At 33.8% G+C, this 66,821-nt stretch overlaps 5 protein-coding genes across 6 annotated transcripts; 2 read left to right on the top strand and 3 right to left on the bottom strand.

The window, feature by feature from the left end:
• LOC105178277 (ATP-dependent RNA helicase DEAH12, chloroplastic) lies at positions 9,445-17,191 on the top strand. Its single transcript, XM_011101726.2, has 3 exons — positions 9,445-10,567; positions 11,531-14,672; positions 15,750-17,191. Exons 1-3 carry the CDS (start codon positions 9,665-9,667, stop codon positions 16,961-16,963), a joined length of 5,259 nt encoding a protein of 1,752 aa, XP_011100028.1. The 5' UTR covers positions 9,445-9,664; the 3' UTR covers positions 16,964-17,191.
• Positions 18,390-18,977, bottom strand: LOC105178420. The gene has a single exon (XM_011101882.1). It carries the CDS (start codon positions 18,975-18,977, stop codon positions 18,390-18,392), a length of 588 nt encoding a protein of 195 aa, XP_011100184.1.
• On the bottom strand, positions 26,985-29,695 carry LOC105178276. 2 transcript variants are annotated; one of them, XM_011101724.2, is made up of 5 exons: positions 29,325-29,695; positions 29,163-29,249; positions 28,857-28,939; positions 28,527-28,729; positions 26,985-27,233 (listed from the first exon to the last, which is right to left on the bottom strand). In XM_011101724.2, exons 1-5 carry the CDS (start codon positions 29,558-29,560, stop codon positions 27,165-27,167), a joined length of 678 nt encoding a protein of 225 aa, XP_011100026.1. In that variant the 5' UTR covers positions 29,561-29,695; the 3' UTR covers positions 26,985-27,164. The 2 variants fall into 2 exon arrangements, with proteins under 2 accessions (XP_011100026.1, XP_011100027.1); XM_011101725.2 differs by having other exon boundaries at positions 29,163-29,231; positions 29,325-29,690.
• Positions 46,265-47,816, top strand: LOC105178275 (RING-H2 finger protein ATL52-like). Its single transcript, XM_011101723.2, has one exon. The coding sequence runs from the start codon at positions 46,474-46,476 to the stop codon at positions 47,596-47,598; it is 1,125 nt and encodes a 374-aa protein (XP_011100025.1). The 5' UTR covers positions 46,265-46,473; the 3' UTR covers positions 47,599-47,816.
• Positions 62,836-65,724, bottom strand: LOC105178419 (transcription factor bHLH96-like). The gene is given in 4 exon segments (XM_011101881.2): positions 62,836-63,150; positions 64,228-64,437; positions 64,439-64,597; positions 65,124-65,724. Coding segments are annotated over 4 exon segments (858 nt in total). The 5' UTR covers positions 65,517-65,724; the 3' UTR covers positions 62,836-63,054.

The following is a 66,821-nucleotide window of genomic DNA, read 5'->3' as shown; positions in this document are numbered from 1 at the left end:
TTAACCTAATTTGAACTGTATTCTGTCATCGGGCTTAAAAAATGATATCCTATGTCTCAAACCCCCACTCCCGCACCTGAATTTTTATTTATAATTTTAAAAATTAAAATTATAATAAATGAGTATTTGGTCAAAATTAGTTTAATTATTGTAAAAGATAGCTAATTTTTTTTTGTCAGCCCCTAATATGTATTTTTTCTGCAAGTGGATCAAAACAAATAAATAAGTTGACTAAAAGACCCTCGCACATTTTTAATGTTATATTATTATATTAACATAAATCCTAGGAATTTAATTATGAGTACATAGTTTTCATAATTGGCAGGCAAGTAACTAATTTATGGAGAAATTACACTTGCAGTCCCTGATGTTAAGCCTAATTTGAAAGGCACTCTATTCTCTTTATAAAATTATAAAATAATCTCTGAGGGTTGTTAGTGTAATATACCTCTATTCTTCATAAAATTACAATATATCCCGTAAAAGGGTGTTACTATTATATTTTTTTTATGGGGTATTTGTGAAAAAATTTCATCAAAAAGTTTATTTATAATTTTAAAAAATATACTTATTAAAATATATGAAATATTAATATAATCGAACATAATTTTTCAAAACGTATCAACATAATTTATCCTTAATTTATTAAGTACAACCATACATGCTCTGCTGCCCTGATATAGTATTATATGAATCTGACAGGGGTAGTTTTGTCTTTTTACTTCTTGGAATTGTTTCAATTCCTGTTCATATACATAATCGTCTTGTCTTATATTAATGTTGTTTTGTATGGGTATAATCAAACTTCATCGTACTTGGTGTCTTATCCTCACACTGATTCCATTTCATGTTGTTGGATCTTCTCTTTTTTTTCTTTAGTAGCTGTTGTGGCACATGGTTCCGCATAAATATAATAGATAATCATTTTATGCTTTAAAATATATTATATATGAAAATAAAATATATAAATCGACATATCGCATTTAGAAAATTAAATAAGTAAATAAGAAGAATTAACTTAGAAATATCATCGACATAAAAAATTTGGTATCGCAGTGTCACAAATCGTTGTTTATGAGTCAAAAAAGATATTTCCTTTTTATATTACAGTAGATAGATAGTATAAATAAATAGATTATAATAAGAATTTAAATTGGGGTGGTCGAAAATTACATAAGGGATATTTTTTGTAATTTAAAAAATTGGTGTCGCGGTATAAGTAACCGCTTTTTGTGAATGAAAATCGGGTTTTATTTTTATTTATTATAGATATAGATAAATGGATAATAAAAAAATTCCATCCACGTAGCATGTCTCTAAACTGTCACACGTATTCTAATTAAGATTGAGGTTCGTGAACAAGTTTACGTCTCGTTGGGTATATGAATATTTATTTCATTTTATGTGGATTTTTTGTAATTTTATTTTATTGTTCTTTGTTGTGTTGGTGTATTGATCAAAATGATGTATTGCTCCATTTATTGAAGGGTAAATTACAAGAAATTCTTTTGAGGTTCGGGCATAGTCGCGAATATTCCCTTATTATTTAAAAAATTATAAATACTCTGATGTTTTAATGAAATTATGTTATCCTTGGATTGAAGTTTGAAATTATCGACTTTACCCTTATTGTATTTTTTTATAAAGAAAATCAGATTAGGTGGATGAAAATTTTGAAAAATTATTAAAGAAAATCACCCACTTAGTCCATAAAAAAGTTTTAAAAAATCTTAAAAAATAAATAAAATTATAATTCATAATCCACGATAACATTTTGATCAGTTCACCACAAAATAAAAATAAAAACTTCACGGAAACCAACGCATTGGACTAATTATTAGATGGGCGTTAAAATTAGGGAGGTATTGATAATTTTTCAAACAACGAATGAATATTTATAATTATGTCAAATTTAAAAAATATTCGTTAATAATTTATCGTTTATTGAAATATCGATGTACACATATAATTAAAAAAATAAAATGAAACAATGTGTGACGCATATCTTTATTGTAGTGGAATGTTTGGATTGAGGCATATCTAGAAGTTGAAAAGGAATCAGACAGGCCATATACTTTGTCATAGATACTCAAAGTTTAGCATTTGTCAATTTTATAGATGGTCCACACTCCACACTATTTTGTCTAGTGTATGGTCATAAATACATCATCCTGTAGATCAAAAACACAAATAGATAATGCTATAGTCCATTTAGACCATTTTTACTTGGGCTTATTAGGCTTTATATTTCACTTTATCACTCATTATTTTTTATTTATTTTGTTTTGGATCGATATGGAATTATTAGTCAAGGTCCGTTACTCTCTTTCATTACGGCTCGATCGCAATCAGGCCCTTGAGGCTGATGTTATTAGTGTCATCTGAACCCACCACGTGCTGATTAAAATTTGACTTCTGATTTTGTTCTCAACTTTACGTGTGTTCTCTTATTTATGACCCTTACTTTGAATTAAATTACTCCAAAAAATGCAAGTAAAAATTTTTTGCTTTCATTTTCTGCCTCACTTTTTGGTTGTTGCCGCCATCCCCTCCATGGCCTTTTGAGTCGGCCGCTCCTGTTATCACCACCTCTCCAGGATATGCTTTCCACCCGCGGCTCCTTTCTCTCCACCTCCATCTCGCCAAGCCACCCTCCTCTCCCCTTCATCCCTCGCTTCCCCAATCCCCCCATCGCCCTCACTCCGCCTCCCCGCCACTTTCCGTCCCCAATCCAAGGCTCCACCATCCTCACCTCGCCTTCCCCCATTCTCTCTCTCTATATAATTTTTATATAAAAATATATTATTTAATTTCAAATTATGTTTATAAATTTATTACATTCTTAACAAAAAGAAAAATAACCAATTACGAATAGCGCCAGAAGAAAAGGTCAAGGGTATTTTGGAAAAATTTAAATTAGTCGACAATTCAATTTCAAATTATAGTAAAAAATAAATAATATATTATTTATACCCACTACTTTATTAATACTAATAAACATAAAATAAAGTCATTTAATATAATAATTTAACATACTCCTAATAATTATTCCAAAATTATTTGTACCATTTAAATCAAATCATCCTAAGAAGGGCTACATTTGAAAATTGGGCTAGATAAACTGGGATATCTAACCCAAACTCTAATGTATTTGAACATATTCGTCGGCCAGCCACAAAATCATGAGCCGAATTCTAATGTTGAATAAGGTGGGATAACTTACTCCATCAGGGACGGGATATCCCACTAATTTGAAGCACAAAGTCATTTTTGTCCTATGATTGCAGCCAAATTACTTTTTTTTGCCCCTAAAAGATTATTAAAATTTTAAATAAAGGGTACTTCGAAATTTTGTCTCTTATCAATCATATAATCCCATATAAATTATTTTTCTATTTGTGAAAAAAAGTTGAAAAGTTGTATCAGAATAAAAAGTGTGTAGTGTTTGTAGAAAATGTGAAAAATAGATAAAACATAAATCGGGTAGTGTTTGTGGAAAAAAGTACTTTTCGTTTAATTTTTTATTTGTGGTAATTTCAGAAGTACAAGTTCGCACGTCAAATACCTTAAAAGTGCTTTTCTTAAGTCAAAAAATTGAAAAACGCTTTTTGAATCTCTCCCGAATACTCCCTAAACAAATTATTAATATTTTAATTTTGGGTTGTCATATATCACCCCCATATTCCATACAACAGAGAAATGAGTCCTTAGAAGTCGTTTATTTTTCTGTGTAGGATAATTGGTTAATAGAGCTCAGTTAAATAAAATGTGAGTTAGGATAATTTAATAAATTCAGTGAAATTTCTATCAGAATGGATAATATGATGAATTAAAATTCCTATAAAGATAAAAACTGAATTGCCCAAATTGCCCTTAACGGCTACATTTTTAAATTTTTGTTCCCACACTCTAGTTGCAAGTACATTGCAGTTAAAATACTCTAGTTCAAACCATTAGCTTTGCTCACAAACGTATGTCCAACAAGAAACAAAAAAAGTAGTTGTCATTTGTACCACTGCATGACATCAAAAAGCCACAACTTAAGGCGTATTTGGTCATTTCCTCTTTGATTTTAGGGACAAAACGGACCTTTCACTGATTGGAAGGAAAAGTGGGCTGTGCTGGATTGGGTCATATGACTTTAAGGGCCTATTTACGACGTGGAAATTGGGCTGACATCAGTCCAGCCCAATGTTTACTTTACCAACAGCTGGCCGACATGAACTACCACAAAGCCCATGCTAGGGATTTGCAATGGCCTTTTACCAAAAAGTCCTCATTCCAGACATTTTTTAACTAGGATTTAGAAATTTCACGTTGATTCGAACTTTTAATTCGAATTTTTCTATTATTAACAATTCTCAAATTTGTGAAATTTATACTTTGCTATGTATGGTAATTTTTTTGTCAATTTTTCTTCCAGACACATTGTCTTTAATATGACATGTGCATTACATGTTATATTTTTAAAGAGAAAGTAAACGGATCGGCTCGAAAATGCGCGAGCGAAAGCACCGTATTAAAAATTAAAATAGCCAAGAAAAATACACATAATAAAATTATTTCTACGACCAACTGCCGATGCATGTTCGGCCCATTGTTCACCCTAGACTTATATGTAGAAGCCCTTTAAAGATAATCCACACCATACCATAACAAGATAGTTTTAATCTCTTTGCTAGAAGTAAGTAAAACTGATTGGAAGATGATGAAAGAGAACTAAACTATCAATTAGGTTCGTTTACTTTGGTTGATTAACCTGTATAAGAAAAATAGTATAGGATAGCGCAATGTTTACTTTGCATGATTGGAGTCCGGTATTAATCACTGTAGAAGTTCAGTAACTCATCCCACCAGTCATGGTGAGATAAGTTATCTCGATTTTAGTAGGCCTTGTGCAATATCATTTTTGTCCTAAAAAATTCACTTCAATTTACTATCATACCCCTTTCTTTTGACTTTATGTCCCATTTCAAAGCATCATTTAGCCATTCCTTCTCTCAACACTTGAAAACCAGCTCCTAAGACGTCATTTTTCTACTCATGGAAACAGCTAGACTTCGAGCAAAGATGGTGAGCCTTTTTGTTTTGTTTAAGATGCAATGACAGAGCTTCCAAATCTGGAAAATAGTGTAAGGTTTAAACCATTATTTTTTGTGAATAGAGAGTTTTTCACCTTGTTTGTGCTTGTTTCCTTGTCTATTTCACCCAATAGTGTAAATGAAAAGTCAGTCATTAGATTTTAAGGCGCCAAGAGAGATGGAGGGCATCAACGCAATTGCTGTAAAAAATTGGACAATATGTCAATTTAACCATCTTATTGGGACTGGGTACTGACCTAAATTATTTAACCCACCTCATGAGGTGGGTTGGATAATGCAAGTAACACACTAAATAAACCAGGGCTGTTGCACAAGCCTTGGCCTTTATATTTCAAGTAAACAAGTGATTAAGTTGTATTAATAGTCTTATGCAACATTGTCAACCAAAGTAAATGGCACCTTTAGATAGTAGAACAAAAAAGTATAGGGGTAAGTGAGAAGGGATTTTTGTGTTATTAATGCCAAATTATTTTGTCAAGGGTGTTTTTGTTAAGTTTTATACTTTAGGGATATAAATGAGACAAAATGCATAGTTCAAGGGTACAAAGTGTATAGACCCTTTATTTTATCCGATCCAAATGGGAGCCCTCGTGATTGGACCCGGGCCAATAAATTTTGAGATAAATACAGTGTAAGATGAATTAGTTTCTCGATCCACCTTTATCAGGCCGTGTAAACAGCCTTTCAAGTATTTGACCTTATTTGCAGACAAGCATTCACCTCTCTTCTTGGTTATGCAAATAGACATTAATATGTATTTTATTTTATTTTTTATGTAAAAATTTTGTAACTCTAAAACTAACATCAACAATTAAATAAAAATATAATAAAGTTTATTTAAACTTAAAATTTCTTAAGAATCAGAAAAGAATATGAAAGAAACTATTATGATAAGATATTAATGCCAATATTTGTGATTCAAATATTGGAGCTTAAAAATTCAATTTGTTTCAAAATTTGATTCAAAAAACGACTATTAAAACAAAAGTTGATATCAAGGAAAATGAAACCTAGTAGAGACTACGTTAGTTGTTGGATAATTATTAAAATTAGAGAGTACTACTAATTTTTAAAAAAATGATGAAGTATTGATAATTATGTCAAATCCAAAAAGAACTTGTTGTAATTTACCCTTTTATAAATAACCATATTATTGTCAGTTCTATCACATTGTTAATAAATAGGTGGAAAAAAAGAGTGCAATGCGTGTACCCATTAGCCTTTTCATTTATAAGCTAAATTTAGTTTTGTTTTTGTGTAAATTTAGTCTCGAACATCTCATATTTGATTTTTTTTTTTTATAAATTTAGTCCTGTATTACAATTTTGATTATAACGACTCATAGTTACAGGATCAAAATGATATTTATTGCAGTATGAAGGAACCAAAATTGTCAATACTCTCCTTAAATAAAAAATAATTATATAACACCTAAATATTAATGTGAAAATTATTACTTTACCCTTACTGAAATTTTTTAAAAAATTAAAAAAAATATTTGAAAAATATAAAAAAGTTAAGTGTGGGTAAAATAAATAATTTATAAGGAATATTACTTCATACTCATATATTAATTTTTAAAAAAATATATTAAATTATAATTCATAATTCAAAAAGAGATCTTGATCAGTTCACAACAAAAATTGAATGAAAATATACTAGAGACTAACGAAACGAACTCGTTGTTAGACGAACGTTAATCAAAGATATTTATAGATTTTCAAATAATAAGTAGATATTTATAATTATATCAAAATCTCAAGAGAGATAGCTTGTTAAATTTCAATATTCAAATATGGGAAAATTATCCGGATATTTAAAATTTTTAGTGAAAAAAATTAAGAAGCGAATCCAAGTAAATCCGACCCGATATATGACCCAGTAATGGTATTCGGATCACTAAGTTACACTTGTACGTTGGGAAGACTGTCCTTTAAAGTGGAAATGGGTTCAGATTTTGTCAGATCAAATAAGAAAAATCAAACCCACGTGAATTTATTTTATTATTATTATTTTATTAAAATATAAGAATTAATGCTCCATTAATCCTTACAACGTGCTTTGTAGGACTATTTGATTCTATAATAAATTCTCCTCAACTTTGACATAATTTAAAAATTCTGTTATTTGAGAAATTATCAATATTTTTGAATTTTAATAGTCATCTAATAATTAGTTTAATCCGTTAAACTATGTTATATTTCTATGAATTTCTTGTAATGGACTGATCAACATGCTCTTGTGGACTATCTATTATAATTTTTTTTTTATTTATTTTTAAAATTTTTCTGAATTTTTTCTATGGACTAAATGGACAAATTTTTAAGGTTTTCCATCAGCCCCATTCGATTTTTTTATTTCTTGAAAATAAGAAAAAAAAAAACACAATAAGGGCAAAATTCGTAATTTCAGGCCTCAGTCCAAAGATTATTTAATTTCGTCAAACATGAGGAGTATGAGTAATTTTTCAAATAACGAAATGGATATTCATAATTATATCAAATTTTAGGAAAATTGTCGTAATTTACCATTGATTCTAACAAATAGTAGGAATTAGGAGACATAAGGGTTTGAGGTGAGTAAATTACAACAAACTCTTCTGAAATTTGCTATAATTATAAATACTCTCTCGTTATTTAAAGTATTATAATTACCCTTTTGAAATTATCAATACCGTAATATATACCCCTTTATGACAACTTATTGTAAGGGGTAATTGTTATGACATTTGCTATTTAACAACCAGAATATGTTGTAATTATTACAAATCTTAAGAGACATCTTGTAATTTACAATTAAATTTATTGGATAGAGAAAGATACATGATCGAGTTATTTAAAAAATAATAAAAAAAGAAAAACAATTATTTGTCGATCTACTTGTCAACTTATCGATATTATCAATTGAATTATTTTATCTTATTAATTTGAATTAATTGTAATGTTATACTATTTTATGATATTAAAAAGTTGATATTATTTTTTTATAATATTTTAAAAAAATAAAGTCACATCATACATACAAATTATAATTTATAATAAATATAAAGTTACAAAAAGAAATATGCTTTTAAATATTTTTTTGTTGTCCTTACTTTTCTTCACACGTTTAAATTATAAAAAACTAAGAGAAAACATTCGAGTATCCGCTTTCAAGTACCCAAGTTTATCGGATTGTGTCCGCTAAAAATATATACTTATGATAAAATTATATACAAGACCTAAAAAGGACCTATTTATAAAAGTTGGTATAATTGAATAAATATGCTCAATAACAAAAAAAAAGAAAAAAGAAAAGGCCTTTGAAAGGTCATAATTTTTTTTATCAAAATGGACGTATCATTCACTCAAAGGACATACTATTTTACTCGAATGGACAAATTGTTTCACCCAACAGACACATCATTTCAACCAACAAACACATCTTTTTGATTGATTAGACACGAATGGATGATGATTGTATCCCATCAACATCATCTTCAAATCATGAGATTGTTGTGCGTCACACTTCTGTTGTTGGATTCTTTCTAAAACGAACACATGTTACAGCAATGATGTTCACTTCACTTAAAAATCGTGACGTTGTTAATTAATTACTCTGTGTCGATCATCCCGATACTCGCCAACTCATTAGTGAGATTTATCGGCTGGATCAATTGATTCTTCTTTGTCTACTCTGACAACTTCTGTTGTTCCTTCCAAGCGAATGACTGTACTTGAAATTAGAACGTCAGTCCAAAATCCAGACCGACAACCACCTGCTAGAACAAAAGCGTATCTTGATGACTACTTTATCCTTATCATGGAACAAAAAAATCAATTCAACAAAACAATCTCCTAAAGTTCCGCGATTCTAACAGTTTAAATTGACCGCTCTAATAACGGACGTATTAATTTCAACTTGAGTACGACCGTTGACATTCAGAATAGATTCACAAAATGACCGCTCAATCTGACAACTCATGAAATATCTGATATCATCTCACAGAGTGATCTTTTTCATTTAATAATTCTTAAAATGACGACACTCCATATTTATATTATTAACTATAAATAAAATAAAATAAATCATTACCATATCTCTCAATTTCTGATCTTTTCCTCTCTTCATATTATTTATCAAATTTAAAACTCACGTGGAAAAAGTATGTTCTAAAATAAATTGATTCAAATTACAATTTATTTATTGTTATAATATCCTAATGGAGTATCCTCCGTGGTGTTCATGTCAAAATTTCAAATTTCAATATACCCACGCCCTCAAATTCCCTTTTCTTTTTTTAATTAAAAAAAGAATTATGGAAATAAAGAATTGAGTATAGAAAGTAGAAACCTGGTCTAGATACACATCGTGTAGACATCTACACAGACAAGAATTCTCGTACTCGCCGCCATATTTTCCTTGCATACGAGACTCTCTCTCTCCCCCCACTCCCCCACACCCGCGGCAGGTTCGCTGAGTTATCATCGCGCAACAAACGGACAGTGTAGGTGACAAACTCTTCTCCCCCGCGCTAGGGTTTTTCAGTATATTCAAGATTTGGCAAAACCTCAGGCTGTACAATGTACAAGCCAAACAGTCCTGCCCCTGACGGGCGTAGTCAGCCGACGCCGGAAACCCATCCCCGTCGTGGGTTCCTTCTGCCCCACCAGTACAAGCACCAAACCCCGGCTTTTCGACGCCCTCCGCATCAACAGCACCACTGGAAACCCCAAGGTACTCCTCACTATCGTGATCGACCCCCGGGTCCATCCCCAGCCCGACCAAACTTCGTCGTGCAGCTGCGATCGGACGCGCAACTCGTAGTGAAAGAGGTGGAGGCCGAGGCTGTGATTCAGAAGCTTGAGTTTCAACCGCAGAAAGTATATGTTGCTGCGTCTAATTATATTTCGGCTACGCTGTTTTATGAGCAGTGGAGTGAGGCTCTGGAGACCATGGTTCAGTTGTGGGAAATGAAATTGAATGATGAAGGGCATAATTTTTGGCCTCTAATTGTTTGTAACATTGATGTGCCCTCTGATAAGGCTGAATTGGACGATCGGTTGAAGGTGCTGTTTTTGGAGAAATTGAAGGGGTTGAAAGAGGGGGATTTGGTGGGGAAGTTGCTGAAGAAATTGGGGAGTGTGGTGGATGAGATTAAGAGGATTTCTGATTCGTTGAAGAGACCACTGAGGTTAGGCACTGCTGATGCGCTGTTGAGGAAAAGGAAAGGTCTGGAGGGTGAGAGAGACTTGATCTTGAACAGGATGCAGGAGTTCAAGAGTGGAGTTAAATGTATTGAAAATTATTTGGAGAATGTGGAAAAGAATGAAGAGCCAGATACTCCAGTTTTTCGCTTTTCCGGTGGAGAGATTGACTGGGGGAGGATTTACAGGTTGATGATGAGGGAATGTAGGAGGCTTGATGATGGATTGCCAATTTATGGCTATCGACAGGACATCCTAAAGCAAATTCATAGCCAACAGGTTGCTTTAACTTATGTAATTTTATTTACCTTACATAGTTGTTTTTAACTGTCTAATCATATTTGACTTTCTAAGAAAAATTGAAAGTTTCATCCATTTTTAGTTTGTTGGTCATGTCATTGATAACTTTGAGAAACGAACTCCGGGTTCAACTAAGTAGCTGCTAGGAATTGGCGAGAGAAGTGCCACATAGTTGGGATTATTTAATACTGAGGGAGAAACTATGTCCTGACCTATGTGTGAAAGGATAGGCCAGAATCCTCATGGTGTAAGTTAGAGATTTTAAGTAATCCTCATGGACAGCATCAACCATGTTATGCTGGGACCTCTTATCTCCTATGGGCAGAATGAAAGACAATCGAAAAGGAACATGAAAGTTGCATCCGTCCTTGGAGTTTTGGTATTAGCAAATGTACTCGATCGACTGGATGCCAAGAGAACATCATTGCATAAAGTGCTTATATAGAGAAATGTTAGTTGGAAAAGTGTAGAAAACGGAAGGTGTAAGTTGAGTATGTTTTAAATTTTTATCCGATTTGGCGGTTCCTTTAATTGCGGTAAAGTTTAAGTCGTCATTCCAGTCCCTGCCTTTCAATGAAAAATTTTATATGTGTTTATCCATTTTGTTTAGTCCTGGCACTGGTTCAAGTTTCTCTTGTGTTCATTTTCGATTGTCATTGTAAAGTATATTAACATTCGTGTTAAATTCACTTTCTTATAGTCATCGAACTATAACTTCTCAGAGGAGTTGCCACTTAACTTCTAATGAAGTAATGTAGGGTCTAGAAAAAGTAAAATTCAGTATAAAGGTTCTATGAATTGTACACTAAGTGTCTTGTAATGAAATCTGGAACCACAGATAAATGCCCATCCCCATTCTGATATGTGTATTTCTTATTGCCTTGAACTCTTTAGTTTACATTGTTTGTATCTATCTGAAAATTTGGGTGAAAATTTTCACAGGTCACGGTGCTGATCGGCGAGACTGGTTCGGGAAAGAGCACACAGTTGGTTCAGTTTCTTGCTGATTCTGAAGTTTCTGGCCAGCAGTCTATTATTTGCACGCAGCCAAGGAAACTCGCCGCCATTTCATTGGCAGAAAGGGTTAAAGAGGAAAGCTGGGGCTGTTATAAAAATACTTCAGTCAGCTGTTGCCCATCATATTCATCTGATCAGGAGTTTCATTCGAAGGTGATATTTATGACTGATCATTGCTTATTGCAGCATTACATGAGTGATAAACAACTTTCTGGGATTTCATGCATTATTGTGGATGAGGCTCATGAAAGAAGCTTAAATACAGATCTCCTTCTGGCTTTGGTCAAGAATCTACTGTGTCAGAGGCCATGTCTCAGGCTTATAATTATGTCCGCAACTGCAGATGCAGACCAGTTTGCTGACTACTTTTTTGGTTGTAGAACTTTGCATGTGGCTGGCAGAAACTTCCCTGTTGACATTAGATACATACCTTGTGAATCTGATGGATCTTCAATTTTAAAATTAATGCCTTCATATGTTCTTGATGTTTTGAGGATGGTAACTGAGATCAACAAAACTGAGGGGGAAGGCACTATACTTGCATTCTTGACCTCACAGATGGAAGTAGAATGGGCTTGTGAGAAGTTTCAAGCTATCTCTGCTATTGCATTGCCTTTACATGGAAAACTTTCTTATGAGGACCAACGTCGGGTATTCCTGACCTATCCAGGAAAGAGAAAAGTTATATTTGCCACCAATGTCGCTGAGACATCATTGACAATCCCAGGCGTCAAGTATGTGGTTGATTCTGGAATGGCAAAAGAGAGTAGATATGAACCAGGTACAGGCATGAATGTTCTCAGGGTTTGCAAGATCAGCCAGAGCTCTGCTAATCAACGAGCTGGTCGTGCTGGGAGAACTGAACCAGGAAAATGTTATAGGCTCTACATGGAAAGTGACTTTGAGTCAATGCTGCCTCATCAGGAACCAGAAATTCGTAAGGTGCATCTCGGTGTAGCAGTTTTGAGAATTCTTGCATTGGGCATCAAGGATGTACGGGAATTTGACTTTGTTGATGCACCTAGTGTTAGTTCTATAGATATGGCTATCAGAAATCTTATCCAATTAGGAGCTATTGTAGTGAAAAATGATGTTATCGAGTTAACTGCAGAAGGGTGGCAGATGGTCAAGTTGGGTATTGAGCCTCGGCTTGGTAAAATAATTCTACAATGCTTCTGCCAGCGCTTGGGTAGGGAGGGTCTTGTTCTTGCTGCTGTAATGGCAAATTCTAGTAGCATCTTTTGCAGAGTTGGTACAGAGGAGGATAAGTTGAAATCTGATTGCCTTAAGGTCCAGTTTTGTCATCCTAATGGTGATCTCTTCACATTGCTTGCAGTTTATAAAGAGTGGGAGGCTGTGCCATGGGAAAAGAGAAATATTTGGTGTTGGGAGAATAGCATTAATGCAAAGTCCTTGAGGAGATGCAAGGACACTGTGCTAGAACTGGAAGCTTGCCTTAAAAATGAACTAAATATCATCGTGCCAAACTATTGGTATTGGAATCCCCAAATATGTTCTGAACATGATAAGAATTTGAAAAATATAATACTCTCTGCACTGGCAGAAAATGTGGCTATGTACTCTGGGTATGATCAGCTTGGTTATGAAGTGGCATTAACGAGGAAACATGTTCAATTGCATCCTTCATGTTCTTTGTTAAATTTTGGTCATAGGCCAGCGTGGGTGGTTTTTGGGGAAATTCTTTCAGTATCCAATGAGTATCTGGTCTGTGTCACTGCATGTGACTTTGAATATTTGTCATTACTTTGTCCTCCTCCAATGTTTGATTTCTTGAACATGGCCAGTCAAAAGTTGCAAAAGAGGATTTTGTCCGGGTTTGGAAGTGTACTGCTAAAAAGGTTTTGTGGGAAATCTAACAGCAATTTGCGCCTTGTTGTTTCAAGTATCAGGGACTCATGTGAGGATGAACGGATAGGTGTGGAAGTTAATGTTGACCTAAATGAGGTACTTCTTTATGCTACTTCAGGAGACATGGAGAAAGTATGTGGTTTAGTGAGGGAAGGCTTGGAGTATGAAAAGAAGTTGTTGGAAAATGAATGCTTGGAGAAGTGCTTATACAATGGAGGACCCACGGTCTTACCCTCAATTGCGCTCTTGGGAGCTGGTGCTGAGATAAAACACCTGGAACTTGAGAAGAGATATTTGACTGTTGACATATTCCATTCAAACATTAATGAGCTCGATGACAAGGAGCTCCTGGTTTTTCTGGAGAAATTTACCTTAGCGCCTGTTTGTGCCTTTATCAAGTTCTCGGGTTTTAATCTAGACAACGAAGAGAAGGGCAAGTGGGGGAGGGTGACATTTCTCACACCTGATGCTGCCAAGAAGGCCGTTGCCTTGGATCAGGTTGAGTTCTGTGGTGGGTCATTGAAGGTAGTTCCTTCTAGAAACATTTGTAGTGGTGACCACAAAATGATGTCATTTCCTGCTCTTAGAGCCAAAATCTTATGGCCTCGTAGGTACAGCAAAGGTGTTGCAATTGTGAAATGTGATGCAAAGGATGTTGCTTTTATTGTCAATGATTTCTCTAATCTAGTAATTGGGGGCAGGCTTGTTTGGTGTCACCCAAGTACAAAGTTTACAGACGGTGTGCTAATTACTGGAATTGACAGGGAACTTTCTGAAGCTGATGTATTTCAGGTGGTAAGTGCAGCAACTAATAGGCGGATCCTTGATTTCTTTCTGGTGAGAGGAAATGCAATAGATAATCCTCCACTTGTTGCTTGTGAAGAAGCAATTCTGCGACAAATTTCTCCCTTTATGCCTAGAAGGAATGCACAGGGTAATAGTGTCCGTGTTCAGGTATTCTCACCAGGACCCAAGGACAGTTTCATGAGAGCAGCAATTACTTTTGATGGAAGTTTGCATTTGGAGGCAGCTAAGGCCTTGGAGCAAATTGACGGGGAAGTATTATCTGGATGTCAGCCGTGGCAGAAAGTACAATGTCAGCAATTGTTTCATAGCTTTGTGTCGTGTCCTGCTCCTGTTTATCTTGTTATTAGTAAACAGCTAGATTCTTTGCTTGCAAGGCTCCGGCGACAAAAGGGTAACTTACATTTTCCTTATGAAGTGGTGTTTCATATTAATTTCTTAGTCATTATTTAAACTTAATGCAGAGCAAAGCATCTGTTAATTTCTTAAAAATCGAACCTTCATCAGACTTCACAAAAATGTTCTTCTAGTAGCATGTTATTTCATATTTCTTTATTTAAATTTGCTTTCTTAGTTTTGAGATACTTTTGACAGAGGTGTAAATTTTCTATGGAGCAAATAAATAATTCTGAACACCGGAAGACCTTCCCTATCGGACAGATATATTCTTAGCTAAACTTACGTCTCTTTTGTTGTCAAATTAATGGAATTAGCTTAGATCTGATAAACTAATATGTTCCAGCAGAGAAGTATCAGGTTGAGATGTGTGAGATGCACCTTGGCTATGTTATGACTAGCTGTCTCCCTGCAAATAAGATATTCATAAACATCTTCTTTTATCTTTTTGCCTGTGTAGTATGTCATTGTTGTGATGGTTTAAAATGTAGACATGATGCTTGTTCTTCTTATTTCTGTTTTATCTTTCTCTCGTTTGGTGGTTTTGTTCTATGGGGAGGTGCTTGCTGTAGCGTTGTCAGGGTGGTGTTGACAAGTCAATCGGTACTTTCTGCAACTTCTGACACTATCTTTTCTCCTCTTTGGAGGTTTGTTTTACGTGGTGGTGTTGGCTGTAGCAGGGTGGTCTTAAAGTTAATTGACATTCTGTGCAACTTATGCACAGACATCAAGAGCCTTCTAATAAACTCTTGTGCCATTTATCTGCATAACACGAAGACCAGACAAACCACCATGTGCTATCTAGCTCTTCATCCTTACTGTTTCAACATGCCTTGTGGCCGACTCCACATTCTTTAAACTAAGTAGCATGTAATAAGTAGGCAGAGAACCTCCCCTTTAGGTTAGTTTTGGTTTTCCTGGTTAGTCTTATGTACCATAATAGCCTTTGTCATATTGTGACAGCAGCTGGTTTTTATGTGACTTGGTATGTGGAAATGCATTTCGTATTATGAAGGTTGAGATGCACTAGTTCCGATGGTTTGTATATACGTGGGTAAATTTTCTACTTTTGCAGGTGTAGAATGTAACCTGGAGAGAAACCAGAATGGTTCTTATCGAGTAAAGATATCTGCCACTGCTACGAAAACTGTGGCAGAGTTGAGAAGACCTCTGGAGCAGCTCATGAAAGGGAAGATTATACAACATCCTGATATAACTCCTGCAGTGCTTCAGATTCTTTTTTCACGAGACGGAGTCATGCTTATGAAATCCATTCAGCGAGAGTCAGGGACCCACATTATTTTTGATAAGCATAACATGGTTTTGAGAGTCTTTGGTTCTCCAGAAAAGATTGATGTTGTACAGGAGAGCCTTGTCAAAGCACTTCTTGCTCTATATGAAGGCAAGCAACTTGAGATCCGACTTCGTAATGGAGTTTTTCCTCCAGATATGATGAAGAGAGTTGTTCAGCATTTTGGACCTGATCTTCATGGGCTTAAAGAGAAGGTGCCTGAGGCGGAGTTATCTTTAAAAGCGAGTCGCCACTGCATATCTATTGTAGGCACCAAAGAATCAAAGCAAAAAGTTGAAGACATAATTAATGATCTTGCACAAACAACTGGACTACATAGTCCATGTAATAATAATGATGCTGCATGTCCTATTTGTTTGTGCGAACTGGAGGACCGTTACATGCTTGAAGGCTGTTGTCACATTTTCTGCCGTTTATGCTTGGTTGAGCAGTGTGAGTCTGCAATCAAAAGTCGCGATAGTTTCCCATTGCAGTGTACAAAAGAGGGTTGCGGGACTCCTATTCTGCTTACCGACTTAAGATCTTTGCTGTCTGGTGAGAAATTAGAGGAGCTTTTTCGGGCTTCCTTGGGTGCATATGTCACAGGTAGTCGGGGCACCTATAGGTTTTGCCCTTCACCCGACTGTCCTTCAGTTTACCGGGCAGCGGATCCTGATGGGCCTGGTGGACTCTTCGTCTGTGGTGCATGCTTTGTGGAGACATGTACTAGGTGCCACCTGGAGTATCATCCATACCTGTCATGCGAGAAGTATCGCGAGTTCAAAAATGATCCAGATTCTTCTCTATTGGAGTGGTGTATGGGAAAAGATAATGTGAAGAAGTGTCCAGGTTGTGGGTTCATAATTGAGAAAGGGGAAGGGTGCAACCACATCGAGTGTCCGTGTGGACACCATGTGTGCTGGGTCTGCTTGGATTTCTTTGCGAGCAGCAATGAATGCTACAGCCATTTGAGGTCTGAACATGCGGCATTTATTTGAGTTTTTATCTAGCAATTTATCATGATTATCTGTATATATACCATTTATCATGTTTTTGGCCCTACACGTTTTCACATTAACGTGCACTTGTGCCTGGTAGAGAGTAGAATTGACCTGCAGTAGGTGCCTTTGTACATATTTGTGGAGAGAACTGAAATACTCCTTGCAATATAGATTGACCAATGCATCTGTGAGCATATGGAAGCCATGTTAGTTGAGTCTGTTTCAGTGCTTGCCTGACTATGATCCTGTTTATGCCTTCTTCTGTGTTGATGTAGTGCTTGAGATATTTTGAGGCCTGTTTAATTATGTTTAACTAGAATTGATGCATGATTGATGAGTTGAAGTATAACTTTCTTGGCCGGAATAATTAGGTTACCTTCACTACTTATATATACATATTTTCCTTCTTTTCCTGTGTTTCTCCTCATTTTTTTGCCCCTTCCCTGTTGAAATGCACGGCTGCAGCATACGTCACAACCAAGATGTAGACTGATGAAGCTGCTGATGACAACACTTGGTTGAAGTCGTGGTTTGATATATAACGTTTTTTCTCTTTAGCTTGTTACGTTTCATTTAGTTGAACCAGCACACTTGGCTGCTGACTCGTTAGGAGTGGTTAGCATCCGTTAGGTAGTTAGCTGGATATTTTTCCTTTCCTCTCCAGACCAACCCATTGCCGGTGTGCAAAGAGCCGCAACGACTCTTATACCATCAGGTTCGAGAGCGCCTCCTCGCACACGGCCGTGAATTCCCTGTGTAGTATGTCATTGTAAAGGGTAGTTGCTTACTTTCTCTTGAGATTTTTTCCTTCACAGAAATTAAATTGCTGCTGGGCCTTGGTCAGTTTCTGTACGACTTTATTTGCAGATTCCTTCATTCCCCACAACCCTCTACCACTGCTGCCGCCATTTTGACCGTTGTCCTCCTCCATTTGCCGCCCCAATCCAGAAACTCAACGCCACCTTTACACCACACCCCTAATCATATATAGAGAGAAGAAACAACAGTTATATTTGTCTACCCTTTCATTTGAATAAGGATCCACCACCAAGGAGAATTGTGATTAATGTACCAGGAAAATCATGCACTGTTGTTACTCTAAAACGACAAGTATCAAAAGTTGATTATCTAAGTACAGAGGGTAACGCGGTGGGTTCGGGGCGGTTTGGCCTGACCCAAGATCCGCCCCCGGGTCAGTTTGGTCTAGACAATTAGAACCTTTCCTTAGATTTTTGTTCTGATTATTTAGACCTGATACTAAGCCATTCTAATTGGGTCCAGAATGGGGACCTGAACCCACCCCATGCGGACCTGTCCCAGCCGTTGTCCGTCCCAATTGCCATCCCTATTATCTACTGCGTTCCAGAATGCTATTCAAATTAAGTTATCTTGTATTTCTAGCAAGATATAAGGTTACAGAAAATCAGAAAAGATATCTGCAACCAAATGCCAAACCCATCCCAGCAACAGCCAAACAGAACACTATAACTGCACGCCATTTCTTGCTGCTGCTACCCTCCTCCTCATCTTCCCCTCTCAGCAAATTCTCCCCACGGTTCAACACAGAATCGCCCCTCTTCCTGCCATTCTCTTGCAGCTGTCTTTGCAACTTGGAAACTTGCAACTCCAGCAGACCAACCCATTGCCGGTGTGCAAAGAGCCGCAATGACTCTTGTACCATCAGGTTCGAGAGCGCCTCCTTCTCCTTGCACACGGCCGTGAATTCCCTCTCCGCCTCTCTTGCTCGTGTCTGTGATAACCGCAGCGCCCTCAAAAGCTCCAACTTGTCCTTTTCCAAGCAATCTTGGCCTCCCACCACATTGTAGATTTTGCTTACTGATGAAAGAAATGCATCGTCGGGCGCTGTAAAAAGCTTGACGGGAGGAGGTAAATCGCAGTTCTGCATCAGGTTGAGTACAGGTCTGGGAGAAACAGCACAACCCATATCTCTCTCCATTCTGTCAAGATCCCTGGGCTTAGACCTCTGATTTGCTGGTCTCCAGGCAGCCATTTCCCTGGGATTTGAAGCTGTTCTTGGCTATCTTGGTCTGCCTTGAAAGAGGATATTTTGTCTAAGTTTTCGGAGTCCATGGACGGTGAGAGATAGTAGTTGTTGGATTCGTATATCTATCCTTATCTTACAATTAAAAAAGAAATAAATGGGGATTGCTTGGCTGATTTAGGTGTTTAGAGAAGAAAAGTCCTTTTCTTGAGGGAATAAGCAAAGAGAAATTGGTGCAACTTCTTGCTGCTGGATTTACTTCAAAGGAAAGAAATGGCTTCCGGGGAAGGAATGGAATTTTCGTAAAATAAAAGCGTTAATTATACTTAGATCTCACTAAAAATATGAAGTTATATTTTTTTAATTTTTTTTAAAATTATACTTTCATATCCTTCAAAAATTTTCTATTTCCAATTGTATCATTTGTTTTAGGATTTGGACAAAAGCTACCAGCGTCAACAAAAAAAATTAAATAAACTTTTAATTTTACTTATCATTCAATGTTTTGCATAATTTATTGACAAGTATACTGTACTGATACTTTTATACTAAAGTTAAATGTAATATATAGAAAGTCAAGAAGGTGTAATTGTATAAAATATAGTTCACGAGCTGTTGCTATTGGAGAAAAAGTAGTCGTTGGATGAAAAAACTAGGCACAATGTTAATAATCTATAGGGTTATTGCACTTAGACCCCTTTTGAAAATGCGAAATTACATTTTTCTCAAAGAAGTTTTGAAACTATAATTACACTCCCTTCAAAAATTCTCCGTTACGCCCGACCCTCTTCTGTTGGGGTTCCAACAAAAAATGCTAACATTATCAAAAAGAAGTTACAAACTTTTAATTTTGCCCATCATTTAATAGTTTTAAATATATTTTTGTATTTATAAAAGAATAAATGTAATATATATAGATTGAGGTTAACATCTTTACACTTTTCCTCTTATATGTACAAATATATTACATAGAATGTTAAATGAGGGGTACAATGAAAAATTTATATAATATTTTTGCTAACGTTAGTATTGTCGAAATCCTAACGAAATAGAATCAGGTCTAAACAATGAATTTTTGTATAATTTTAATATTTTTTTTTAAAAAAATATAATTTCACATTTTTAAAGAGTAACTCTAATTTATACGGATTGTTGAGTAAGACATAATGCAAGGGATACGGATATAAACTAAGAATTTTTGGAATTTTGTGCAAATATATTTTAAACTTTTTTTGGGAAAAAGTGTAATTTTATATTTTTATACGGGTGCGACTCTAATTAACCCAATATGAAATTAACGAGTTTTAGAAATGGGAGATTTACAGATAATTTAGAGCAGGCTGCAGATTCTAAGCTGTTGACCTTTGCATCCCGTTTACATGCAATTGAATTTACATTCACTCTATTTCTAAGACTTAAAATGAAAAAAGAATCAAAGGAAGTTTACAAAATACTGTGGTTGCTAGTGATCTCATCTCCGCTCATGTTAGTGAGAAAGAAATGAGATGAAATAGTTTTGACTGAGATGATAATTCCTTCTTTTTGAGTATGTCATTGAATATGGAATAAAAATGCACTGATGATAGTTGACGTGATGTGTAAAATTTTTTAGGGTAAATTAGAATGAGCTCTCTTGCAATTTGATATCATTATAAATATCATCTTGTTGTTTGAAAAAATTACCAATACCCCATAAACTTAATCGCTGTCCAATAATTAGCCCATCCATTAGTCTTTATTAGATTATCATCCATTTCTTGTGGTGAATTGATCGGAATGCCCTTGTGGGTTATGAATTATAGTTTTACTTGATTTTTCTTTAACTGTTCCAGAATCTTTTATCGCCTCTTCTGTTTTCTTTTTAGAATTAGAATTTTTTGATTTTAAAAGGGCAAAATTGACAATTTTAGATCTCAATTCAAGGATTGCATACTTTCATCAAATATTAGGGGAAAATTGGCAATTTTTTAATAACAAAGGGTCATGTCAAGAAAGCTCGTTGTAATTTAACCAAGTTTTTAAGATAATAAAAAGAGAATAATGATTATAATTGTCGCTACATGTTTTTCTTAAGAGAAGTGAATTATTTTTGATATATATATATATATATATATATATTTTAATAAAATTACAGCTATATCTTCTGAAGCAATAGTTGGAATTACAACTACACCCCATATTCAAATGCAAAACTTACTAAACATTACACTTACACCCTTCAGGAGGTATAGTGATAATTTTGTAAAACGCAGGAGGTGTTTGTGTAATTTGACATAACCTTAAGGGGTGTCAATATAATTTACTCAAAGATTTAAGTGTTACACCACTATTATAGTACGTGGAGAAAATGATAAACTCAGTGTAATCTTTAACATTATAAGCAAAAGATAGGGTTACGGATTTGAAATTCTTGATTAGGTTCGGTAAATTACTGGAAAACCAATCTTTTTTCCAAAAAAAATAATAAACTCTTATTTTTATTATATTTATATTTAAAAAATAAATCTATATATATATATATATAACATTTAAAAAAATTCGATATTCAATTCGATACAATTAACTGATATCCAAAATCAAAATAGAATCAATATCGAATAAATCTTTTTCTTTTTTTTTAAATCAAATATCGAATTGAAATTTCGATTTGAATCGAAATTTTGCACATCCTTACTTATATTTGACTATTGAATATTCGTATATTCTGAAATCCAAACATAGCATCGCATTTTTTGTAGAGGATTTGTTGGAAAAATGAAAGACTGTGCCGTGGAGAACCACTGCCTTGAAGATGAAATTTCGGTATTACCATGGTGCAGTAGTATAAACCGATCGCTCCCCAAGGGTAATACAGCTATAACTCTCTTACAAGCGCACTCGTTAAAGAAAGCTTGGAACAGCGAACAAAAACACTCAGAAGGGAAGGAGAGAAAACAGTGAAAGAAAGCAATTGAATTGTTCTCGAAAATGTTGGTGTGTAAAATGAAATAAGCTCGAGCCTATTTATAGAAGCATACCTTGGTTGCTGGAAAAAATGGGACTCTATCCCATCCACACATTTGCCAACGGATTTATTGATATTAGGAGCAAAAAATTGGATTTTAGGAGTCTAGGTGATTTAGGAGTCCAAAAATTAGTCATTCCCAATATTCCCCCACAAATGACTTATGTAGATGAAGAATATGATTTCTGAGTGAAAGAATAAATATACTTAAGCATTAATATCTTTCGATTGAATTAACGCGTCGTGAAGTCAGGCAATCAAATTGGCTAACGAGAGTGATATGACTCTTGAACCTTCGATAGCTCAAATTGAGACCCCCACGATCACGTATGAATTCCTTAGTGTTTGTTGTTCCGCGATAAAGTTTCAAGTGCTATTAATGGCGTTGCGCTTATACCTTGGCTCCTAATGAGTGCTCTATAAAGAACTTTCATTTTTCTTTCATATAAGACGGCCCACCTCCACATTCTCTAAATAGCTTCATCAAGTCTTATAGACCACTAAGCAAATGAGCTATGAGGCTATCTTCCTGAACAAAGTCAGGGTTCTCCATCAAGTCCTTATTAGGACAACACGAACACAGGGCTATGGATTATATGATCATTACCATATTTCATCAATCAAGGGGTTTTAGCCCCATTGCTCTCAAAGACTAAAAAATAATTCTCCTGGTAAGTCCTTTTGTGAGAGGATCTGACAAGTTCCTCTTGGACCTCACATAATTCAAGGAGATTATCCCAATTCTTAGAAGTTCTTTTACTGCTTCATGTCTGGTACGAATATGTCTCCTTTTGCCATTGTAAGCATAGTTCTTGGTAATTCCAATAACAACTTGGGAGTCACATTGTAGAGACACTGGCACAATTGACCCCCACAAAGGCACATCTCCCAATAAGTTTCTTAGCCACTCTGCTTCTTGACCTGCTAATTCAAGAGCTATAAATTCAGATTCCATAGTAGAGCGAGCTATACAAGTTTGTTTTGCAGATTTCCAGAAAATAGCTCCCCCACCCAAAGTAAAAACGAATATACTAGTTGAGCTTACTTCATCATTATCGGTAACCCTATTTGCATCACAAAATCCTTTTAACACTGTGGAAAAGTTATTAAATTGCAGGCTCAAGTTTATAGTCCCCTTTAGATATCTCAACAAGTAACATAGTGCATTCCAATGTTCATTATTCGGATTATGGGTATACCGACTTAGTCTACTCATAGCGTAAGCTACGTCAGGTCTGGTGTAGTTCATGAGAAACATAGCACTCCTTATAATTTTTGCATTTCAGCTTGTGACACATTATCACCTTTATTCTTTTTGAGACATACACTCGGGTCATAGGGTATTTTGACTGGTATCTCATCTTGACCACCGAACTTGTCCAAAATTTTTTTTATATAGCGGGACTGAAAAAGAGAGAACCCATTTTCAGTTTTTCTAATCTTCATGCCTAGGATTACATCAACTTATCCTAGATCTTTCATGTCAAATTGTGCTGATAAGAATCTTTTGGTTTCCTCAATTATTTTTATGTTGTTACCAAAAATCAGCATATCATCGACATATATGCATATAATAACACATTCTGTCCCAAACAATTTTGAGTATGCACATGTTTCTGATACATTTGTTTTGTATCCATTAGTTTTTAAAGTATGATCAAAGTTTCCATACCATTATTTGGGTGCTTGTTTTAATCCATATAGTGATTTTCTAAGTTTACAAACTTTATTTTTTTGGCTAGGTACCATATACCCTCTAGTTGTTCCCTATATATTTCTTTTTCAAGTCTCCATTCAGGAGGCTGTTTTTACATCTATTTGATGGATTATTAAGCTAAGAATAGCTGATACCCCAACTAGAGTTCTAATGGTTGCAATTTTTGTCACAAGTGAATATGTGTCAAAATAGTCTATGGCTTTCTTTTGTGTAATCCACAACCACTAATCGTGCCTTAAATTTGTCTATTGACCCATCTGGTTTCATTTTTTCTTGAAGACACATTTGCATTTTATAGCTTACTTCCTATAGGCAAATCCACTAAATCCCAAGTATGATTTAACATTATAGAATCTAGTTCATTCTAATGGCTTCCTTCCAGAAACTAGAGTTTATAGAGGTTATTGCTTCCATATATGTCTTAGGATCATCTTCAACTAAAAACATTGAAACAAAGTCTTCATTTATCTTTTCTTGGTCTTCCGTTAGGAAAGCAATTAGAAAGTCTGGTCCAAAACTATGTTCAGTTTTTTGTCTTTTACTTCTTCTAGGTTCATTCACAATAGAATTAGCAGAAGTTAACAAAAGTTTATTGCTTGATAAGGCGTGTCCGTTCTAGAAGTTTTAATTAATGGAAGAGCTAGTTCAAAAAATTCAGCATCTCTTGATTCACAAAGAGAGTTATCATTTAAACACATGAATCTATATGCGGCATTATGTTGGGCATATCCAATAAACACAGTCAAAGGTTTTAGGTCCTATATTTGTTTTGTTAAATTCTGGATATGCTACTTTAACTAGACAACCCCACACCTTAAGAAGTTTAAAGTTAGGAGCAAAGCCTTTTCATAATTCATAAGGGGTTTTATTCAATTTTTTATGTGGAACTCTATTAAGGATATAGCATGCAGATAAAGCTGCTTCCCCCCACATATTATCAGGCATACCTGAGTTTAAAAGTATAGCATTCATTATTTCTTTCAGAGTTCTATTTTTTCGTTCGACTATGCCATTTTGTTGAGGTGTATAAGGTGCAGACATTTCATGGATTATTCCATTAATCTCACAAAATTCTTTTAAGAATTTAGTGTTGTATTCTCCACCTTTATCAGATCTAAGTCTTTTAATCTTCTTATCTAATTGATTTTCAACTTCAACCTTAAATTTCAAAAACATTTAAGCAACCTCATCTTTTGATTTTAATAGATAAATCAGTGTATCTAGAAAAAGCATCAACGAAGGAGATATAATATTTTTTTACCCTTACTTAATGTGTTTTTGAAATCAGCTAGATCCGAGTGGATTAATTCTAGTAATTCAATACTTCTAGATGTGATGGGTTTAAAAGGTTTCTTTACGTATTTTGCCTCTACACAGACTCCACATTTATAACATCCATTTGTGTAAGAAATAATTATAAAATTCATAGTTTTCAACTTTTTAATAGAGGAATAGTTTACATATCCTAATCTACCATGCCAAATATCAACAGATTCCATCAAATCAACAAAACTGGAAGAAATTTTATTAATGGCAGTGGAAACAGTGTTCAGAGCAAATAAACCATCAGATAAGTATCCCTTTCCTACAAAGTCATTATTTCTAGTGATTATAACCTTATCAAATTCTAACACAATTTTCAAGCCAACTTTATTCAATAAACTACCAGAAATTAGATTTCTACGTAAAGAAGGCACATATAGTACGTCATTCAAAGCAAGTGTTTTGCCAGAAGTAAGTTTAAGGAAGATCTTTCCTTTACCCAAGACTCCGGCGGCTGTTGAGTTCCTCATGAAGACACACTCACTGTCTGTTGCGTCACTAAGTTCATGGAATAGGGTTTTGTTGGAGCAGAAATGCCTGGACGCGCCAGTGTCTAGTATCCAGTCTTCTTTGTTCTCTACCAGGTTGGCTTCTACAACTACCGCTGCGATGATCTCATCATTTTCAGCTAGGTTGACTTGTGGAGTAGAATTAGTGGTTGGTTTTTGATTTGCCTTCTGTTGATCCTTTCTTTGGTAGCACTGGTACGCTTTATGTCCTAGTCTCCCATAGCACTAGCACGATATTTTATTCTTTTGGATCTTGTCATCAGGTCCTTTGAACGTCTTGTGTTGATTATTCTTTTGAAATTTTTTTCCTTTATTCTGGTGAAATATATTTTTAGATCCAGCAGACTCAACAACCAACTTTAACTAAAAGAGAAGAGAGAGAAGTTTCCTTATCTTTTAGGCGATTTGCTTCTTCCGTTCTCATATGGCTGATTAATTATTGAAGTGTTAGATCCCTTTTCTTGTGCTTCAAATGGTTGCAATATTCACTCCAAGTAGGAGAGAATTTTTCCAGTAGTACGTTAGCTTGTAAATTCACACATTTTCATGCCCTCACTTAGCACTTAAGTCACCAGGTTCTCGTACTCATGAATTTGGTCCATTGTAGACTTCTCATCGATCATTTGAAATTGAAGCCATTTATTGACGACGTACTTTTTCCTTCCAGTGTCATCACCTCCGTATCTTGCCTCCATTTTAGTCCAGATTTCTTTCGCACTCTAATAGTTGACAAATAAATCGAACAGAGAATTATTTATATGATTAAGCAGGTGACCTCTTACAGTTTTATTGTCTCTGTCGTATTTCAGTTTTGCCTCATCCTCAGATTTTGTGCTTGTCCCTTCTGTGGGGATCGCCTCTGCAGTAATGGCAAGAGTGGAGATTTCTGTTGGAGTTTCTGGTGGATTCTGGAACAACACATAATCCACGTCCAATTGTTCGAAAAATATGAGCAACTTTTGTGACCATCGTTTATAGTTGGTCCCATCAAGTGGCTCTAGTTTGGAAGGTCAGACAGTATTTTAGCAATTGGAACAACCATTATAACAATAATTTCACTTTCAACTGTTTGAAAAATGAAAGACTGTGCTGTGGAGAACCACTGCCTTGAAAGCAAAATTTTGATACTACCGTGGTCCAGATAATATAAATCGATCGCTCCTCAAGGTTAACACAGCTATAACTCTCTTACATATTGCACTCGTGGAAGAGAGTTTGGAACAACGAAAAAAAATTACTCAGAAGAGAAGGAGAGAAAGCAGTGAAAGAAAGCAGACATAATTGTTCTTGAAAATGTCGGTGTGTAAAATAAAATGATCTTGAGCCTATTTATAGAAACATACCTTGGTTGTTGGAAAAAATGGGACTCTATCCCATCCATACATTTGCCAATGGTTTTATTAATATTAGGAGCAAAAAATTGGATTTTAAGAGTCTAGATGATTTAAGAGTTCAAAAATTAGTCATTCCCAACAGGACTCACGGGTTTTTATATAATAATCAGAATATTTATTAACAAGTGCGATTAATATCTAATGTGAAAAGTCGCAATCAATGGTATATCGACTTATTAAGGTAATGGACGCAAACTAACTGAAAAATAAGAAAGAAGAAACTGTTAATCATATTCTCTTCTTGTACGGCTACTTTTTAGCTTGAGCTTTACCATTTTTAATCATCGTCTCCTCCATCTGTTGTTCCGCATCTTTTACCTGCGATTACAATAAACAACAATCTCACGATCTATGATCTATGAATACGGACAAAATATAATATTATTTAAAAAATATAATTTTTTACTATTGTTAATTATTGTAGGTGAATTTAAAAATCGATGGCGGATATCAATTAATTATGACTGCGCAATGGCTATTAGCCGTTGTTTTTGCAAGCGAGGCCGAAAAATATTTGGTACAACTAGAAACTGTGGTAAATATTTTAGCCATAGGAAAAACCATACTGAACTTTGATTAACCGTAGTTAAAACTTAAGTTTTGCCATCAATTTTATCTGATCATGGTAGATACTATTGATTTACTATAATTTTTAAGTTGTCGTGATTTATAAAATAGGAAGTAATTAATTTTTTTGTAATGTATAGAAAATTTTGAAAACTTAAGATACATGATACTGGCTCCATGATGTATAATATATATTATCATTAAATTAAAATATGCAATATGACAATATCAAGATATATAACGAGAAGAAGGAAAGATAAAAATTTAACATTAAGATAAAATATTAAGCATGTCTTATATCTACGTTTTGAATAAAAATATACGACTTAAAATATATACATAATTAGTTCATTTATAAAGTAAATAATTATCGATCTTCAATTAAAATATGCAGTGATAAGTTTTTAATTATCCAAATGAGTTAAAGTATTATGACCATTTCGAGATTCTTTAGTAATTCCATCAATTAATAAAACACACTCCAATTTCTAGTTCATTAAGCTAGAGATTTAAATTGATGGAGAAGAGATTGAATGAAAGAAAGAAATGGAAGAGAAATTGAAGAAAACAAAAAAGAGAAAGCAAGAAGGGGAAAGAAAGAAAAAATTTTATTAAAATAAAATTAAATGAAAATTTATATATTTACTTCCAATTGACGTATTAATAACTTATTACATGTCAAAACTTCAAAAGTACTAAATGTAATTTTGCAAACTATAGAGGTCAACATATAATTATACCAAATCTTATTGGACGGTGCTATAACTATCCCTATATTATCTTCTCAAAGTAGTAAATGAAAATTCATAGCATCATATGGAAGGGGCAATTTTTGGTGCTATATATATATATTACGTATCGATTTATTTTTTTAGTTTTATTTTTTTTTATGTATTTTTCTTCATATTGTAAAAGACTTGGATCTTTTATTTCATTTTGATATTTTATGTCATATTTTTGCATAAAAAAATTAGAAATAAAAACCCCGAAAAACGAAAATGAAATTTTTCAACGAGCACATATAGTTGAGATTAATTATAGTACCTTGTGAACAACATCTTGGGCGTTTTTGGCTTCAAGAACTGCCTTCTTAGCTAGATCGTCAAGCGATTCGAGCGCTTCCTTGATCTGGGAATCTCCGGGGAGCTTCTCCTCCACCTCCTCCACGATCTTCTCCGCCTCCTCAGCCACCTCCTCCACCACTTCCGTCACATGCTCCACTGTCTCTATGGCTTTGTCGATCTTGCCTAAAATCGTACGTTAGACAACGTTAAGAACATTAATTTTGAGTGTGTCATATGTATGTAAGCCAAAACGCTTATTGACTCCATTAGAACATGTAACAAGATTGCTGGAAATTGATGTTGTCTTAACTTTTAAGGTTTAAGAAGAGCCCTCCTTTGTACCCAAGTGCTGGTAGAATCACTGTCAGCAGCAATCCCAACAACCATTTTTGCCTGCAAACCATTAACCATTGAATTTTTTTCATTTCTCCGATCAGTTGATTTCATTGGTCAGGCGAACATGTAATTTTAAGTTAAATCGAGGTAAAAAAGAATTTATGACTTTATACTTCTCACACAATATGATTGAAAATAAAATAAATACATGAACTATGTGTATCATTAACATTCTCTTAATCTTTGATTCGAGTTGAAAAGGGTACGCAGTTAAAAATACCATGAAGAGGGGGGATTGTTTGGTGAAGCTGAGGCCTTGATTTTGAAGTTGCCCGATTTAGGTATACCCCTATAACATGGTCGATATCTGTGATCTCAGTGAGCCAAACACACCATTATCAACATAGGAGTAGTATTAGGTCGAAAAGATTGATCAACTTACATAAAAATTCCATATTTGGGCCTGAATGCCAAGAAACATCGAGCTCGATCGATCTTTAGTTCACTTTTAATCATCGTTGAGACGACGTTGGACGTAATCGTTTCTTCTTTCTTGCAACCTTTGCCATGGTAGCTGATCAAGTGGTAGCTTGAGGAGGAATTTGTGGTTTGAGTAGACATCATTGATGATATTGCAAGAAAATTCCGACAGTTGATTCCCTCTCCTTTTGAATGCATGTAATAAAATTATAAAAGTGTTGAAACGAAGGCGAGGAAGTTATTTGTGTTCAATAATTGAGATGGGACATTGTAAGTGTGGAAGAACACTCAGAATTTATTATTTGTATGAGAAGCACACATGTATTTGGTGTGGAGTTTGATTCATTAAGGTGGTTGTCGGGGGACCAATTCTTTCTAGCATTGATCATGTGTAGGGCCTAAATAAGGTCATATGATTAGGTGAAGAAATAAAAAAATTAATGGCCTTGATTATTATAAAACATGATAATAGGTCTGTAAATAGGCGGGGTGTTACTTATATTCAGACTTATTATAATAGTCGATGCTTTGATTTAGACCCATAATTTTATATTAGATTTAGACACGAATTCATACCCACTGAGATAAGTAGGTAAGATCTAGACCCTAAAATACTTGTGGTATGGGTATTAGATGAGTAAAAATCTAATACTCTAAAATTCATAAACATTCGTTAACTTGAAATCATTGAATTGTAATTTTTTTGATAAACTAGTCGACTAGATTTACTTGTCATCTAAAATTCTTAAATTTTGTACATAGCTTATCAATTTTTTTACATTTTGATCTTTTGAAAAAAATTGCCAGAGTTTTTCATCTTTATTTTCGTAGTGACAACTTCGAATTAAATTTTTGATAAAATTAATTTGAACTTAAAGTGATTAGTCAAGTCAGCTAATATATGGAAATAATTAAATTTATTTAAATTTGAATTGTAAAAAAATCATAATGAAAATTGAACACAATTTCAAATCAATAAAAAAATCATTCCAAAGTTAAACTATGGTTTTTTTCCTATCAATTCTTTAATTTTTGTTCCTATCTTGGATATATGTCGATTGTGTAATAGATTAACGACAATCCATTATTTGAACAAAATCAAGATCATTATATATACTTCAATGCTATTCAATTTGCACTTGTTAACATTTCAAATAGCTTTTAATTTAATTTTTATCAATAGTAAATCCATGAAATATTTGTAATAAATTAATTTAGTAATATATTTTGGTGATATCACTATAATAAAATATGTATAATTGTTTCATTCATTTTAGGGTAAATGCTATATTTGATCGTTTAAATTTTCGTTTAGAATAACTTTAGTTCCTAAAGTTCATTTTTTGACTTTAATATCATTAAATTTTAGGCCTCTTTGACCATTTTTTGGTGAACATATGGTCGGATTTTGACTCTTTGAAGGGTAAAATGGTCAATAAATTTAATTTTATCACTTTAGTCCCTTAAGTTTATAAAATTTATCAAATTAGTCCTTTTTTTAAACAAAAAAATAATAATTGTTTTATTATTTTTATACTAGCATATTGTAATTATCTTATGAGAATAATAAAAATTTTGAACTTTTATAAATATAATGATGTATTGCTTAACTTAAAATAAACAATTTTTTTTTTAACAATGGTTAAAAAAACCAAAATGATGAATAAATTTTATAAAACTTATCTAATTTGAAAATAAAATAAAAAAAATTTGTCTATAATTTTTATTTTAAAATTAAAGATAATTTAAAAAAGTTAAACCTAAATAAGATTTATTAAATGTTTGGGTTTTTCGAACAAAATATTGGTAGATTATACTTTTTAATTAGATTACTTGGTGGATTTCATACATGTGTAATTCATTTTTAGAGGTTTTATATTAATATATAGCTCCATTTTATCGAAAACGTTTCTATAAAAATCTTTTAAAATGAATTTTATATATATTTGAAATCCACCAAACAATCTAATTAAAAGTATATCCCACCAACTTTTTTCTTCAAAACCATACCTATTAATATTTAATAAATATTGTTAAAATATAATTTTATTGACTTATATATTTAACTCTTAAGATTAAAAAACAGATTTAGATTTTTTAATTATATTTTCAGATTAGATAATCTTTATAAAATCTATTCATAATTTTAATTTTTTTTGTAACTTTTTTGAAAATATATAAAACAAAAGAGATTATTTAATTTTATGTTAAGCTATGTTATTATGTTTACAAGAGTTCGAAGTTTTTATTTTTTTATACTAGATAATTTCATCATATTTATCATATAAAACTAAATAAAAAATATAGTTTTCTTTCTAAATAAGGATTAATTTGATAATTTTACAAATTTAAGGTGATAAAATCAAACGTAAATTGACAATTTTACCTCCAAAAAGTCAAACTCCAGCCACATTTTTGCCGAAAAATGGTCAGAGGGATCAAATTGAGACAAAAAATTAAAGTTTAAGAATGCTAAAGCCAATAAATGAATTTAACAGACTAAAGTGACTTTAAATAAAAAGTTAAAGGACAAAATATAACATTTATCCTTCACTCTAATGTGTAAGACCCAATTGATACGACCTATATCGAACCCATTTATTTGGGTATAGAATGGGTAAGACCCAATAGGTAGGGTTCGGGTAAATATATAAGTAATAACTATGGGTATATATCGGGTTTGAGTCCTGGTAGAGTAATACACTTTTTGTTCTTTTAATTATTTGTAGGATTCCCATTAATGGTCCCATATTTTATAAAGATTCTCACATTTATTCATTTCTTTTGTCGAATTTTGCTAATATTTTGACGGAAAAGCATTGTGGCAGTTAACTCTTTGGCCTTGTGTATAATAGTCATGTGCTAGGATTTTCGTTAAAATACTAACCGAATCTGATGGAATGACTAAAAGTGAATTTTCTTTTAATTTAAGAGACCGTTAATGAGAATCTCATAACTAGTAGGATCAAAAGTGCACTAATTCTAAAATACGTGATGAAAAATACTATTTTCCCTAATTATTTCATTTACTTTAGTTGTATTTTACTTATAATTTTTTTCATAATTTATTTCCATCATAGAATCGTAAAGACCCTTGTAATCACGGATCTTCTATCATATTTTCGTATCACATATTTGTATCCATATTTTTTTGCAGCATGCATCAAGAGAAAAATAGCAAGATGAAAATCATAAATCAATACTTGAAGTGGTGTTCAAGACTAAAACTTCCACCAATTCCTTTCGCTTGGCGAAGGCTAGGCGGGGACGGCGAAAGAGAGGGAGAAGGAAGAGGGAAAAGGAGAGAAGGGGAGGAAGGTGCTCGATGATGGCAGCGCAGGGACGGTGGAAAAGAGAGAAGAGGAAAAGGAAGAGAGAAAAAGAAAGAAAAGAGAAGGAAAATTGGAAGAAAGAGGAGAAAAAGGTAGAATTCTAATGGACTTGGTTTGTTATCTTAAAACTTAAATATATAAATATATTTTTTTGCATAGTGTCCAAATCGAAGTTTTATAGACATGGGCTTTGTAATGTGAACTTTTGATAATATATGAACTTTGAGCTTGTATAATTTGAATATGAAATTCTTTTAAATAATTAGTTAATTTTATCAAATTGTTACATATAATTTAAAATTTTTAATTATATATTTGACGATGTGGTTCAATTTTTTGCTATTTTATTTTTAATTCTAAATTAAAACCAACCAACAAATACTGTGAGATTTTATTATAAATTTAGAATAGCATTTTGAAAAATAAATTATAAAAAAAAGGTCCAGTTCGGGTGGTTTTAAAATTATTTTTATCACCTTGGCGATATGAAAATTTTAATTGGGTTGAGCAGAAGTGAATGAATAGAAATTCAACTCTAATGTCAATTTGATGTAGGATAATTTAACTGATGAAATTCAAGATTAAGTGCCTATAGAAGTTCTACAGGAGCAACAGTGTTTGCAGACAGAGGAAGGAGAAGAACAGTAGCAACTGAAGTTTTAAAATTGCCTTCGTTTGTATTACAAGAAGAAGTCGTGTTTTTAGAAGCACGTGTTTAACTATATGTTTAAGAGACTTAGCAACTTAGTGGTTGTTTAAGTTAGTTAGCTTTCCCTGTATATAAGGAACTTTACCTCTGTTGTTTTGATATACTGAAAAACTGCAATTCACAATTCTTCTTCCAGCTCGATTTATTAAAATAATTTTGTTAAGATTTCTTATTTACAAAATCATGCCTTCGATTTTCTTTTTCATTACATCATCTTGATGTTAACAATGCCTACTTGAATGGCACACTTGATGAGGACATATATATGGATGCTCCCTGGGGCTATGAGGTTCCACAAGGTAAAGTATGCAAACTGAAAAAAATCATTGTATGGATTGAAACAAACATCTAGAAAGTGGAATGAGGAACTCACTAACAAAGTGAGAGAATTTGGCTTTGTACAATGCAGCCGATCACTGCCTATTTGTAAAAGGCTTAGGTATGAATTTGATTGCATTACTTATGTATGTTGATGATATACTAATAATTTCTGCTTCTGAATATTCTATAATGAATGTAAAGGATTATTTTGGATAAGCTTTTCACTGTGAAACACTTATGGAATGCTAAGTATTCCCTAGGCCTTGAACTGGCTCGTTTTGCAGAGGGATTAGTGGTCACTCAACACATATGCTCAGGACATTATTAAAGATGTTGGGCTGAGTAATGGCAGACATGCCACTACTCCACTGCCTCCAGCCCTAGAACTTACAGCAGAAACATGGGCTGTGCTTACTGACCCATCCAGATATAGAAGGCTTATTGGGAGATTATTATATTTGGGATTTACAAGACTTGATTTATGCTATGCTGTGCAACAATTAAGCCAACATCTTCACCCTTGTGAGAAGCATTGGGATGTTGCAGTTCATGTTGTTAGATACTTGAAAGACAACATCTCCACAGGCTTGTTCTTTGCTTAAAATACTGATTTCTCACTTCGAGTTTTTTGTGATGCAGATTGGGCTGCATGCCAATTGACAAGAAAATCCGGATTCTGCATATTCATGGGAGAGACCCCTATATCTTGAAAAGCCAAGAAACAGACCACAATGGCAAGATCATCAGCTGAAGCTGAATATCGAACCATGGCGACGACCACTTGTGAAGTAATATGGTTAATTTATCTTCTGAAAGATTTGGGAATTGAAATTAAAACACCAATTCCCTTCTATTGTGACAACAAAGCTGCTTTGCATATAACAACAAATTCAGTCTTCCACGAAAGAACAAAACACCTTGAAATAGATTGTCATGTGGTGAGAAACAAGTTTAAGAAAGGGCTGATACAACCAACGTATGTGGTTTCAAAACAGCAAGTTGCAGATGTATTTACAAACCACTATCCTGCAGTTCTTTCCTTCATTTAAGATCCAAGTTATCCTTGGTTACCCTCAGCCCAAGTCTAGCTTGCGAGGGGAGTGATGAAATTCAAGATCAAGTGCCCATAGAAGTTCTACAGCAGCAGCAACAGTGTTTGCAGACAGAGGAAGGAGAAGAACAGTAGCAGCTGAAGTTTTAAAACTGCCTTTGTTTGTATAACAAGAAGAAGTCGGGTTTTTAGAAGCACGTTTTTAACTATATGTTTAACTGACTTAGCAACTTAGTGGTTGTTTAAGTTAGTTAGCCTTCTCTATATATAAGGAACTTTACCTCTGTTGTTTTTTGATATACTGAAAAACTTTCGGTTTTCTTTTTCAACATTAACTAAAAATATTTGTGCTAAATCTAATAAAAAATTGTTTGAATAATCAAAATGTATTGAGTAATGAGTGTATCCCTTATATTTATAAGCAGGCTTAAAATAGAAGAATCTTAATAGAATTAAACTGAAAAATAAATTCTACTCAGTATATAATACTATAATTTTCTTATTTAAATAGATGTTATTTATTATTATAGTGTCTATCCTATTCCTTCTTGACCCCATCAGTGGGACATCAACAAATGCCATTGTGTTGCAACCTATTGTCATGTAAATAAATTTGCCTAGTCCAATTTGACTTGGGCACGTAATTAATTATAATTAGTTAACAAATGAACCCACAAAATGTTCTTGCCCCTACAATATTGGAAAATAGATTTGAACTCTTTTATAATTTTATCTACTAAACCCTTTTGTTTCTCTTGTTGGAAATCATTGGAAATTATGGGTAATTCAAAAATAAATCTCAGCATTACAAATAATAGATCGATGTGTATATTAATTAATTAACACATAGGTATAAAATCGTGAACTGAGTTAATCTGTAGCAGCGGAAGTACTACTATTCACGCATTCGGATCAAGCTCTCCCACAAGCCACGTCTTGATTGGATCATGAAAACAACGTCTTGGAAATCATCTCACAAACATTTTTAATATCATCCCCGTTAGATCTTGCTCCAAATGTTGTGCAAACCATAAACATGTCTTACTCGCCTTGATGGATTACTATCGGATTAACCCACTCATTTGCACACTTTAAATCCAAAGAGTTTATGGTGATGCTTCAATGATTTCTTTTTTTCTCTTTTTTTTTATATGATTGGATACTATTTCTACATATTTCAAAAATATTAAACATTTATAGTATTCAAACTTACAACTTTCTGATTGTTTCCTAATTTATTGACGAAGGACAGATATAATACAATGAAATTGGAGATTAATTTCTTAAGCAATATTATATTATTAGTCCAATAAAGACTCGTTATACGAAGCTGTAAACACGTCATTACGGTATGATTGGTATGAACGAATAGAATTAAGTGGGGATAGAATAAATTTAGAAATGAAATAATAATATATAAAGAATCATATTTGAATAGCATTCTTATAATTGGTACACACAACATATTAGATGAACTATCATTCATTAGTCAATTTTATTGACATAATCGATAATTCGAAAATAGTAATTAGTGATGGAATAAAGTTACTTTTATTACAAATTTTTCCTTTAGTATCTTTTTTTAAAAAAAATTACGTATTTATATTTTATTGAATTTAATTGTATAATAACAGTATTTGCAAAAATGCTTATAGATGGTTATAAACAACTCATAAAATATCTCATATTTCATTGGAAATTAATATTTATTTATATAAGAAATAATTTATTTGACTTAATAAACATATATATAATGTTTTTCTGCCAAAAAATAAAAATAAACAATGATTCGAACAACCAATAGACCAATCTATTCAATCATAATGCATTTATTATTATTTCTTCAATACTTGGTGAAACTAATATTTTTAATTAATAAAAATAATTAAATATCAAACAAGTATTATTTACCATGCATACACAATTATTTCGCAATACTAAATACCGGAAATACATAAATTGAATAACAAGTAAAACTTCATATAAACTAATACAAGAAAAAAAAAAAAACTTTCATTCACAACAAGGAATAGTTAATACCATATCGGAGAAGGGAACGACTAATCTTTTATTTTACGGAATAATAATTCTCAAACCTTAATCATACCATCATAGACGTAGAAATAAACTTGGAATACCGATTTCATTTTTCCTCCATTTCTACGTACCGATCACACCCTTACGTTATTTCCCATCACTTCCTTACAAAATACATGCTTCATATGGGATTAAAGAAATTAGTGAAGTCGTTCACTTTTATTCCGAAAAAAAATTATTAGATAATTTAGAAAATAGTCAAATTGATTGATTAAATATGCTTTGAAAACGTAAATAACACATCCATCAACACGGGTAAAATTTATTTTAATCCTCAATATTTAATTTTAATTTCAAAATAATCTCTATTTTTTCAATTCACTTCAAATTACTCATTTAGTAGGTGTAGGGAGGTACTCCCCTCAGTGGTAACTTAAACAAATGGCCTAGCCAACTATTACAGGTATAAATATAACGGAGTACAAAACTCCTTTAAATATTACAGACCAAAATAAATAACAGATAATATAAACAAATTATATTATAAGATTGAGATAGGTGGCTCAGAATGAACCAGATCCGAGTGAAACAGCACCAAGCTCGGTCATAGAAGACTCAGTATCCACAGTCGCACCCATGGCTACTCCACCTTAACAACTTCTACCGAAAATCACCGAAATCAACAAGTCACAGAGACTGATCAACAGGTCACGGAGACTGATCAACAGGTCACGGAGACTGATAGCAGGTTCACTTAGAACTCGAGGGATATGGAGGTATGTGGGTAGTATTTCTCGTGTGTTTCGGTCAAAGGGAGAGCATCCCTATTTATAAGAGCAGGTGGGGGAAATGGAGAAGGAAAGCTTGGTGGCTTTCCATAAGCCATTAGACTGGCTTAGGAAAACCAGCTCCTTCTCCGGTGAAGAAAGGAGAAGGAGAATCATACCAAAATCCATGGAAGAGTATAGAAGGTAAGAGGAAGAACCGAAGTCAGCGGCGCAGTAGTAAAAGAGGGGGAAACAGACTAACCTTTAGGGTTAGAAATAAGCTTAAGTAGGTATACTAGTGGGTCAGGTGATGGGTACCGAGTATGGGCCAGGTAAAGCCGAAGTGGGTCATGCCAGGTGGGTGGACCTTGTGGGCTTTGCCTTTAGTGGGCCGTGGACATTGGGCTATAATTATCGACATGCTCCACCTTGGACCAATGATCCATAAGGAAACATCGTCCGGAGCTTAGTGCAGATCTGGAACTTTTAATCACAGCCCGGGGACCCTCCTGCGTGTACCTGCAAACGAAAAACAACTAGAAGAGAGCAGGGTTAGTCAAGATTTAATCTAAGAATTTTTAAACACAAATTGAACTTTTCTACCGGTAGGCTTTTGGTCCCCTTATTAGCGGGATTTTCCTCGATTTTGATCTTCTCCAGTTTTATGGCATCCTTACCAACAATGTCACGAATGAAATGAAATCTAACATCTATATGTTTGGTACGATCATGCAAGACAGGATTTTTGCAAAGTTAAATTGAGGACTGATTGTCCGAAAAAACAACTAACTTTTCTTTTGAAAACCCAATTTCTTTGATAAGACCATCAAGCCAAATGGCTTCTTTGAAAGCTTCGATTGTAGCAATGTATTCCGCTTCAGTGGTTGATAAGGCAACTATGTGTTGTAGTTGGGATTTCCAACTAATGCATGCACCGCATAAAGTAAACACATAAGATCTAGTGGACTTACGGCTATCACGATCATTTGCATAATTTGAGTCCACAAATCCAACAAGTTGAGTATAGTCAGAATTTCTAGAAAAAGTAATGCCAATATCAATAGAGCCACGTAAATATCTAAGCAAGTATTTCAAAGCTTCCCAATGAGGTGTACCAGGATTTGACATGTATCTACTAAGACAACTAATTGCGTATGCAATATCAGGTCGTGTGCATATCATGAGATACATAATGGAACCAATAACATTTGAATAGGGAACTTTATCCATCTTTGCTTTTTCAGAATCTTTTTTGGGAGATTGATCTTTTGAAAGTTGAAAATGTGCAGCTAGAGGTACCGAAACAGGTTTTGCATTTTCCATGGAAAACTTTTTCAAAACAGATGAGATGTAAGACTTTTGGTTTAAAAGAATAGAAGATTTTTCTCTATTTCTAGAGATGTTCATGCCAAGAATTTGCTTTGCATTTCCAAGGTCTTTCATTTAAAAAACATTACAAAGCTGTTTTTGTAAATCATTAATGAGATGAGAATTTGGGCTAGCAATAAGCATGTCGTCAACATAAAGAACAAGAAAAATGGGTGAATCATGCACATGCTTAAAGTAAAGACAATGATCATAATGACTTCTATTGAATTTCAAGGAAAGCATGAATGAGTGAAATTTCTTATTCCACTGTCTAGGTGATTGTTTTAAGCCATATAACGATTTTTTCAGTAAGCACACAAATTCAGGCTTGGATTTATCAAAAAAACCAGCAGGTTGACACATACAAATATTCTCATCTAAATCACCATGTAGAAAAGCAGTTTTGACATCCATTTGCTTGAGTTCCCAATTGTAGTGTGCAGTGAGAGCAAGAATAATACGCACAGTTGTGTATTTCACGATAGGAGAAAAATTTTCATTATAATCTATACATTCTTTTTGCGTAAACCCCTTAGCTACTAACCTAGCCTTGTATTTGATAGGGTTTTCTTGCTTGATTTTATAAACCCACTTACAGTCTACTATGGAGGCATTTTGTGGTTTGGGAACTAAAACCCAAGTTTTGTTTTCCTTTAATGACTTCATTTCTTCATTCATAGCACTAAGCCATTGTTTGGATTTCATAGCCTCATCTATGCTAGTAGGTTCAGTTATCTCAATGTTTAGGGCAGTCTCAAAATCTCTAAGTTTAATTGGAGCCCTAATTTGTCTTCTATTTCTGTCCCTACCAAGTTGGTAGTTTTCTAAAGGGTTTGGTTCGAGATTTTTTGTATTTTCAGTCTCATTTTCTAATGTGTTTTCTAATTCTCCCTCCTGTTGGTTATCCCTTAGATTGTTCTCCACCTTATTAAAGGTTTTCTCTTTTTCTAAGGTTTGGGTTTTCTCTAAGCAAGGCATTTCGTTTTCATTGAATGTTACGTCTCTACTAATTAGAACCTTAAATCCGAGTTGACTACGTACCCAAAGGCGATACCCCTTAACCCCCATAGGATAACCAATAAAAACACATTTTATGGCCCTTGGTTCTAACTTATCAACAGATTGATGCACAAAAGCAGAACATTCAAAGACACGTAATGCAGATAAGTCAAGAATTTTACCAGTCCAAACATGTTCAGGAGTTTTACCAAGTAATGGCACAGAAGGAGACACATTAATCAAGTGAGCAGCAGTAAGAACAGCCTTACCCCAAAACGTTTTTGGTAAACCAGAACTTACAAGTAAGCATCTAACTTTATCAAGTAAAGTGCGATTCATTCTTTCAGCGATACCATTTTGTTGGGGGGTATAGGGGTTGGTTTTGTGTCTCTTTATGCCATGTTTATCACACATTTCAGAAAAGCTTTGATTGCAAAATTCCAAACCATTATCAGTACGAGTAGATTTCAACGTTTTTCTAGTTTGGTTTTGAACTAAAACTCTCCATTTTTCAAACTTTTCAAATACTTCAGATTTGTGCTTCATTAAGAAGATGAAAACTTTTCTAGAGAAATTATCAATAATAGATAAGAAATATCGATTACCACCGTGAGTAGGCACATTCGAAGATCCCCAAACATTAGCATGCACATAATCAAGAATGCAAGTAGACATGGAGGGATTTGGGGAGGGTGAAGCAGGGAAATGCACTTTATGATGTTTACCAAGTACACAATCATCACAGAAATCCAATTTTTCAATGTTCTCATTCAAAATGTCATCTTTTCTTAAAAATCAAGACCTTTTTGACTAATATGACCAAGTCTCTTATGCCATAAAGTAGTTGAATCATATTCAGAAACAGAGGCAGCAAGATAATCGTAAGAAACAGTGCATATATAAAGATTACGCTTGCGTTCAGCTTTAAAAACAACTAATGAGCCCTTCATGATTTTCATGAGGCCTTTGCCCCATCTACCCTCAAGACCATCTTCCTCTAAAGCGGCACAAGAAATAAGATTATGGCTCAAATCAGGAATATATCTGAAATTTTTTAAGGTCATTTTATAGCCATCTTTAAAACACATAAAAATGCCACCAAGACCTTCAATTTCACATCTCTTCTATTAGCCATAGAAACAAAACCAGCATGCTCATAACGCAGATTAGTGAAAATATCTTTGAAAGGACTCATATGAAATGTGCAGCCAGAATCAATCAACCATTCATGCATATCAAAGGAATTCACAGAGTTTGCTTCGCACACAACAAAAACTTCACCATTATTCTCATCAGACACATTATTAACCTTTTCTTTTTCATCATATCTATCTCGATTTCTAGGTTTTCTACAATCCTTAATGTAGTGTCCTTTTATACCACAGTTATAACAACGTCTCTCTCTAGTTTTGTCATCATTATTAAAACTATCTTTAGGTTTAGACTTGTTCCATATCCATTTCTACTCTTACTCCTACTTCTGCTTCTGTTATTATATCTGGAGCTTCTAAACTTAGATCTTCCCCTAACCGAATTCACCTCGTGTTGGTTTTGACTAGGTTTATTAGCCCTAAGGTCCATCTCCTTACTCTTAAGTCCACTCACAACAGTTTCAAGATTAACAGAATATCTACCATACTTAATAGCAGATTTAACATCAGAGTATGATTCAGGAATAGCATTCAGTAAAACAATTGGAGAATATTCATCAATGTTCTTGTCACCAGTGAGTTTAATATCTTGTATAAGCTTAGTAAAATCATCCAGGTTTTCATCAATGTTTTTAGACAAGTCAAGTTTATACTTGAAAAATTTTTCCAATAAAAACAGTTTGCTTGGTAAAGATGTCTCAGTATAAAGCTCTTTAAGTTTATTCCATAAATCTTTGGAAGAATTTTGTTTTCCAACCTTACGTAAAACCGTGTCAGATAAATTTAAAATAATTGATGAGTAAACAAATTCATCATTTTCTTGTATTTTCTCTTCAGAAACATTTTCCAAATAATTGCCATCAATGGCTTTAAAAACTCTTTGTTGGATCAAAATTCTCTTCATTTTCTGTTGCCCGATTGAAAAATTACTTTTACCATCGAATGGTTGTAGGTTATAACCGGCCATTTTAAAATAGGTTTTCAGAAAAAATTTTGAGTAAGTTTCAGAAAATGTACCCTTTTAGTGATTAACACAAAAAACAGAAATTCTCAACAAATACGACAGACAATAGTTTATAGAATCAGGGAGTCACAAAGAAACAGAAATTTCAGCAGATGTAACAGGCCGCAATAATCAGTTATTAAAGAAAGAACTAAGTCACAACAGTTTAAGATTTCACAGAGAATATGAGATCACAAAGATCACAGTTATTTCCAAACAGTTGATAAATGACAGACACTCCAGAATATATATACCAACAGTTTTATAAGAAGATCACACAGATCAGTATTATGGAGAAAAAATCACTCAGATTAGTAAGTATCACAGAGATTAAGAGATCACTTGACTACTGTGGTTCAGTCGAGCTATTCTAGAATTCCTTTCCTAACGGTCTAAGGCCAAGGGTAGCAGTCAAGCTAGGATCAAGCCTGTCCTTTGAGACGACTTCCTACTTCGAGGGAGCCCCAAGCCAACCAGTTTCAATCCCATTGGTTAAACAACCGATATGCGACTAACCTAGCTCATTCGTCCAGAATAGGGCTTTTAACACAAACTATATCACATTGGTTAAAGAAGTGAGATGCCCTGCAATCTGTCCTTCTTTCCCACGAGAAAACTGTATTCCAACAAACCATGCCAGTTAGGAATAGGGACTAGTCTCATATTCACTAGCTTAGAGGGCGGGATCTCTTGTTCTAAAGGTCAGTCTTGAGGAAAAGGCTGTAAAGGAAGTTCACGCCTATAATCCTTTGCTATAGTAAGAGCTGGTCCTAGGAAGGAAGTCCCTTCTTTTCAAAAAGGCACGCAACCCACCTTCCTTTAATGAATGAGCCTAGCTAACCCTCCAAGCTATGATGAGGAAGGAGATGCCCTAATCTGATTGAGAGCCTATAGGCATAGCTGCATTCAATCCTAACTCTAGCTAGTCCTTTCTGACTCTAATCTGCCTTTGCTTCAAGCCCTTCTGTACCCACTTCTTTTAGAACTCCAACCGAAAAGAAGGCTTGACTTGAACAACATCGGAAGTACTTTCAGAAGAAAGGGCTTTCCTGCCTATTGATTCTTGTGATTCTTCAACAGTCTGTCTTATATTACGATCTTTCTAGTTTGCTTGAGGTATTGGTTCACAGATCAAAGTGAAAGTAAAGGAGTCTCGAACCCTAGTACTTTCTATGCAACTCCTTCGGTATTTCCTACGCTTTTTTCATATAAAGAAGAAGTTGCTCGCCTCTGTTTCTTACTATAATATAAGAGTAGGAAAGCTAGCCTTTCAGTAAAAGCCCTGAAGAACCTGCTTCATTGTAGTATGCCAGCCAGTTCCCGGTCACCAAGCCAACAATTTGAATATATACGACTAGGGCAAGATCCGAGCCCTCATACCTCGGAGCAGTAAACGACCTAGGGATTGATATTCCTAAGCAAGCCAAGCAGTTTCAGACTTTGGTGGGAACAGCCTATATCTATATGAGGAAAGCAAAGAGTAAGCAATCAAGCCAAGGAGCAAACCTTTCAAGAGATCAAAGCAATCCGGCCAAGCAAGCCAGGCCTGAAAGAAAGAAGGAAAGCAGGGACAACGGTCTTTCTCTTCTATAAAGCGAAGCAAAGCGCATGGCGCTGAAGTGAAGAAAGCTCAATAAACACACGAACACGATGCAGGGCATAGCATAAATGAGACCGCGGATCATTTCATATATATCATATACTCTAGTATGATGGGCCTTTCTCGATGCTTTTGGGTGAAAAAACCAACCGACCCAGCAGTGATCGATGACAGAATGGTACGAACAAATCCAAGTCATTGTATTTGATAGTTCTCCATTGACTTCTCTCTTTACCCCTTTGCATATGTTCCTAAACGGGTGTGCACCTCCAGAGGGGCAGGGGCCAGATTAAGAGAGGGGGGCTAAGGACAGGGAGAAGGAAGGTGTTTTAAGTGTATGGAAACGGGACATCGTTCTTTCGAGTGTCCTCGCCGGAGAAGTTGGCTCGAGCGGTCGAAGACGCTGATGCTTGATAGCGCCCCACAACCTCGGTAATCATACGCCCGGTAGGGGAAATACCCGCAAAAAACAGCAGAGATTAAAAGAACACAAGGTCAACAATATCAGAACCAAAATAATGCGAACCGAGGCTCACCAGCCTAAGTCCCGTCCAGATACCTGACGACCTCGAGGGTCCGACCAAGAGGGATATTAGGGGGTTTAACCGCGGTAAAACAGAAACAGTAATATTTCGGCCGTAATGTAGAACGAGATATCAAAATGACAGTATATCAGCGGAAAATAAGGAGGAGGGGTTTCAGATGTTACCACCATCGGAGACGTTCGGATCAGATACGGCTCTGATACCACTGTAGGGAGGTAATCCCCTCAGTGGTAACTTAAACAAATGGCCTAGCCAACTATTACAGGTATAAATATAACGGAGTACAAAACTCCTTTAAATATTACAGACCAAAATAAATAACAGATAATATAGACAAATTATATTATAAGATTGAGATAGGTGGCTCAGAATGAACCAGATCCGAGTGAAACAGCACCAAGCTCGGTCATAGAAGACTCAGTATCCACAGTCGCACCCATGGCTACTCCACCTTAACAACTTCTACCGAAAATCACCGAAATCAACAAGTCACAGAGACTGATCAACAGGTCATGGAGACTGATAGCAGGTTCACTTAGAACTCGAGGGATATGGAGGTATGTGGGTAGTATTTCTCGTGTGTTTCGGTCAAAGGGAGAGCATCCCTATTTATAAGAGCAGGTGGGGGAAATGGAGAAGGAAAGCTTGGTGGCTTTCCATAAGCCATTAGATTGGTTTAGGAAAGCCACCTCCATCTCCGGTGAAGAAAGGAGAAGGAGAATCATACCAAAATCCATGGAAGAGTATAGAAGGTAAGAGGAAGAACCGAAGTCAGCGGCGTAGTAGTAAAAGAGGGGGAAACAGACTAACCTTTAGGGTTAGAAATAAGCTTAAGTAGGTATACTAGTGGGTCGGGTGATGGGTACCGGGTATGGGCCAGGTAAAGCCGAAGTGGGTCATGCCAGGTGGGTGGACCTTGTGGGCTTTGCCTTTAGTGGGCCGTGAACATTGGGCCATAATTATCGACAGTAGGTAATTTCTCATATTATATTTATAATTTTTTTTTGGTATATAAAGAATTCATTTTAAGCTCTCATTTTCATTTTGCAATTTTCGATTTGGTTCCTCACGCATGAAGTTAGAAAAATATAATATTTTTAGTAGAAGAATTTACCATTGGACAATAATTTAGATGATAACTTGATAAAATGTTGTATAAATATAATTATTGTTAATTTAACGAATTTGCATTTTTTTTAAAATAAAAGAGCACTTGAATAAATAAATCAAACAAAAAGGTTTAAATAATAAAATATAGCACAACTATTTAAACGAAAGATCTCTGAAATTGCAACATAAATAACAAAATGATATGTTTGTTAAAAAAAAAAAATAGGGAAATTTCAAAAGCTTTTTTGTTAAAAAAATTTCACTCTAGTTTTTATTTCAATTTTTTTATCCAACTTTATTCAAGTGTTTTCTTTATTTGAAAATTATAAGAGTTGTGCTTATATCTCATTGATCGAATTATTATTTAAATAAGTTCTCAATTGTAAATACTGTAATTAAAAAGAGATATATTTTTTTTATTAATTTAAGTGCAAGGGATGAACTTGCAATTTAAAATGAAAAGTGAAGAATTAAAATGATTTTGTATAAAGGTAAAAGTTTTATAAGAGTATTATAGAAAAATGGGTGAATAGCAATTTTATCCACCGTGATATTGAAAATGAATACATTATCTCTCATATTAAAAAAATATAGTAATTTATCCCTATATATTTTTTAAGATGAAGCATTTTACCTCCTTATATAGGGAGGTAAATTGTTTTATTTTAAAAATCATATGGGATAAATTGTTGTATTTTAAAAAATACAAGAGGTAAACTATTATTTGTTTTTTTATGAGAGGGTAATTTGCTCATTTACGATATCACATGGGGTTGGTTTGCATTTTTTTCATAAAAAAATCATTCATCAAACAGATTAATTTAAAGTGAATTAAAAAGACAAGAATTATTTTGAAGTTAGAACTCAAACTACGTAAACGCGTAACTAGTAAACAAGTCCATTGACTCTGAAAAGCAAGACCTGAAACCACGCAGAAATTTCCCCACCACCATCAATCAGCGTATACCAAAACAAAGGTTCAACCATATTCACTTCATTCCATAGTTTTTCCATCTCCAGAAGGTACTCTGAAGTTCATGGCAAGAATTTCAGCTCCAGGCACCATTTTCACTCCCCTGTTTGATTGATTAGTCCCCGTCACCTGAAAATATTTAAAAATGGCCTTTCACCATAGAAAGCTTTTACTTGGCCCTGATACAAAGCCTGAAGAAAAATCGGGGCCTGTTAAAAAGCCCGGAGATGACAAGGAGTACGAATCCGCCTGTTACAACTGCTATTCTTGCCCTGACGAGTGCTACAAATACTTGCCTCCTCAGCCCCCGCCTCCATCCGCCTCAAACCATCCACATTCGTCAACCTTGATCCTCACGTTGTCTATTCTTGGCCCTGTTTTTCTGTTCCTTTCCTATCTTACTATCCGCAGATACCTGTCGAGCTGGAGGAATTCCAGGAGGAGGAGTTCTCCAGGCCTGGAGAATGATAACTTGAGGGAGGATTTCATTGACGAGCTTCAAGGGCCCGTGGTAGATCATCCCATATGGTATATCCGCACTGTCGGCCTTCCACAGTCCGTCATCGATTCAATTACAATGTTTAAGTATAAAAAAGACCAGGGGTTGACTGAAGAGACTGATTGTTCTGTTTGCTTGAGTGAGTTTCAAGAAGATGAGAGCATCAGGCTTCTTCCCAAGTGCAGCCACGCCTTTCACGGGCCTTGTATCGATACTTGGCTGAGGTCACACAAGAATTGTCCCGTCTGTCGCGCGCCGGTGAGTTCAGAAGCGCCAGGTTCTACAGATTCAGGGTCAAGGGTAGAGAATCAAATGGAGAGTGTACCAGAAACTCTGCCCGAATTAGGATCTGATGAACAAGGAGAAACGAGGAATGTGTGCGAAAATATTAGTGAATTGCCTGTCGAAGACAATCACCTGGCTGAAGTTTTGTCCAATGATTGTCGGCACAACGACACGAGGAATGGCGACTTCCGGATACAAAGTGATTTAGCAGATCGTCGGGTGGGAATGGATCAAGAACTGCAGCCCGTCAGGAGGTCCGTTTCACTGGATTTTTCTTCTGCTTCGACGATTTACGCGAATGTCCGTGCTCAGACAGATGAAGGGTGTCGGGGTAGTAAGGTAATGACTGAGAAACAAGATTCAGATGTGAGTGTGAAGAGGAGAAGTAGAAGTAGGTATTCTTCTTCATATCTGTGTTCTCTGAGAAAAGGGCCTGTTTCAATGAAGAGATCCTTCTCATTCAGTGGGAAGTGCCTGTTTCAATGAACTGATAGGGAATCAATTTTGACTGTTCCCTAGTTTCACTATCTATCCACGATTCTGTATACAGAAAATGTTGAATATAAGTAGATTTATTTTGGAAAAATTGAAATATACCCTATGAGTTTGTTCTTGGAATGAGTATTAGTACTTTAGTTTTGTTTTTTGGATTAAACCACCAAATGGTCGAGGGATTTCTCGCTGATTGAATTTTTTGTTGCAAATTGTATTTGATCTCGTACCTTATTAATTCATACATGCTACGTGTATAAATTTTTTTTTTTAAATAAAATATATGATGCTATTTTTATATACGTGACGTCATTACGTATATTAAATGGAATAGAAAATGAAAAATAATTTGCCATAAAAAATTCAACCTAAATTTTCCGGGCTCCCATCATTTCAATAAGCCAAAAGAAAGGCTTACAATGTTAATAAAATTCATAAGCCCTCTAGACAAAAAGGTAGGGGTGATTACACTACGATTTTGATTTTATTAAAGCTATTTTTAAATTAAATTGGTATTGACTATTTTATAAAATTATTTTCTTGAATTTTTCTACTTTTAAAGTCAAAATCAAAACTGCAATTTTGCGATGTTAACACTTTCAGAAAAAAAAAAGATATTGAGACTAAAAAAAAGTACGAAAATATATGGTTAAAACCCTTCTATTGACAAAAAAATAATAGATTTTCGAAATAATTAAAATTAAATACACAATAATTTGAGAACATACATAGTTATAGTTTTTTAGATAACAAAATGTAATAGGTTTCGTAATAGTTAAAGTTAAATACACGATAGGTTAAAATACAATACCACTAAAAGTCTTTAAAAACGTTTTTTAGTGAGAATGCATTTCCATTTTACTTCTCAATTTTTAAATTTATATAGGTCACTCATGAGTTTGTCATAGTTGTCTTTCTGTCACATAAAAAATACATATACCTATATACCTATATTTGGAAACAACTAATCCAAACATATTCTCAATTTTCGAACAAAAACTAATAAAATATTTCTACACATTTTCAATTGTTAGAAACTGAAAATGAAAATGAAAACACAACCAAACGGGCTAGTTTTATAAAAACAGGCTTTGCAATTTGGACCTTTGATAATATATGAACTTTAAACATTTATAATTGGAATATGAAATTCTTCTAAACAATTAATTAGTTTTATTTAATTATTATAAAAATTAATTATATATTTAAGGGTTCAATTTGATTTTTAATGATTTTTTAAAATTTTATATAAAAATCAAACTAATAAATATGCTTTGATTTATTCTTAATATCGTAATTTAACAGATAAATTATAAAAAATGGTTCGATTTGCAGTTTTATTTATTTATTTATTTTATCACCGCTAATAAAAGGGCCCAACGAAGGCCCATATAAATATCAGTCCAAAAATTGGCTAAACAAAACTATGCAACCCACAAAAGTTCAGCCCAAACTCCTTCAAAGGCCTCCGACCCAGGTGAATAGTCCAATAAGCGAAGGCCCATCCTGCTGAGTGTGATCCGCAAAAGAGGAGTCCACAGCCCAACACATGTCGCCCAAATCAGCAGCAATACTTTCAAAAAGCCATGAACAGTTTCAATTGAAACTAGGGCTATAAATGATCCGAATTAAGTCAAACACATAATTGTTCAAATTTATTTAAATTATTATCCAACAATAAAATTATATTTGAATTTAATTTGATTATTGATCTAATCGAGTTCAAACGAGCTTTAATTGAATCAAACACGAGTTGAGCCCGAGTCATTTCATATTTTTAAATATATTTTATTACTTTTGCACCAATGAAATCAAGCTCGAGTCGAGTCCAAAAGTTTAATGAGTAAAAAATTCTGTTCATATTTGATTTGTTAAGTTTGAAAAGTCGAGTTCAAACAATTTTTTATTAATCGATATCAATCGAGCATCGAATAGTTAATTATTTTGTGAACCCTAGCCCAAACACACCAGTCCAAACCACAAAGAACCTGAGAAATGAGAACACAAAAAAAGCCAAAAAAAATAAAGCGAATTGATCCAAATAAATTAAAAATTAGGAGTGGCAAATAGGCGGGTTGGATCGGGTTCCAAACAGGTTGGGTTTAAAATGTATTTGATTTAATGGGTCGAAAATAAGTTGGGTTGCAAATGGTTTGGATTTATATTTAATCTTTACAAAATTTAAAATTTTAGATAATAATAATAAGATGACAATATTTTTAATTCAACTTGTAATATAATATAATAGATTAAATTTGTATTATTCATTATTTATGGAAAGTAATCAAGTTACATTAAAGATTCATTTCTTATGTATATATAATAAAATGTTTGTAAAGTATTAAAAGTTACCGTATTTGTCAAAATATCAAAACAAATCATGAGATGAATAGTTGTGCAATTAATTCTCCATGATTCTTTCTAAAATTGAATACTAACATTATAAATTATTATTAGATACTGATTTTTGATATGTTCATTGAAATTTATAATATAATTGTATATTGTCAATTTATTAGGAAAAAAAAGAATTTGAAATGGTTACATACAAATTGCAAGTTTTGACTATTTTATAAAATTCTTCACTTTCCTTTAATTTGTTTCTCATTAATTTAAAAAATAATAATTTCCTAAATAAATTTTGAAATTTTTGTTTCTCATAAAAATATGAAAAGTTATAAATGTAAAAATAGTAAGTAATATATAGTATAATTAAATCAATCCTCACGCACTTAAAACCCATCACAACTCATATACATCACCAATCCACTTAAACTCTGTTATCAACCCATATAAAACCCATCATCAACCCATTGAAAACTCACTACCAACCCGATAGGACCCGTATAGAACTCATGATTATAATTAATACAAATATTTTTCATCAGTTCTACTAAAATTACTTTTGGTAAACTAATAGAAAATTAAACATGAAAAATTACAGTTGCACCTTCTGAGGTTGTAGTTGTGATTAAAAGTACACTCCGTATTTACCAGCAAGAGTTTATGCAAATATTACACTAACATAAGAAAATATACCTATAATTTTACAAAAAAAAAATAAAAAATATGCTTGTAGCTTAGAACAAAATCAGCAAAAATGCATCAGACTTTGATTGGAGAGAAAAAGTCATGGAACAAGCAATAAAAATTAAAGGAGTTAAGCGGAAGTAGGATGATGAGACTTATTTTTAAATTATATTCTTTTTTAAAGAAATTTTGCAATTACATTTACATTTTATTTGAAAATTCATGGTTTACAATTGGCCCTTTTAAATTAGGAATTGAACAAAAATTATTGACGTGAGCAAAAGAATGACCGGAATTTTTAATTTTACTTCTTATTTAACATTCACATATAATAATTTTGTACTTATAAAGAAAAAATATAACAGTGTTAACCTCACTCTCTATATATATATTATATTTATTTTCTTATAAAGTACAAAAATATATATAAAAATATTAAATGAGGAAAAAAATTGAATACTTATATAATTTTTTCAATATTTTCCATCCAAACCCCAACGATAAAAGATTAAGTGTAAACACAGAATTTTTTGGAGGGGGTGTAAGTGTAATTTTAAATTTTTCTAGAGAAAAATATAATTTCATATTTTTAAAGGAGGTCTCAATGTAATTATTTATGAGAAATACTATTATTAGCAGTAACATAATCTCTTGCAGATTGGTGGAATTTGTTGTTAATTTGAGTTATCAACGAATTTAGCAAGAAAAATATTTTTTTGGTAATTATTTTGTCGCTGATTTTAGCATTGAATTTTTTTGTGAATAATATTTTTAGAAATTTTACCAACTACAATATTTGTTAGTAAACATTTTTTTGGGGGAAGGGAGGGGCTTTTCAATTTTTTTGCCAAAGTCAATTATGTTTATTTGCAACATTAAAATTCCGAAAAAAAAAATATAGTTTAGCCTCATGTGATATTGCAAATATGTGTAAATTATCCTCCTATAAAAAAATATTTAGCAATTCCGTTGTATTTTTTAAAATTAAGCATTTTAACCCCTAGATAAGGGGGTAAATTGCTTCATTTTAAAAAATATAGCAAGATAAATTGCTATTTTTTTTTCATAGACGGTATTTTGCTCATTTGCAATATTATAAGAGGAAAAATTGCATTAAACTCTTAAAATTCCTCTTTAATTATATCGAGTAAATATTTTATTTTTTAATGTTAATTTTGAAATCACAAAAACTTAAAATCTTTTGCTATGTTGTTTGCTAATTACCAAAAGATTTACTCCCCTTTCTAATTTTCCTAACTATTGGCATAATTTCTTATACATTTTCATTTTTCATGATTTTACATGTTTCTTTAATTTTTAAGAAGTTTTAATTATATTTTGGGAGATATTCCCAGTGAAATTCTAGTATTTAATTATACATACGAAATAAACCCTGGAAACGATACTTTAAATCATGAATGAACATAAAAACTCATATCTAGAAATACAAGGGATTGAAGAAAATAATTTGTTTTCAGCAACCACATGATTAGGCATTTAGGTATTTGAAATTTAGATTCATCCAAGAATTTGAAGATTGTAAATCCAAAATATTTATTTCAACGTGTTCGGATTTTGAATACAATATAATAAGTCTGAATTGAGGTGTGAATATTCACTATTATAATAAGTTTGAATTTGGATGTTAACCACCCATTAACATGCTTAAATGCAGAACAGAAGCAATTCGCTTCATTGCCATATTTGTGTAGAATTCAACATGACTTAAAACTTCAATTTGAATGATAAATCTGCACAAAATACATTAAGTTTCCTACTTTTCAAATATTTCTTAGATGTGAGAGACAAACTTAATATATTTTTGGTCGAATTTTTTACCCTGTTTTGTTTATGATCTTATTTGGATTTTGCTTTAATCCATTTTATGTCCTTTGTGGTTTTGTTTGTATTGTGTTGTGGTGTCGTCAATTCCAGATGTGCAGACTTGATGGCTCCTTCCCGCTTCCTGGGCGGCTCCGTGGTTCTACATTTGCGTGTCTCATCTTCGGTGTTAAGTTAGATGGATCGAGTTGTGGAGCGCATTGGTCGTTCTTTGCAACTTACTGAAAATGAAGAGGAAGGCCTTATCCTTCCAAACAATTTGTGGAAGTGGAATCCAAACATTATGTGTTGTGCTTGGTGGGTCGGTTATTATCTGACAGACAATAGAATTTTAAGGGTCTGTGTCGATCGGTAGGAGCATGATGACTCCGGTGAGAGGGATGGAGATTCAGAGGCTTCTAGAGGGCTGTATGTCGTTTCTGTTCAATCACGCTATTGACTGAAACAGGGTCTTTTAAGGGTCTCCATGGAGTTTTGAGGAAAGCATATTAATTTTTAATGGTATTCATGAACACAAAACCCCATGCAAGTGCCAATTACTCACTGTGATTTCTTTGTCCATGTCCATGATTTGCCAATGAATAGAGAGGTGGCTTCTTTGATCGGAAATAATTTGGGAGTCTTCCAAGATGTGGAAATGGATGAGTAGGGACGATAGTGGGGGACTACACTTCGGATATGAGTATCTCTTGAGATTAGTAGGCCACTGAAACGAGCTCTTAAACTTAAATCAGTTGGTGGGGAGGAACTCTTGGTGACATTTACATACGAAGGTTTACCAAAATTTTTTTACTTATGTGGAAAGCTTGGGCACATCCAAAAATATTGCGAATTAGTTCAAGGAGGACTATTAAGACCCAGGAGATGACACACCGTATGGTTCATGGCTTCGAGCTGTTCCCCAATTTAGAGGCCGACGCAGAGAGGTTTTCATTACAAACCCCCTTTTTGGAGGTAAGTTGACTATCGCAACTTTCCCCCACCAAAGGAGAAAAATCAGATTTTGGTGAGAGTAAGGACGCTGGCCAGTCTTCCCTGTCCACTTACCGTAAGGTTATTAATAAGGATGCAATGTTGAGCAATCCACGGCGGTGGGGGAGGGGGCGGTTAACTTCCATAAATTCTATCTCAAATGTGCCAGAGACTGACCTTTCATCTCATCTTTAGTTAGCAAGCAATTTAGGACTTCATGGTAAGGGCATTGAGGAGAGTGAGAAACAATTTGCAAGGGCTAAAGATGCTTCTTCCATGATTGATGCACAAACACTTCTTTCTGAAGGATATAAGCCAGGCTCTTTATTCCTTAACTTCGATGTGCAGCGAACACCACTTTTGGGCTGTAAATCGTCTTTGATTAATATACCTTTTCACTTTAGTACAAGGGGGAATGTAAGGCGGGCAGTGGGAGACAGATAGGAGGCAAGCCAAAAACTCAATTGTTAAGAGCAAGTGCAGCTGGGGTGTTATTCCAATTGAGGATAATCCAAATGTCGTGCAAGAATAGAAAAATCCTTAATTGGGGATGAAAATATCGCTTCTATATTAGCGAAGGCTGCCATATTGCAGCCTCGCTGCAAACCATGAAAATATTTTGCTGAAATTGTTAGGGGTTGGGGTCCCCTTGGACAGTTCAATCACTTGGCAATCAGGTGAAGTTCCATAACCCCAACTTGGTTTTTATCTCCGAGACCCCAAGTTTTCTACTAGAAGATGTGAGAAAATTAAAGAATGCCTTAATATGTTCAGTGTCGGGGTCGATTCCAAAGGGAGGGGAGGTGGTTTGTTACTTCTATGAAAAAGGAGATCGAGATTCAAGTTCAATTCTTTTGTAGCAATCACATTGATGTTATGGTTTTAGATTCTGGTAATGATGGGGCATGGCAATTCACAAGTTTTTACGGTCAGCAAGAGGCTTCACGAAGAATGGAATCTTGGGATTTGTTACGTCGGCTTCGGGATCAGTCCGTTAGATCCTAGATGGTAGTAGGAGATTTTAATGAGATTCTCCATGAGCATGAGAAACATGGACAGAAACATCGACCTGCATGGAAAATCGAGATTTTCGGGCTTGTCTTTTAGATGGCAATCTTGTTGATTCGGGTTTTAAGGGGGCCCGATTTACATAGTGCAATAGAAGAGAACACCCTACAACAGTTAGTGAGAGACTTTATAGCGCAGTCATCTCTTCGTCTTGGGCGTAGATCTTTCCACGTTGTAGAGTCTCTGGCATCAAGTTAGGCTGCTTTGATCACCTCGCTTTGCTTATTAATCTGGACCATCAATCGGATCAGTGGCATGCACAACGACAACGAAGATTTTGTTTTGAACCAGCGTGGCTGCGAGACCCTGGTTGTGAAGAAGTGGTCACGACCAGTTGGCGAACCTCCTCAAGCTTAAACCCGACAGAATCTGTCTGGAATAACACTATGGCAGTCCGCGTGGCACTCGTAAATTGGGAATGGAGCAGCTTTGGTAACATTCAAAGATAAATTCGAACTTTGAACGAGGAAATCTGTATTCTGCAGAAGAGGACAACAAATGAAAATGTTAAGAAACAAATTGAGATTAAGAAAGATGTGCTAGAGGAATATTTGGAATGAGAAGAACTCATTTGGAAACAAAGGAGACTTTGCAAAGGAGACTGAAATACAACATTTTCACTCTAACGCTAGAGAGAGACGCGAGCACAATATGGTTTGTTGGCTTGTTTCGAAAGGAGGTTTCTGTTATTACTAATCAGGAGGATATTCAAAAAACGATTTCAGATTGTTTTCACTCTATCTTTCAATTTACTAAGCCCGAACCCCATAAGGTTGATGAGATTCTAGAGGTTATTGAACTGGGGGTCACAGAGGAAGCAAACGAGGAACTACTTTATCCATACATAGTTGAGGAAGTCAAGGCCGCCTTAAATCAAATGTATCCATTAAAATCTTTAGGCCCCGATGGTATATCTCCCGCTTTCTATCAAAATTTTTGGCATGTTGTGGGTGATGATGTTACTGCTTTTTTCTTGACTTCTTAAATAATCATAGCTTTAAAGCTAAAGTAAATGTCACCCATATTGTTCTCATACCAAAATGCATCAAGCCGGAATTGGTCTAACAGTTTCACCGATTAGCTTATGTAACGTTGTTTATAAGATTGGTTCTAAAGCCATTTCTAATCGTCTCAAGCCCATTCTTAATAATGTCATCTCGTAGTCATAATCAACTTTTATTTTGGCTAGACTAATCACTAATAATGTCTTTATCTCTAACCAGATCAACCATTTCTTGAAGTTAGATATCAGTAAAGCCTATGACCTGGTTGAAAGGATTTTCCTTGAGAGAGTTCTTCTAAAGACAGGCTTTCATCCCCATTTGTCGCTTTAATCATGCTTTATATATGTACTGTATCGTACTCTATCATTGCTTAGTAGGGCCCAATTTGGTTACATTAAATCGACAAGGAAAATCTGACAAGGAGACCCTTTGTTGCAATATTTGTTTCTCTTTGTGTAGAAGTTCTTAGCTGACTGATTCAAAGAGAGGAACGAATGGGTCGTATCCAAGGTGTTGGAGTCTGTTATAGTGCGCTTTCTGTTACACATCTGTTATCCGTAGATGACACGTTGATTTTTTCTCAAGCAACAATCGATGCTATGCTCTGCATCTCTTGAACCCTAAAAGATTTCGAAGCTGCCTTAGGCCTCCAAATTAACCTGGACAAATCTGCAGTAGTTTTTAGGAAAACTATCCTAGTTCTAGTCAGAGAAAAATTGGTAGCACGGATTAGGGTTTTGGCAGTGGAAAGACATGATAGGTACTTAGGTTTGCCGTCGATTGTGTGCATGACCAAATGGGAGGTGTTTGCTAGCTTGAAGGACCGGGTGTGGACTAAGATTCAAGGCTGGACACTGCGAAAATTGCCGCAAGCAAGTCAATTGGTGCTCATTAAATCCGTGATCCAATCCATCCTATCTTATGTCTTGAGTTATTGTCATGTACCGGACGTTCTATTTAAGGAATAGAAACATGCAATGAATTTTTTCTAGCAAAATGGGCTCGAACAAAAAATTCGTTAGGTGTTCCGGAATAAATTATGCAAAACGAAGTTGGATGGTGGCTGGGATTTCGGAGTCTTCACGCTTTCAATACGGCTCTACTCACATAGCAGCCTTGGAGGATTTGGAGCAACTCGGATAGGACACTTAGTTGAATTGTCAAACAAAAATACTTTCAGTGGTCTGATTTCTTTGAGGCTTAATGTAAGATTCACCCTTCCTTCACTTGGAGATTTATTTGTGAGGCTAAAGAGCTATTAAGAAGCGGTCTACGCTGGAGAATAGGGAACGAAAAGTACTGTTGCACCCCCTTCGCTACAAGGGCTATATCTACCCTAAACGTCATACTTATAGTAATCCCTGTGTTTATAAACATAAATACACAAAATAATTTAATCCATATGTAACGCAACCTCAACGTCATAACAATCGTAATCAACCTTCAATATCATATATGCACATCAAACAACACAAGTAGTCCATCATAAGTAATCTCCACGCTTGCGTTCTCTCTATACAACAAAAGGTGATTTGTACTCTAACTGACAAAGAGGAGAAAACAACATACTGGCCCGACCTGGCTGAGTATAGTGCGTAGACCTACTTTTCAACAGTCAGACACCTCAAAGTCTATTTCTGAAAGAAAATGTCAGCAGAGGGATGAACCTGCCACTCAATAAGTAAATAACCAGCCCTATCTATATATGAATATCAAACACAGCCCAAACAAGATGTACAGGTAACACGCATGGAATACAATCAATTTAATTCCAACATAATCAGCTTTATTATACCATATGACTATCTCATAATAAGACAATTAACCAAACTCTATTTTTTTCCTAGTTTGCTTACCAGAAGGTGATATTGTGTTTTTCCCAATAACTCAATCTCACCGTTATATAAATTTAAGTGAATCCCCTTGACAACCGGCTCATCAATCTCATTTCGCATCATAGCTCTTTTATTTCGCATCATAGCTCTTTTCACATCACATCTTTTTCATATCGCATCAAAACTCTTTCAATTTCATTTCTTTCTCATATCATATCAAAGATCTTTTTATTTCATTTCGCCTTACAGGGTTTTCAACACATCAAGAGGTATTCACACCACAATTATATTCAATTTCCACTGCTCTCTCATTTCCACATATCACCATTCTTGTAAACAACTAGTAACGTAAAACAATATATTAACATATTCTCATTTTCAGATATCCACAACACATCAAACAACAAACATAATATTTCAACGTATTTCCTCATTCCACGAACACAATACCGTCAATCAAATCAAATCATCCATCACTCATATACTTCAGATAAATCAATGTCAGCAAGAACCACAAATTCATATAATAGTAATACCACAAATAAAGAAAACATATATAGATAACGCCTCTATCTATTCAATAGGTAGTGGTTTGGTCTTTTCACTTTACCCCCATATCCTATAATGAGTTATTAAATCACATTCAGTTAATATATCGAGAATATCGTAACTTCTTTTAAATATAATATTAAATATTATTCGTACGATTTCCAATAATTCTTTAATACTCCACTTCTATCGAAATACAAATCTTTGTTCTAGTTCTTCTCAATAACTAGACACTATAGGCTTCATAAAAATATTTATAATTTATCAAGTGATTCATAGGAATTTATTTAACGAAACCCCTATACATTTATAACTATTATTTTTAATAACATCCTTAAATTAAATTATCATTTTTATATCCGATTTAATATTTAATTCGACCTATTTTAAATAGTCAAAATTATAAAATATTCCGGTTAAATGGTAGATCACTCAATATAATCAACATTTAATAAATAGACTAATTGAATAATATAATTATATAAATTAATAAAAATTAAAATAAAAACTTACCTCCCGCACCCTCATATCCTCCCGCGGCGACTGTCGAACCGACCTGGAAATTGCACAAATTTGACATATATTGAATTGTGAGTAATTGAACTCACTTATATATATAGGTGTGTAGGGGGTGGGGCGGTGGGTGGTGGCCCACCCCCAAATCCCTTTGCTCCTCCTTTTCTTTTTCCTTTCATATATATATATGTATATGTACATATGTTATTCACATATATAACTTACTAATATATATATATATATATATATATTATATTACTTATTATTATATATATACATATTATTTTTATATATATAATATTATTATTATTTTATTTATTTAATTAAACTTTTCTCAAAATATCATTTAGGTCCTTCCTAATTTTCTTAATTAATATAAATTGCCTCAAAATATTATAACGAACTCCAATTTAATTTATTCAAATGTTATTATATTCCAATTATGGCCCATAATTTATTTACTAATTAACTAAATTTTATAAAAATTTACTAATTAATCTCCCAATTATATATTATAATTTTTGGGGCATGACAGGTACGTTCGTGTCATGGAATATCCATAGCTGCCTAGACCATCCACGTTTAAGCTAATATAGAATCCTTGCTCTTTGGGTCGTCAGACGGTGGTGGCTCAGCTTATGAATAATGATGAAACCACTTGGAATGAAGAATTGAGCAAGAAAAAATTCTGTGAATCTAATGTTGTTTTGATCTTGGATACCCCAATTCAAGGCAGTAACATAGAAGATTGTTTAGTCTGGCACTATAACAATAATGACAAATTTTCAGTTAAAAGTGCATATGACGTTGCGCTATGGCAAGCCACAAATTCTGGTCCGTCTGCTAAAGGGGTGTGGGGGAGAAATGGATGAGCATGATTGGTGTTTCCTCTGGAAATATAGGTTGCCTCCAAAGATCCAATTATTCGAGTGGAAGGTGTGTCGGGAAGCTATCCCGATGTTGGTTAATCTTAGGAAAAGGGACGTCCAAGTTGAGGCAGTATGTGATCATTGTTCGCAAGGAGAAGAGGATTTGTTGCATGTGTTGCTGTCTTGTTCGTTCGCTAGACAAGTTTGAGCACTTTCAAACTTGTCGTGGCATATTGTTTCTTTAACAGGTCAATCTGTGACGTCCATACATTTTATACGTAATTGAAAGACTAATTAATAATTACTAAAAAAAATTTAAATTTAATTATAACTAAATTATATGTTTAAATTGAAATATAATAAAACTTGAACGGAGTAAATTAGAGTTCATTATAATATTTGGGAGCAAATTATATTAATTAAGAAATTAGGTAGGACGTAATGAAAATTTTTGAATTTTTTTTAAATATACATATATACATACATATTTGAAGAGGTGAGGCGGTGGGGGTGCCCCACGCCACTTCCATCATATTATATATGTATATATATATATAATAGAAGTAACATACATACGCACACAAAACACAACTCACACACACAATTACGACACACTTTCACACTTTTATACACACTCACGCGGAACCACATGACATAACGATAAAGTAGAAAATTGAGTAGGCATTGTATTATTATAAATCATTTGATATTTAAGGTAAGTATAACTAATTAGATTTATATATATATATAAGGATATTATATGTTTGTTGTTTATGGATATTTGATCGTGAATGTTGACTATTTATTTGGGATTACCTGAATATTTATGAAATTGTTATTATGTGCTCATGTTGTATGAAAGTCAAATAAATGATTATGTGACTATATAATGGATTATGGAATGAAAATGAATAAGAAAACTATTAACGGGAAAATACTTGTTAAATGAAATTGAATAATGAAGTTAATGATATTGTTGTGAATTGGAATAAAAGATGATTTACCTTATTGGGAGGGGGCAATACTACAATGGCTTATGATGATGCGATGAATGACGAGCTCTGTGCTGTCATTGATCAATGCAGATGATGTGGCATATCATACGAGCTGTTCGTTATGTGATATCGTGGGAAGGAAAGGAAGAGAAAGTATTATGATTGAGATGATGATGAGATAGCCGTCGAAAGTCATTAAGTGATGCACTCCAGTTTGGTTGTATAGGGCCCTAAGAAAAATAAACGATAATATCAAATATTATGTCATCAGCTGATTTATGATTGCGGGCATGTGTTACTTCTTACATATGGTATTGCTATATGATGTATTTGTTGGTAGATGTGATTGCATTATACTTGACTTGTTGCATGCGTATATGTATATAGACTGGTCACTTATATTTATTGAGTAGGCAACTTATCCTTGCCGTACATTTTCAGGGAATAAATCACAGGACGACTATCCAAATTGGATCACAAGCCGATCAACAGTATTACTAGGTGTGGTCATCAGTGTCATGTTAAGTATAGAGTGCGAGCTATATAACTGGATAAACATTAAACATTAGTGGATTTGTATTTTAAGCTCAGTAACAACTAGAAACTGTGATTTTTTCCTTTTCCTATATTTATAAATGCTAAATTTAAAGATAAAATACAAAATTTGATTAAGTGTGTCATTACATAATGTCTGCAGAATATATCAAATAAACATATAATTTATCTTATTGGGTTAAATATAAAATTATCATAAAATGTTATATAATTACGCGGGTGTCGCACAATCTATCAAGTGCTGGTTGGTGGCTGTTAGCAGAAAGCTTGGTTGATCTACTTTTGATTTTTTCTTAGTAGGGTGCTGCATAGTTTCAGGGTTCATTTTGTTAGTGCGGTTTTGGTTTTCTTATTTCAGCTCTTGAACATCTATTTGTCTTACTTGACTAATAAAATTTTAATCGTCTTCATCTCAAAAAAAAAAAAAAAAAGAAAAAGAAAAAGTATATTATTATATTCTGAAATTTGATGTAATTACACGTAAATCTTTTATAATTTGGAAAATTATATCCAGTATTGCTGGCGTTTGTTTCCGTCTAATAAATAGATCCACGTGTTAGTCAAAATTTACGAAATTTACTGATACCAGCAAAACAATTTAATGAAATCCATATTTGCCCCCGATGGACTTACTATTGTCTTAATACAGATCAAATAAATCTTTTCTGAACAAACTACTCTTATCATTTTCATACGCTAATGCATGTGAATATATTTTCAATTATAAGGGTAGCTTAAGAAAATTAAGGGGAAATAATAATTTTGTAAGTTCCACCGTGTAATTATATTGAGATTCTGACAAAAATAAGATATAGAGATAATTATTCTGGTCCTCTTTTGGTGTCATTATACTTAAATTTTTGTTGGTTTGAAAAATTATATTAATATTTCAGGAAAAACGTAAGCAACCCCCTTGTAATATCGTAACAAATTACCCCCTTATGATAAAATAAATAGCGATTTACCTCCCTATATTTTTTAGAATACAACAATTTACCTCCCTATGATTTTTAAAATGAAGCAATTTTACTTCCCTGTATAAAGAAATAAATCGCTTCATTTTAAAAAGTACAGGGCGGTAAATTGTTATATTTTATTCATAGGAGGTTAATGTTCTCATTTTTTATATCATAGGGGATAAATTGCTAGTCACCCTTAATATTTCTAATATTTATTTCCGCTAAACAAATTAATCTTTCTATTAATAAAATTTAAGAAATGTGTTGACATGAATAGAAGAAGTTGAATGATACTATTTTCCCTTAATTTTCTTAAACTCTTGCAAACACTAATTAAACCTGGTACCAACTTATACATCAACCTCTTACTAACCTACAACTTGTAAGAACTGCATCAACGATGAAGCTTCGATATTTCCAACTCGAAAAGCAATCAAATGTCACTGAAATGATTGATATTCACATATATATAAAAAAGTTAAGGGATTATTTTACTTTTCATATCAAAAGTATGCTTTTTTTTTAATTTTAATATATCAAGTTTTCAAATTATCAAACTTAGTACTCGAAGTTTTTGGTTTCATTCACCTGAGTGTTTTAACAGTCAATTCAATTTTGGAGAAAAAATTAGGCAGAATTTGTCTATATAAAAACATGTTTTTGGCTTCTAATTTGTTCAACAATAGAAGCTAGACCCCCCAACCCTAAACTCATTTTTTTCCGAATGAGGCCAAACAAAATTTCAAAGACAATATAAGAAAGATAATCTTCCACTAGATCTCCTCCAACCCAAAAAAAAAAAGAATAAAAATAAAATAAATAAAAGATAAAAAAAATTAATCTTTGTAACAATTATGAGCAAATCTTTATTAAAATCGTCAACATCATTTCTATAATATATTAAATTAATAAATTAGGCCCGATAAATCAGCAAAATTTGGCATTTCTATCGTCGGTTTGCTTGATTCATACACATAGTGATAGATATTTAAATATTTATACACATTAATATAAATATATATATATATATATACATATAGTAGGCAAAAACATATTATAAAATAATGAAACATGTTCCCGAGTAGGCTGTATCATATGGTACAAAATATTCAGAGAGATAGAGAGAGAGATTGTGAGAGAGAGTTCCACCTAAATCTTTAATTAAAAATTTAGACAGAAAAGGAGGCAATGATTAATAAAAAATTTGGACAGGATGAGTAGTCGTCTTGGGAGTGAGTTGTGTGGCGGCCTGTCTCTCAGGGAGACAGTGACTCTTCTTGGATCATTCCCACTATATCATGCACAGTCGTGGCTATTTCATTCACTGTGCTCAACTGACATTCATCCTCCACCTGCAATTCATTCATTTTGTTTTAGATATATTTATTGAATAAAAGGAATTATATTCTATGTTATATGAATCATAATTTATCATGCTAAACTAAAATATATACGAAAATATAAGTTTTGTTCATAATTAATATGTGTCATCATGATTTTATATATGGTCAAAATATACTAAAAGGAATTATGACTTTTTATTATAGTTAATTACTATAGTTGAAAGTAAAAAATAGAAGAAGATACTAATAAAACACGGTTGCATAATGACTATTAGTCGATGTTTTCCGCAAGCGAAGCCAAATTAATATTTGTTGCAACTAATTAAAAATGTGGCAAACATTTTGATTTTAGGTAAAATCATGGTAAATGTTGATTAATCATGATTAAAATTTAAGGTTTTGCATCGATTTTGTCTAACCATGGTAAATAGTATTGATTTACTATAATTTTCAAAACGTAGTGATTTGTACAATAGGGAATAATCAACTTCTTTTTTGCATTGGTATTTTCTATGGTTCTTAGTTGTGGATAATTTTGTGCAAAAACAACGACTTATAGATATTACGCAATCTTAGTTAATTAATTTTTTTATATTTTCACCATGGTAATTAATTCTAATAATGTTTCTTAATTGTGGTGATGGTAAGAAAATAAAAAAATAGAATTAATTAATAAAATTTGATGATTCAATATTCTCTATTGTGCTATGGTTGGAGATGGGTGAAAATAAAATTTTAACAAATACAAAACAAAAATTATATTTGAAAACTTAATCATTCCCGATGAAGTATTAACTATAAAGATAATATAAACTTGTAGAAAAATGCTTAAAATAGTAGTTGGTAGATTTGATATATATAACTTTTTTTTATTTTTAGATGAGCCGTTTAATAATAATAAATGTACTATAGATTCTAATGGCCAAAATAAGAATGTGTCGTGACACTTGCATTTTGTTTGGTTGTATATGTCTTTTCTTTTATTATTATTATTATTATTATTATTATTATTATTAAAGATGTATTATTCCTAATTAAAATCAAATTACAAAGCAAGGGCAGAAGTGGAAATTTATAATTACATACCTTAACACTGAAAGAGTAGAGCACTGACTGATCGACGGTGGTAATGTTGAGGTGAAGAATTGTGAGGCAAATGGACTGAAATCCGGCCACCATTTTCAGGAGCTGTCTCGGCCGTTTTTTTGTCAAAATCTTGATGTTCGCATGACTCTCCACCATCATCACCTCGACGTCGGCCACGCTGGACAGCCGCTCCGCCGCCGCCTGGACATGTTGAGTATTGTGGGAAGGTGAAGAAGTTGGAGAATAAGCTGGAGTGGGCGGCGTTTGGATGCTGCTGATTGGAGGGCTTATGGGCCTCGAGAAATTGGAGAAGTTGCTCAAGTTCCTTCACAAAGTTTATTGCCCCTCCCACAATTGATGCTTGATCTCCCTATATTATTGAAAAATGCCAAACACGTCTTAACAAAACTATGTAATGATAATAATATGTACGTATATTTTTAAAAAATTAATAAAAGGGCCCTAAACTATATATAATTAGAGACTATGATAGTTCAATATTATTATTATTATCATTATCACTATTATTATTATTATTAATTTTTCTCTTTCTCAAATTAATTATTAGTATTTGGTGTAATTATTTTCGAATATACACTTATAAATATCCGAATTAATACATGCATGCACACATCAATTTTTATGAATTTAATTCGATTAACTAAAATAATATTTTTGAAAAATTTTGATAATATCAAAAATTAATTATTTGATTTTTGACATTCTTGAGATTAATTAAAATTTAAATTAATTATTATAGACTTGTTCTAGTTTTGTTGTTTTTAATATAGAAATTTTCATCCAAATTTTTGAGTCATATACTATTTATTAATAAAACTTTCTACTGTGTATAGTGTGTGTATGGGTTGGGGTGGGTGGGGGTATAGCGTATATACCCTTTGAGAATAGGAAGGCGGCATCAAGGAGCGGAGGACGGCGAGATAGTCATTCATCTGTCTCCGGCGATTCCTCTCCACCGCAATATGAGTCATCCTCTGGTTCTCCATTTCCTCCTGGTTCTTCAAGCTCTTAGTCCGCCGTCTCTTGCGGCAGCATCCTCCTAACCCATCCCCGGCGCCGCCGTAAGTCTCCGGGGAAGAAGTGGTGTTCTGGGCAACCGAAGAAGGTGGAGGAGAGTCCCAATAATGCCCACTAATATCAAGATTTTCAGGGTTTGGGCTCTCTTCTTGAAGCGGCGGAAGGCCAAATCCGCCGAACCCTCCCATGTTGTAGCTATAATCTTTGCAGCCATAAATAAAGGGATCGAAAATGACAGCATCAAGAGCCATTCTCTCTCTCTCTCTCTCTGTGTCCCTCTTTCTCTCTCTTTCTTGTCTGAGCACTTGTTTCCTCTTTCTCACGGGAGAACTACACGTAAAGGCAAGGAATAGGGTAAGGGGGTGTTTGTGATCTGCATTTAAAGAGTTGAGCTTGGGAATCAAGTATCACAAAATAAAAACAAGTTGCATCAATATGTACAGCAACTCTCACACGTGAGACTTGGTCACTTGTATGTGAGAGAGACTTTTTGGTCTGTTTTGACTGCCAATAATTACCAAAAGAGTTGCATATATAGATCATAGCATGACACACAGATATATGGATGAGTTCTTGGAGGTGGAAACGTGTAAGCGTGTGCCCTACATGCTTACTACTTGCTTAATTAATTCATTTCATCAATCATTATTTTCCTGCAATTTTCTTATCTTTTATACCAATTAAATATAAATTATGGTAAGGAGCAAGCAATTATATATATTTGATCATTGAGGTGGTACGTAATTCAGTTGGGAGAAATTAGTCCCGTAAATTAAAGGGGATAATAATTTTGATCCTGCTTAAATTAAAATTCACAATTTAGTTCTATAATTTTAAAATTATGACAATTTTAGTCTTTCAATCGAAAAGTCCCTTATCATCAACCATATCGGCATATAAATTTGGCTTCTGGGGAATTTTATGATGTGGCATTCTAAGTTGTGATTTTTAATTTCAATCTTGGTCTTGTATCTTTAAGGAATTGATAATTTTGGTCCTCTCACTTTGAATGTAATGATTTTAGTCATCTATCTTTCAAAATAATAGATATTGGTCTTTAAGCCTAATTCGTCACCATTTTGTCTTTTTATGATAAAAGCTCAATAGTTATATCATATGCTTTTAATAAGACTCAATATATTTTCAAAATAAAATTAAGCCTCGATAAACTTATGCCTTGGTACCAGGCATTCCAAGCCCCTGGGTTTACTAATTTCTTCCAACCACACTATTGCAGTAAATGGTTCACAGGTACTTGGCTAGCTCCTTCAGTAACAAATAACAAAACAAATGCGGTAAGGCATCTACAATCCACCTTGAATTGGGTAGAAAAATTTTATTTTTTAATGCCTGTCATAGAGAGGGTTTAGTACATTTTGAAAAGAAAACCATTATAGTTTTCAATAAAATTGAAGTTCTAGGAATTCTTATTGACGAAATAGGTATTGATCTTGCAAGAGCATATTTTGGAGAAATTTTGCTATTTTCCTGACATTCTTAAAGACAAGAAGAACTCCAAAACTTCTTGGGAGTAATTAATTTTGCAGGAGTCTTCA

The sequence above is a fragment of the Sesamum indicum genome, linkage group LG15, assembly GCF_000512975.1.
Source record: "Sesamum indicum cultivar Zhongzhi No. 13 linkage group LG15, S_indicum_v1.0, whole genome shotgun sequence".
Classification (NCBI taxonomy): Eukaryota; Viridiplantae; Streptophyta; class Magnoliopsida; order Lamiales; family Pedaliaceae; genus Sesamum; species Sesamum indicum.
Note: the sequence above shows the minus strand (reverse complement) of the source record. Positions and strands in the feature narration are given on the sequence as shown.

Bases quoted from the DNA above. Each gene is read 5' to 3' on its own strand.
- LOC105178276 (XM_011101724.2), bottom strand. From the start codon at position 29,560: ATGCATTCAAAAGGAGAGGGAATCAACTGTCGGAATTTTCTTGCAATA. The intron at 28,730-28,856 runs GTTAAGACAACA...GTACGATTTTAG, and splicing joins GCTCTTCTTAAACCTTAAAA to GCAAGATCGACAAAGCCATA. The intron at 27,234-28,526 runs GTACTATAATTA...TTGTAATCGCAG, and splicing joins CCCAAGATGTTGTTCACAAG to GTAAAAGATGCGGAACAACA.
- LOC105178420 (XM_011101882.1), bottom strand. From the start codon at position 18,977: ATGGCTGCCTGGAGACCAGCAAATCAGAGGTCTAAGCCCAGGGATCTT.
- LOC105178277 (XM_011101726.2), top strand. From the start codon at position 9,665: ATGTACAAGCCAAACAGTCCTGCCCCTGACGGGCGTAGTCAGCCGACG. The intron at 10,568-11,530 runs GTTGCTTTAACT...AAATTTTCACAG, and splicing joins AGCAAATTCATAGCCAACAG to GTCACGGTGCTGATCGGCGA. The intron at 14,673-15,749 runs GTAACTTACATT...CTACTTTTGCAG, and splicing joins AAGGCTCCGGCGACAAAAGG to GTGTAGAATGTAACCTGGAG.
- LOC105178275 (XM_011101723.2), top strand. From the start codon at position 46,474: ATGGCCTTTCACCATAGAAAGCTTTTACTTGGCCCTGATACAAAGCCT.